We start from the raw sequence: 72,089 nt of genomic DNA on the forward strand, positions 1-72,089 counted from the left end.
AATTCTGACACACAGGGACTGGTTTGAAAACTAAAGAGCATGGTTTGATGCATACAAGTATAAAGCCTCTGCTCCTCAGACAGGACTTCACCCACTCTTGTGACCCTCCACTCCAAGTTCTCCATTCTGGTCAATAATCAGAATTTAGGGGTTTTTTCCCCTACCTATCTCTACACTTGCGACTTATACATTGTAAAAAATGTCACTCAGCAAACTTTGGCTTCTTGTCAACATGAGTCTGATTAAAGATTAATAAGAATTTCACCTTCAAATTCTGTAAATGCCAAAGTTCTGTAAGAAAACACCATTGCAGTGAACCCCACAGAAAGGCACAAGTAATGACATACCCATTTCCTGTAATACAAGTAACACAAAAATAAATAAAAACAGTTTCTTGACCATATTTCCTGTTGATGAACTGTCTCAACATCAATGACTTTTTTTTTCTGGGTAAATGCAACTTAAAAGAGGAAATAAATTGATTAAAACAGACCTTTCACAAAGAAAGCACCTGTCTGCCTGAACTGTATGTGGGAATGTTTAATGGATCCACAGTGAAATGTCTGTTTAAGAACCAAAGAATTACACACCCCAGTGTGTAATTCTCTGGAAACTGGAGCAGTCAGTCCAGTCCAAAGAACTGGTTTCTGTTATTGTAGAGGCACTCCTATCAGATAGTAGGGAAAAAACATTCTAGTTAATGTTACCTATATAAAATCAGTTACCTATATAAAATCTGCAGATCCAAGAGCAAATTCAGGCTGCCTTGGATTTAAGACTTTCCTCTGTTCACATTTACTTTTAAGGTGGTGCTCAAAACTTAAGTTGTTTAAAGACCTTGATGTGCAAGCCTGACCCACATCACTGATAAGATTAATCAACACTGCAAGGTTTGGGGATTTTTTCTGAAGGTTTTAGTTGATTTGGTTTGAATTTTTTTCTCTCGTCACCTTTTACTTTGTGTTATATTCGGGTCTTGGCACAAGCAGTAGCAGAACAAGGCAGTCACAGACCATTACATATCTGAATCCTTCAGACGTAACAAACTTAGGAGCAGTCAGCAGCGGTGATCTGCAATGTAAAGACTTTTTTCTGCCCAGATTCACGCGGGCCATGAGTACATACATCATAACATCAATTTTTTTTCAAATAGACAAAAGCCTGCTAGTGTTACTTTGCTCTAACAAAATGACCTCTTACCTTTAAAGCTACAGTTTTGTCATCGCCGCTCCTTTTTCAAAGATAGGATTCTGTTTGTTTACAAAGCAGAGTGGGGCTTTTGGTCATTTCAAGTAAAGATTAACGGGATCAAAGAAAAAAAGGTGCTTACATGTCTTACAGCTGACCAGAAAACAACCAGCTTCAGGCTGTCCTTTTATCCTTGATCCACCCCGTGTATAAAGCTTCTACAGAGTTTTCATTTAGGCTTAGCTGCAGAATGACTTCACAATTTTGTTTATCTGCATTTCTGTATACTTTATCATTTATAGCTATGCAAGAGTAGTTGTAAGAATGATGCAGCTCAACTGACAGCATTTCATTATTCAAGTACAAATGGCTCCATCAGACAATGGGGAAAAAAGGGCTACTTGTTTCCTCAGCAATGTTTTGTGCAACATTTATGAGTAAGAGAACTAGAACATCAGCATAAATAAAAATTAGGCCCAGGAGTTTCATTTGTAGCCCCTAAGGCAGGCTGTTCCATTGTGGTGACAGCACAGTGTCTAACCATCAAGATGTTCTAATGATGTCCTTTAGTGCACAACTACTGTTCCTGTGTTTGAGTACCTGGAAGAGGGAGCAGCCCCAGTAGAAAAGTAGAAATAGCAATAGAGATGAATGTTAAAGAGAATACAGGAAGAAAGGACTGGCAAAAGGGAAATTGTTACTGATTCCATCTTTTAAAGTGAGACCTATTATTGGCTAGAGCACAGGTGCAGTGTGGGCATTTACGTGCCACTTGTTAACATTGGCCTTCAAATGTATTTTACCTTTCTATGTATACCTAATGCATGATACCACCTTTGTATCATAGCACTTGTATTTGTGACCTAAAAATTTATGCAAAGGTGAAAAAAATACAGAATTGGAACTCAAGGTCTACTTCAGAAAGCTATGGGAAATTCCAGTATCCCACTTTAATTTTTGACCACCAAGGCAGGAGCATACAAGACCTAAGCAAGTGCAGCTGTGTGATGTCTCCAAAGCCATCATTTTTTCTCTGGCACTTCCCAGGCACCCTGCTGTTCTGAAGAGCTGACACCTGGTGTGTACAGAGATTACAAGGAACAGAACAGCAACAGCGGTTTTAACAAAATCATTTCTCACTCTCCAAAACAACCAAACCAGATACAAGCAGTCCAATCTTCCTGTTTTCTTTAGTGAAATCTGCTTCATTCAGAAACAGCCACCTTCAGTTTGTATTCCAGTAGTAAAGCAAGTGATGTGCAAACAGGTGAGCAGTAAATTAATCTGCCCCAGCCATTTCCCCAGCACGGGTCACAGCCAGTCAAGGGATCCAGTTTCAAAACCTGTGGCAGGTTGTGGGCCAGTGGAAGTTGAGCATGTCACAGGGATAAAGCATCACTGGGAAGGGGAAAAGAAGACACAGCAGTTGCCACTGGCTCAACAAATCATCTGAGCTGTAGAGCACCCCACCCATAGCTTATCTCCATTTCAGCCGCCTTAAAGAAAGACTAGGATGACTCCAGGGTGTCAGGCAGTTGAGTAGCAACAAGAATTGTTAATTCAAGTGAACGGTGGGTACCAAAATCAAGCATGACTGTGCATGGGACTTTCTGTTCTCTGTAGAAAGTCTCCAGAATAGCTGGGTTCCTAATGGTACCTTTTAAGTCACCTACTAAGCTAATTCTAGCTGACAGCAAAGGCCAGGAGGCATGTCCAACAGCCAGGTGACAATACACAAAACTTCACTTGCATTCATCTTTGAAGCTGTGACACTGGCCTGCAAAAAGCCTAGGCTCTCAACCCAACACCACGTTTTAGGCTGGAGGAATGCCAGACATCCCCATAGGCACCAACAAAGGCTGCTGCTGTGCCCTTGCTGCTCTTGTAGATCACAGGCTCTAGCACACACAGCTTCCCCTGCAAACCTTCCAGCTCTGCCATTTTGGGGGAATGAAATCGGACCTTGAGAAGGGCAAGGAAAGGCTACATAAATGGAGTAGGGAGGCCTCTGAAACCTGAGAGAGACTCCAACAGAGGCTCAGGCTGGCAGGCAGCAGAGCTGTGCTGCCCCATTCTCGTAGAGGACAGGCAGCGTGATCTGTAGCACGAGGTGCAGAGCTCTCTGCAGTTATCCCAAGAATTCAGCAAGCCCATAGGACTCCCCTTACAGTATTCGTGTGAGGGCTGCAGCATACCTTACATCTCACAGCAGCCACAGACTGGTTCCAGATGAGTAACACAACTATGAGGTGACCCCAGCTCTTCCCAGTATCCATTTCTCTCACTCATAAGCATGCTCACATGCCAAAGAAGTGAAGCAACGTGTTAAAGGCCATCAGCTCTCCTGTCAGCCTGAGAATTCCTTGCAGGACCTCAGAGGTGTAGCCTCTCCAATCAGAAATTCAGCTCAGAGGCACTGGTACCCTGCTTTTTCCCAGTGTTTGACACAAGGGAAACCAGAGATCACACAGATAGCACAGGTTTGGAAGCTGGCTATGAGGCCTCCCAAAAGCTGGGCACAACCATCTAAGATAACAGTGGATTGTAAGAGAAAGATAGAAGAGCTCCTGAAGCTTTTATCTTGGTTTTTCCTTCCCCAGACAAGCTTGCATAATGGCTACTCCCATTCCACCCTGACAGCCTTTAGCCTTATACAGGGAGTTTCAGCCTAAGCCTCAGGGTCTCTATAAAGACCCTTGCTATGGCTATCCATAGGGTGTATTTTCTCCATGGCTCCTCCTCACTATTTGAACGTCTTAGAGTCTCTGTTCAATTCACTTTACAGTTCTATCTGATCTCCCCAAAGGATTCTTGGGCACATCTCCCCAGCCAGCTCCTTGTTCCTCCCTTTACCTGAGGAAGCAGCTGGCAGGTGAGAGCACAGCCCTGCCATAAAACACCCGTGGTGCTTTCTCAGGCACACCCCAGTAACAGCACTGAGGGGCAGGTGAATGGTAGGCTGGGCCAGCCCATGGCCAAAGTTACCTTCCCAAATATCAGGAAATTCAATCTGTAGTATTTGTGAAGCATTTCCAGAATGTCCATTACTCTCAGTTCTGCTTATTTGTCATTATTTAAACACCAGTACTGTGCAGAGGAATAAGGCTGACCTTTTGTCCTAGAAACAGGCTCAAATGGAGCATTGCACTTCCAGCTTGATGGCATATATGCACGGAAAATGCTGAACTCACCATGGCAGCCCTCCTAACACCATGGCACTAAGGACAAATTTGCTCTGACTGCAGGGAGTGCATACACTCAGCAATGCTCCTTATTTTGGGTAGATTGAGGTTTTTTGCAGTGCATCAAAGCTACTGCATCTGATACCTGTGATTTGGATTCCTATTGTTCTTCTGGGTGTGCTAGAAACTTCTCTCATCAGCTCCCATAAGTTTCTCATGTACCAAGTCCTGGAGCTCTTGCCCAGGAAAGCTTCTGATGAGCCAGATGTGCCAAATCCAAGCATCAAGTCATGTCCCCGTCAACCAGCTCTGGCTACCAGAAGTCTCTAAATGGGGATTTTACAGTGGCTGGAAAATAACAACTTCCGTTTAAAACCATTTGGATTTAGAGGAAATTTAGATTTCTGAAGATACCTTTGCCAGAGGTCTAAAACCAGTATAAATAATAAGTATGATAAAAATTCCTGAATGCTTCACCATGAGTCTCAGGTCCCAGGAAGTCTCATTTTCCTCTTCTGATTTTGAATCCAGGTCTAAGAAAAGAACTTTGCTTACCATGAGCATCACACAGAACATTCCCCAGGACTTGGGAACTGCTCTGACAAGTACAGATGTACCTATGGTTTGTAGCTGTCTTACCTGAAGCTGATTCATGCCCTCAAACTGAGCGCATCTAGAAGACAAAACTTAGTTAAAAGCCTGATTGTTTCAGATGGAGCTAGGTGGACAATGCTCTAGACAAAGCAAAGACAAGGGAAATGCACTTGTCCAGTGTGCAATTCTTGTATTCACCTCACAAAGCCTCATGCTGTACCAGTGTGTAGAGCAAGCTGCTGCATCACCTCCCTTTTAACTCAATGCCAGTTCTAGAATGAAAATAACTTCAGTGCTTGTTGTTGGCAGCAGCTCCAATCGTAGTAAGTAATCAACTGTTTCTTCTCTCACATGCTTTTGGAAAGGGTTCTCCAACTTCCAGAAGTTTTTAATTCCTCTTACACTTAAATGTTAGAGGGGAAACTGGAAGTTCAGTACCAAAAACAGCTTTAGAAAATGCAAAACATTGTGAAAAATTATGACAGGGCAGCAGGCACAAGAGTTTCCTGCCACAAAGATGACACCTATTAGTACTTGACAGCACAAATTTTATACCCAGTACTTGTAGAACATTAGAAGAGGGATCACAGCTTTGTGAACTGAAGGCAAAGTCCCAGCCTAGGACTACACATGAACACACATCTTAGTCCTCGGATTTTTCCTTTAATAATGGAACAATAAAAACTTATAATTGCTTCAAATATTTATTTCCATGGCAAAAATAGACTATAATATATTCATTTCACATATATTACATTCAGTAATACAAGCTTTTCTGTCTATGAAACACAATTTATACATTGTTTTACAAACCAATTTCAGTTTTACAAGAATTAAAGCTGGTTTGATTATACATTTTTACAGTATTGGTGGCAAGACAGCAAAAAACAGACATGTTAACCACTAGCTTAGTACTAGAAAATAATACTTCATGTTTGCTACTTTTAAACAAAGTCCTATTTAAATTCTTGCATACTGGCTCAAGTGAAAACTGAAGAAAATGGAGCCAGATCCTGTGTTCCTCTGACACTAAGGACTCGGTCCTACAAAACTGCTGACAGGATTTCAAACACCCATTTGCTTTTAATGAATGAAGAGATTTCAGCAGTGTGCAGGAGTGTACATACTTGCTGATTTGCCAGGTAAAGCCTCTTAAATTTCCATCCAAGTGCCCCCAGAAAAGCCACAAAGAGGACAGATAAGTTGGGTATTTCAAAGCAAGTATCTTTGTAAAGAGCATACACACCTTGTCTGTCAGAATTATCCAGCATTAGCAAGGTGACAGACTGGAGGATTTTACAGGGGTTTTCTCCATCAAACTTCCTACCATTCTAAAAATTAATGGCATTTGTAATGTCTTCAAAGTATATTAAAAGAAAGCTTCCTAATTTTACCTAAATATTTCCAAATGGAAAAACAGCATTTAATTCCCTTTATAAAAGTTAGGCACCTTCTGAAACTGCTCATAAAATTAATAATTTGGTAGTTTTGATTGCTGCATAGCTGAACCAAAAGAACATTACAGTATCTGCAGATTTGCTCTTTGACTTGCCACAGGCTGGATCTGCTGTAAACTCTGTTCATTAGATTCTTTACATTTGATTTCTATCTTCATTCCCTAAGTAAAGCTGAAGAATAGACTTCAACAAAACAAACACCCTGGAGGTTATTCTTCACCACTGAACACAGCATAATGTGGAAAATAGCAAAGAACAGAACCAAAGGCTATTTAGCAACAGTTTTTTGAAATGTTCATTGAAGTTAACAAATCCTTTTTTTTCAGTCCAGTTAGACCTTAAAGTAACATATGATGCCAACTGAGTGCACCAAGTTAGCTGGTCCCAAGCAAGATTTTAAGATTTTTTTTTATTTAACTTCTCTTTTTACAGACATGTTTGCAACAGCAGTTAAAAGTTTAAGATTATTTCTTTTTCCTTACCTTAGCACAGTGTTATGCTGTTTTAATGTCACTGTATTGCAAATGCTGCACTGCAACAGAACTTCTAAGTACATGGTAAATTCTACATTTCAAGAGTCTCATTGTTAGCCCAGCCTTAACTTGGTGCAACGCACACCAACTGTAACCACCTGGCTTCATTCAAAACATAGTTAGAATTTTGAATCATCTCACCTGCATCCATTAGAAATTATCACTGCAAAATTGCAAGTATGCCTATTTCCCCTGCATTTTGTATCTGTAAAACCAGAGACTGTAGTTTGAAAAATCTGACCTTTAATAAGTAAACAGAAATTGAGCCGACAGATTGCATTCAATACATTTGGAAAGGAAGATATGTAAAAATAACAGAGCCTCTGAAAAAGTATTTGAAGTTTAAAAAATCACATTTTAAAAAGCCAGTAAAAATAACACCTATGACTACATTCACTTACTCTACCATGCCATGAAAAACATACCATATGACTCAAACCCTGCTAGCAGCTCTACTTTGGATACAAAACATTCCAAATCCTCCTCCAAATGCCTTCTGCCACTCCTCAAATCCTCACTCTCTATGTCCAAAATTTTGTACTTGCACAAGAGAATTTTTGAACTCTCATCTACTTTTCCTCTGAATGCTGTACTTTCCTGTATGCACATTCCTGCTGCATTCTTTTGGTTAATTCTTGTAATCTGTATTTAAATTTAAAGCAGATATGGGTACTCATGCTTCAAGGGCTCAAGCTTTCATTGGCAGTAAGCCCATGTTAATTCCTACAGTATCAAGAAGAACTGCAGGAATTTTGCATCTTGCAGGGTTGGACTCTGGCTTTCCACCACTTTGCACTACCAGAAAAAACCCAACCCTAAACACTAAAGCACTGAGTTCTTAGCAACTGAAGCATTGATTTTTTTAAATTGATAATTTGAACTGCTGAAATAGAGTGATGGGTTCACTGTTTTTAAACCCCGGGATTTAGTAATGCTATTGATATTAAAACTGAGGTTTCATTACACAGCTATGATAAACAACCCTGCAGTTTCCAAGTTTGGTCCAGAAGCCATTGAAATCTATGAGCCACTCAACTTCAACAGCTGCTCCAAAACAAAATATGCAGCAGCAGCTGGAGCAGCAGCCTCAGTCTTACTTATTAAATTTAAAGGAGCCATTCTAGAGAAAATTGCTCCAAGTGTTGCTTACTTGAAAAAGAGATACACAGGATTACAAGAGAAGCCAAATGTAAAATGACAACAATCTTTTCCACTTCAGTAAAAATTTATTTTACTTTGATTTGTTATTACTGTGTTTTACTTTTTTTTCTAAATGTTGGTGATAACTTAGAGCAGCTTTTCATCCATAGAAATACAGGAACACTGCCTTAGCCACCTGCTTTGAATTAAATATATTTCTACATATAAACTGTAGCATCCTGCACCTTGTGTGAAAGGTATTCCAATGAGTGAAATACCAAGGCATAAAACTTTTCCTGCTCTTCCTGGAGGACAGCAGAAAAGGAGAGCACTGCTGTGCAAGCTGCAGAGGCTGTGCAAAATTCCCCTGGAGGAGCCTGCAGCCTAAAGCCAACCCAGCTAAGTCAGTGACATCTTTGTAATGGACAGGGCTCTCACTTAGCTTCTTAGAGAAGAGGTTTTAGCCCACGACTACAAAGATTCACTGGCCAAAAAAACCTCTCATCAGAGCAACCAAGAAAAAAACCAAATATGCAGATGTCCTTACTACAGTTTGTATGTTCTTCTCCTGTCTCTTCATATAATTTGATCCTAGAAAGCATCTTCTACCTAGTCAACAAAAGACCATCAAATCTGTCTCTTGACAGTATATAGCACCTTTATTTGTCCCTGAGAGCTCTGACATCCCTAGAGATCAGCATCATCTTTGCCATTTGCTGCAAGAATTCTTCATACAATTTTTCTTACTATACAAACTCTGTTCAAATCTTGCATAATCATCTGAATTTCATCCCCATAAAAACAGATACACATTTGGCAAAATTGGACAGGCTTTTAGAGAAATTTTAAGTTTTTTGACAAATAAATCCACCTCTGACTCACACTGTGACTGGATTTGGACAGTGGATGTTGTTATAACATCCAAAACTTAATGAAGCACGAGCACAACTACATGTAAAAATGCATCCCTTTTCAAGGCTCAGAACAAAAGTGCTAAAAACTGAATTGTCTTTTGTAAGTTAACTGAAAATCTAAACAATGGTTTAAAACATTTTTTTTTTTAAGAAGGTTGTGAAGTTTAATTTCATTTGGTATCTAGAAGGGAAACTGCTCATTTTCAATGCCCACTTGGAGCCCTATGCTCACAAACAAAAGCAATCCTTCAGTGTTCAGTAGAAAAACTCACATAAAGTCACACCTAATAAGGAAAAGTCTATTACTGCAAAAACAGACTGCTGATGGACAGAACTGGAAGCTGAAGGGGAGGAGGTAGCAGGAATACACTGAAAAAACCAAGACTGTGACTACCTGAGTTGAGCACAACCACCTCTAAAAGTGAGCACAACTTCTTTTAGCTAAACAGAAAAATAAGCCAAAAGACACACATTTCCTCACCCACCTCAGACAATCCCATAAATACTGGATTAAATTGATTGTTATTACTGTTCCTTTTAATGCCTCACAGCTGATGTTCTGTCTCAGAAACTGCTGCTTGAGGTTCTGGTTGTCCATCGTGTCATTAAAACTGCATCTATCAGGTGACGAAGATCACAGTGCAAAGTTAAGAAATGGAAAAGGTAGAAGCTACATTTTAGAGCCTGCCTCCCTCCCATTCAATGACATTTCTGCAGATAAAAGTGAACTGTGGCAAAAATTAACAATGTTTTTAAGACTGAGCATGAGAAAAATAGCTAAGCATGTTTGCTTCTTTCAATACTTCTGTCAACACAGATATGTCAGATTGGTATGTTTGCAAGGTTTATGTATAAAGAATCCGTCTTCAGCAACTGGTTTCCTCTGGACTTTCAGTTTTATGTTTGGCAGTTAACAATTCCTAGGCATTTTATATAAGACCAACATTTCTTTTCCCTAGTCTGAAATACTCAATCTAACTTACACTGAGAGTACAACAAATCAGACTGCTTCCAAGCAGACCTGAAAGCACCAGATCAATACTGTGTACCTAAAAGTAATATATTTTGTATAAAATTACATATTATCTCAGTGTCATTTGGACCATATGTTAAACTTCATGGAAGCAGCTTATTGCAAAGCAAATTGAGGCAACCTATTTATAATCCTAATTAGTGTTCTGGGACACAACTATTGTGCTTTGAAGGGGGTTTAATAGTTTCAAAACCCTTGTTAGAGCTCAGAAAAATAACAATTTCAGCATGAATAAACTTGACTTTTAGTTTAATTTCATTTTGCTAAGCAGGTATCAAGTGAAATGTACACTTAACCATGCCCACAGACTGGTCTACTATACATGTTTTTTTTTAATTAAACCAGATATTGAAAAAGTATAGCTCAATTTGGAATAGGGATTTTCAACTCAGCGTCTCAAAACACTTGGAAAGGCAGCCAAAACCACACTGTCCCCACTGAAAACCACAGAGGATTATTTAGGGATATCATCATTTGACCAGTAGGCTGCACCTGCCTACTTCAGGTCCATGCCACAGCCACTGACTCAGCCACTTACACAGCTCCTAAATTACCCCCATCTCCACTGCTTCCCCTAAGAGCTCTTTTTCTGCAATTTCTCAAATGTTCTTCATTGCAACGCTGCACAGCATTAGCAAAATTTGCTCTAGCACTAACAAAATAATCTGGAGGATTCTACAGAAACTTCCAGTGCTTTACTGGCTTTCTTGGCTGGGAACATTAACATTTTTTTAAGGTCATCTTTGCACTGTGTAAACCAGCAATCATAGCTGCCACACCTCCTCCATTACATTTCATACAATCATTTCCACTTCACCACTCTGCACCTTCCTACTCCCATTTTGGTTCTCTCACTTCATCAACTTAAAAAGCTTTTCTTAAAATAACAGGTTAGTAATGGTATATTACCAAATGAAACAATGCATGATTATAGTCTCTATATTTAGCTACATAAATAACAGAGCAAAAAAGTGCTTAAAACATTTGCATCCACTTTGATTTCAGCCAGTAAAATCAAACTGTCCTCTAAATATATGAATAATACTGAATATGTACTTTCTCTCATCCATTTGTTTCCAACAACCTCGTAGATACTTAAAATATTTTTCCCTGCCCGCTGCAGGTAAACATGCCTCCTCTCAAATGAAAGTTATCAACAGTCACCATTATCTTTCACTTGTCTGTTCTACTATATGGCACTACAACTTATTACCAACAGCTTCCCTAGGACTTTCTGCATGATTTTTGAAAAGTTGGTTCAAACATTGTCAGTCTTCTCCTCTGAAAATATTGTTATGTTTAAAAAGGTTTCTGTTTTGGTGGTTCGTTTTCTTTTCAATTTAAAAATCTCAACTATAAAAATAACTGTTCTTAAAGCAACAGCTTAACATATCTAAGAGCTGCTAATTTTGCTAAGTAAGCCAGAGGAAACCAAATGTTCATTTTAAAAAATATAGATGTATTGTTCTAAATATAAAATTGAAAGCAGAATCAAACTGCATAAGACCTTGACATTCCCAAGGGGCAGGTTTCTGACCCCATGTGCACCTACAGATTTTAGCTTTTGCACAGTCAACAATTATGTTTCAAAACAATGTCAGTAAAATTGTACTATATACCTCCATTCCATAAGATACTTATTTTGCTCAGAGTAACACCACTCCAAAGAACATGTGCAAGTACTACAGACCAGACCAAGTAAAATCATTCCTTAATGAGACTGTGGCTGGGAAGAATTCAGTCCAGCAAAGATCCTGCTGTGCAGAGCCTGTTACACTGACTCACATTTAACAGTCCCGTGGCAGCCCTAAAAGGTAACTCTGTGATTCATCAAATGAGGAAAACACCAGTGAGACCGGGTCTGGACAACTCCAATTTTCTTTCTGTAAACTCTTGCAGAGTCTCTTAGGAAGTGACAGGGGTTAGATAAGTCTAGAACTTTTGAGAAACTGAATGAGAACTCCATAGACGAAAGTGTACTGTGAAAGAGTCTGCACCATCATCATTCTCTGCTGCCTCAGCATATCCAGCACTCGTGGGATGTCCAGCATCTGGAGGAAGGGAACAAACGTTACAAGTGACTGGTGAGCAAGGAAACTGGCTTGCACTTTCCCAGCAGGAGGTTCAGAGCAGTATCTTAGTGATCTAAGGACTGAGTCAGCTGTTCTGATTTCAGCTCTGAAAATTCATTGCCCCTGTCTGCAGTATGTACTACACTACTGATCATCTGGGAAATATGCATAATGGTAAAGTTACCCATCTCATGGGGTATTGGTCTTCACAAATCTAATGGGTGAAAAAGTCTGTTACAGTGTTAGGAGAGGGATGCACAATGAAACAATAAGTTTGTGGAGTTTCAGTTGACATATTATATTATTAATGAACATTTTACAACCGTCCACTTCTGGCTAGAAGTTGATAGGACTGATTTTATTCTATCAAATCAACACTTTGTCCTCTACTGAGACTGATACTGCAAATACACTGCACTTAGGAACAAAATAATAACAAGTACAGAGAATGGCTACAAAGCATGTTCTTGAATATTACCGATTCTAATAAAGACAAGGAGCAGTAAAGTCAGGATGAAATCCTGAAATATGCTCAGTGGCCTAGGGCATACCTTGCTCCACTCAATGACTCAAAATGTTAGGAAGTCAAGAATCCAAATGTGCATTCCAGTGTCTGGTGTGCATGTGGGCAGCTCTGGAAGATTATCAACTTCTGTTGAATTCCCAAGAGCCATTTCAAGCCCAGTTGTAAGGCCTCTCCCAGCAGCTGCTCAGATGAACAGCCATAACACATTCTAGGCAGGTTACTGACTCTTCTAGCACCCAGCATCCTTTAAAGCAGAAGAAAGAAGAAGAGCTCACCTCATTGTGTTCCAAGCAGGCGATCATGATCTCTGCCAGTATGACCACTCCTGTGCGTCCCACGCCGGCACTGCAGTGCACCAGCAGCGGGGGGTTGGAGCTCCTGGGCTCCGCCGTGCTGTTCGTATGGCGCCGCACCGACTGGATCTCCTCCAGGTACGCTACCGCGTGCAACAAGACAAGAGTCGTTCATGATGGACATGAAGCCACATGAGCTATGCTATTATGCTCCATCACCACCAGAAAGCAGTAATTTAACGATGGACATGTCACAGAAAAATGATACATTGTATAAATCACAAGCCATAGCCCAACCATAGCAATACAGACCTACAAGGATCATCTAGCTTTTGTAAGGATTTCCTTGCCTTGTTCCCCTATTCCTACTAAAGACGGCTTGTGGCCATCTTGCTATTGCTGCAACAAACTCCAATGTGTATTATGGGGTGCAATTATGTTTTATTCTATATGGACTTATGGTAAATTATTTGCTTTAGACAGAAAGAGTCACTTTAATAAACTGGCAGGTATATTCCTGCAAAAAATATAATTCAGTATGTCTTGCTGGTGTGAAGAAACCTTTTACAATAGAATGCTTAGGATACTTGTCCAAAGTTACTTCATATATAGAAGGTATTAAAAAAACCACCACAAACCACCCCCCAAAACAAAGCTATTAAATACAACTTACATAAAAATCCCTTTAAATCTTCTGGACAACCATGCTCTGGCCAGTCTGTATACTGCAAATGCCAAACCGTTCTCTCCTGTCCTGTGAGAAGATGTTTAATCTTCAGACCTGTAGTTGCATAGCAGCCTGAGTCGGTACGGAACCGCGTGGTAATCTTAAATCTTCCATATGTCACAGTGTTGTGTCTTGAACCCAGACGTGGCCAGTATCTGAAGCTTTTTTCTCTCCCACTTTCCTTAAAAGCAGAACACTTGCTTAACAAGAAACCTAAGAACATTCATACAACTACTGTTCCTGTAGTAACAACTGTATCTCTGCTAAGCAGTACTAGTGTGTTACGGTCTTACTGGGAAAGCCATCTTCCCAGCAGAAAGAGTTTGCAAATTCATTTTTCTGCCAAAGGAATCAAGACAGAAAGGGGTCACTAGAAACTTATCTTCAGTCTAGTTGCTGGAGGAAACATCCCCCTCCTCTAACAGATTACAAAAAAAATCATTGTGGAATTTCTGGGAGAAACCTGACTCAATTGATACTCACTTCCTCTGCCGTCACCATAGCTATGATTGCAATCCCTTGTTCCCAGATCATCTGCCAGAAATCCTGACATGTATTTTGCAAAGGGCCCTGTGTGGCAATGTAATCCCACTCTATGCCCCCAACAGAGATCTGTAAAAAGAAAGACATTAGATTAGCAATTATTGCAAACCCTCTCCCCAGTTCTAATGTCAGCCATTTGAAGATGCACAAAATGAAAAAAAGACTGCAACAACACAGAAGTAGGAGTCCATTGTGAGTTATATCTGTCCCACATTTTAGCTGCACCTTGTCACATTAGATGCAGAAGAGACACAATTGTATAGGTTCATAGCTAAATAAATGTATTTTATATCACAAGCATCATGTAAAACTGAGAAAACAAAATTGTATTTCTCTTTTTTGAATTTAAGTTATTTTAGCAAATTCAGGTTTAGAGAAGCTTTCACGCTCTGGTGCTGTAAATATTATTTCAGTACTAGTTGTTATTTCTTGAAAAAATATTATCTTGCTTGAGAAGGGTCAACATTCGTGAATGAAGCAGAGAAGCTATGATGCCATGTCAGTATACAAAAAAGACAGCAACACAAGTGCTGCTTTGCCAATCTCAACTCTTTTCAGAAAAAGCATGAAGCCAACTGTAGTTCCACTTAGAGCAGATCAATGTACTGAAAAATGAACTGCCATCTAGGTTCTTGAAGACACCCTTCAAATTCTTTTAAACAGAGCTTAAAGAGTTAAGGATGGGGAAAGAGGGCAGCTGACGGTTTTGAAAAAGCCAGTTTCCCCCTGGCTCTGGCAGTTCCTCTAACCATCCAAAAATGCTTAAGCTAAGGGCTAGCTTACTGTCTGAGAGTACAGAAAAGGAAGAAACAATGATTGTCACTGCAGCTCAAAAATATCATAGCCATTGCAGAGTTTTGCTGTTTGCTTTAAACCTATTTGCCTCCTTAGCTCTGGGCAGAATGAACATGCCTTCTGTTAGCAGCAATCCCCAGAGAGGGAACACAGAAAAGTAATTAACCCTCCATTATTCTAGGTGATTAGGAAAACAGGTTCCTGCTTTCCCCAAAGAAACCTCTGGAGAAGAAAAGAAAGAGCGAGAGATGGAGGGATCGTCACTGATCTCACCAAACCAAAAACTGATATCCAAATGCATTTTCAGTTAGCATGTGAACTGGGAAATTTTTCTGCGAGAGCATTTCTCTCACCTTAATATGAGATGCATTGATGTAACCCGTGTTATTTTCTTTGGTTGGGACCAGCTCCACTCTGGTATCATCATAAGGAAGGACGTCCTGGAAGCGGTTCCTCTCAGCATTTTCCGGCAGCCGGGCTATGGAGCACTCGCCATCCAGCAGCCTTTTCTTCTGGATGCGCTCGTATTCCGTGAACACCATGCCCTGCTCCAGCCGCTGCTCCAGGCTTCTACACTGCAGCACAGAGCACACACAGCCATGCACAGTCACATTCTGAGGGGAGTCTGTTTAAACAGAGAACTCATGGAGGATAAAATGTATGTATTTTCTTCTCCTCCATACTTCTTCAATGCTTTTGCAGCTATTAATGTTTCCACAAGCATACCAGAATAAATTAGAGGAAACCCTAACCAGCAGGAATTTTGTTCAAGTGAAAACTAAGCAGCCTGTTATACTTCACTAGGTCACAAATATTTATGTGGATACTGCTGGTAAAGGAAAAATTACTTCATAGTTTCTGTAAAGACAGCCCATCTGGGGAGAAAAATTTGGCCAACTAGACAGCTTTGCCATATTGCATATTGCTTCAAATACCTTTGATCCACCTGCTCAATATAGCAGTCAGATGACATCATTTGAAAGGTCTCCTTTAACCTTATAATAAACCCCAAAATAATAAAAATAAAAAACCTCACAAACTTAGTTGTTTGGATGGAGGAAAGCTAAATTTTGCTTACAGCAGGAAAGCTGCCTTAGAAACTTGCTGCAGTTAAAGTATAAACCCAGACTTTTTCCAATAGTATAATTCAATCTTTTTTATTTAATAAACTACTCCCTCCTCCCCTTTATTCTTTTGAAACCAAGTTGTTTCTAAATCATAAGACACTTCTGGAATTTCTGCATCGCTTTGCCAACAATAAGGAAGAATAATATGTAAGATTTCAGCCAGAAAATTTCATCTATGTCACATGTCCCCAGATTCTTACAGCAACTGCTCTGTGGTATCAGGTCATAGAAGTGTCCTATATCAAGTAAGTATGCCAAATGTTGCAGAGGAAGGTGTAAACTTCCCTCATATGCAATTTGCACAACAATACATCAACTGCACAAACTCCTTTATTATCTTTAGGCTAAACTCACTTATTTAAACTGACAATAGCATGAAGCTGAGCAATGAAACAGGCACTGAATCAACATTAAACTTATCTTCTAAAATACCTGGACGCTGGGCTTCCTTTTATGTCACATGTCTACTTTGCACTGCCTCTTCTCAGCTGTTTTAGGAACTACTGCTGTTTCATGGTATTTATTCTACCTCTGCCTGAAGAGAAAGTGTAGTGACATGACTTTGCCATAACTTGACTTCATGGTTTCTTCTTTGCCACAATGCTCTGGGCAGAGCTAGCTGAATCCAGTAAAGGTCAACCCAGAAAGAGATGATTGCTCTAGGTAAGGGGAAATAACCAGCACAGGTACTAAACCTGTATCTCAGTAACAAAATGCTAATTTTTGTCCCTTAGCATCTTAAGCAATGTATATGTAGTTCAACACATTTTATTACTGAGTGATTTGCAATTAATTTTCTTGGTCTGTTCATTTGAACTGCAGCTGGTGAGAGCAGGACTATTCCTTCAGGTTCTAACCCCTAGATTAGATCCCTAGTCACTAGAAACAAAACTGAGCTAGAGGGGACCTGCAGCTGAGGGTGCCCAACCACGCTCAGAATCGGATTCTATAGAGACCACTGGTTGCAGAATGGGCAATAACCACTGTGGAATTTGGTATATTTAGGTGCTCCCTGGTCAGATGTGTGATGGCAGCGCTGTTTTTCATAGCCTGTCACAGCCTGAATATTGACTATTTCCTTTTCCTGCACTTCTTTAATGATACATGAGACAGGCTGAAGCAGATTTACTGATGTTTTTTATCCTGACACAAGCATAGATGGAGTCTTATGTTTCTCAAAGAATGATCCTCAGATTCTAGAACCTGATGTGCCCTCATTGATCTGATATCCTTTACTGAGTTTAAAATTTCAGCAGATCAAAGAAGTTCCATCTATATTTTATGGGCTCTACCTGAATGAAACAGATAAATACAATCTGCATAAGGTGTATTCTGGGGATGCAATTTAACTGCAAAAACTACTCTAAACACCATATGAATTACTAGTGATTGCAAATAATATCAATCTCACACTCAGAATTTTAAATTTCACATATTTTCACCCTGGAAAACCCAAAATTAAGAGAGAAAGCAGGATGAGTTGCACAAAAATATATCAGTAGGTACTAGTTAATTCACTTCCTGTATGTCAAAGGGTGAACTACAGTTGAATCACTGTCATCTTAAAGAAAAATCTGAATTACACCCAATACTTATAGCAATGGCTTGTCAACCTGGAATCTTTTTATTTGGTTTCTATTCTCAGCATTTGAGTTGCCTTAATATGAAGCATTTTACAGTCAATAAAATGTACCATTCAAAAGCATGTAATTTTGAAAAACTGCTAGTATAAATGAAGCATTAAAAAACTTCAACATACTCGTTCATCATTTGTTGCTCTCGTTGATTCTTCCTTCCCCTCATCTGGCAGAGGCATCCTAGTCAATGCCAGTCCATTTAGGGCAGCCAGCTTCAGAGGCCCCATTTTTTTTGCATCATTTTTATTCTTTTTCATACCCTGCAAAAGAAAAGCTAAAACTTGTAAATATTCTTTAATAGCTGATGAAATTGTAAAGCTGAAACCAGATGAGTTCAACTAAGTAAAAGATACTTCTCTGGCCCCTTCTGTGAACAGCTCTGACCTTTTTCTTTGATAAGCACTGCAGTGAGAGATTAGGGTGGTGGGACTACATTCCTCCAAGGACACCACACAGGTCTGTCTTCATTCCAGACAGGTTAATGAAACTGCATGAGAATGACAAATATTGTTCTCTACAAAGCTCACCACTGAGGGTGTGAGGTGGCAACTTCAGATACTTGACATTCTTAAACAGACCTGGGATCACTTCCCAAACCCAAAAATACATAAAAATTATTCATTACTAGACTATTCAGTTTCAGGCACTTTTCTTCCCTACAAACAGGCAATGACCATATAGCTTTAAGATATTTGGATATAGTTAAATGTTTTACTAAGTTTGCAACAAACTTGACATACAAAACATGAACACAGAACTGCAGACAGATTTGAGTCCTGGACCGGGCCACGAATCTAAATTGTGGAATTACCATCCATTATTTGATGAAAAATATCAAAGGGGGATTTCTATGAAAGAATCAATTCAAATTATTCTTTTAAAAAGGGTAAGAGGAAACGTCATCATTCCTGCCATTGCTAAGCTTAACTGTTAACAAAAATACACTGAAAATATGAGCACATATGCTGCTTGAATGATAATGCTTTCAAAAATGAAATGGTGGTAAGAAATAGGAAGACAAAGCTAACAGGATGAGACTGCATTTAAAAGTGAAGTGAACACAAACACAACAATAAAAGTTCATTGAAAAGCAAAATGTGCAAGCATTGCTTGGGGCCAGCTTTGTAACTAGGATATTCATCTCCATTATGAATACAAAAAGGTAATGTTCTGTATTATGCAACAACACTTAAATGTTTCTGAACCAGAAACTATGTTACAAACACTTCCAATGAAAAAGTTCTAATATTAATTTAATTGAAAGGTTGACAGGAACATAAATAACTATGTAGCTGTCAAAAGGAAAAGCGGGGTATGGTTTTGGTAGACATATTACTGTCTGAAAATGTATCTTTTGGAGAACAAATAGTAACTATTTCAATAAACAGCTTTTGCACAGGTTAGTTTTTGCAGTATCCGCTGTTACCAGAGTAGTACAAGTTATATAGCAGCTCTCCTACAGTTTAATTTGTGCAGAAAAATATTTAACACTACCTCAGGTATCAATCACTTTCAAAAGGCAAAATAATAATATAAAATGGTCTTCCTCTATTAGCACCTGAAATCTGCCAGAAACTACATAAAACTGAACAAAATTTTAAAGCAAAGTGGGCACTAAGGAGAGCCAGTGAAATTGTGCATTCCACACAGACCTTTACGTTTTTGTGAGGTGGGAATTATGGGAAAGGTGAAACTTGCAGCTTTTCACTATTTACAACGTCCTAAGATTGGAGGAGGGGAAAGAGATATGGCAAGAAAGAAATACCTTTAGTGGGATAAAAACAGCTTGAAGAGAAGGCAAAAGGGAGAGGACATGAAAAAGGGAAGGCAGGAAATAAAGAAGAAAATGCAAGGAAAGAACTTATTCCTCAAGGTGTCAGGTTCCCTCTTAGGTCAGAAGAAGCAGGTAAACAATTTTTTTTAAAAGTAAACGTTTCTGCTACTTATCATTTTTCAGTGAGAGAAAGATAAGAAAGTTGAATGGAAAGAGTTGCTTCTGCTCCAGATAAGAAGTAGGGCACAACAGGGATCTAGAACTGATTTTAAATTAGCTCCTTCCAAGGTTCCTAGCCAGGTTCGGTTTTCAGATGGATGGAGACTGTACAGCTGGATTTGTGTAGGTGGACTAAACAAACAGAACTCAGACATGGCAGAGAAGGGGATAAAAGATAGCTAAGCAAAGTTAACCAGGGAAACATAGAAATATAAAGGTCAAGCTTAAGGCAGCTTTAATTCAAATGTTTTAAAAGCATCTCAGACTGACTAAAAGAACCCCAAACCTCAAACAAAAACAACATTCAACCGCTACAGACAACCGAAAACAAGACAAATAGTATCCACTTACACCTAGAGGGGGAAGGCCTTCCACAATATTCTTCTTCCCAGACAAAAGATCGGACACAGGTCTCTTCTTTACTGAATCTTTCCTTACTCTGTATCTCCCTGATGTTGTAAGATCAGATTCTGACATAGATGGAGTAAGCAGTCCTTCCCCTCTTCTCTGTACCTGGCTTTCTACTAGTAAATGAACAGGGCTCATATCTTTCATTCTCTTTTCTGCCTCTGTGATATGTAATTTAGGCTCAAGGATATGCAAAGGACCAGCAGATGAAGCAACAGAGCTGTAAGGGTAGTTTAGTACTGAATCATGAGAATAACCCCCCATAACAGATGAAAGCTGGGTTTGATCTTCAGGGAGAGGAGAAAGACTTGTACTGGCCTTATTCTCTTCTTCAAATTCTTCTTCTTCCTCGCTACTGTGAATCAGCATAGTGGCATCTGAAAAGGTTTTCTTGTGATCGCAGTTCACGCATTCTTCTTGCTCACCTTCTTTTTGCTTTGTTCTCTCCATCAGAATGTTGGGCTGTGACCCTTCTGAGATAACTCTTGGAAGAGCCACATCTGCTGCAGAAGCTGACATGGTCCTCTCTTTAATTCTTATTCCTTCAAAGCTGGGAGCCAAGCCTGCTATTTCAATACTGTTCCTTTTCTGCAGGTGAGCATGGCGTGCCGATGTCAGGGGTTCACTGACCTCCTGAAGAGAATGAGCCACAGGCAGGCTGTCCTCCTGAAATGTCTGGACAGAGTGGTGCACTCGCCTTGTGATGAGATCTGGGTTGCTGCTGCTGATGTAGATGTGCCGTGAGAGGTCTGGAGTACTGTTTGCAGGTCTTGGGTACGGGTATGGAGGAGGCGGTCGGTACACTTGAGTCTTCATTATATTGGGTGCTGGGTAATCCTGAGACTGGAGCTGCACATTTGTCAACTCAGGCACACTGACTGCCCCAACAACTGGGCGCTTTTCAGCAGGATAGGGGTAGGGGGATTGGCTATGGAAGCTGTAGTTCAGGTTAAATGGATAATGGTTAGACTGTGGGGCAGCAAAGTGGGCATGCTCTCGAATTTCAGGCTGACTGTAAACTAAGGCATCAGGCCTGCTGTAAGCATATGAGTTGCTGATGTTAAGATTTCTCATTGAATGACTCTGCCTATCTGTGTGCACCATCCCCCTGTTGAGCTGCCTCATCACAGTCTCATAGTCTGGCGTGGGACGATAAGAAGGTGGTATTAGTGCACTGTGTCTGTGTGATGGGACATAATCAGTTCTGAGCACATCACTTCCAGTAATGCTTGGGTTAGAGGACATGGGGGATGGCTGCAAGTAATGCTGTGGATTGTTCAAGGAGTTTGTGCTGTGTGCACTATAGACACTCCCATTGCGGATCCGACCACTGTAGTCATGAGGGGCTCTATCCAAGCTAGTCTGAGAGTGACAGTAGTATCCATTCTGACTGCTCACAAAGAGGTTATCTGAAAACAAAGTTTAAGAACAATCTTTATGTCCAGGACATCAAACAAAGTTATCCATTATTAAGATGTGGCAAAAGCAATGCCTGAGATTTTTAAAACCTCAGTTATTCTTAGCTATGTATTGAAATGGGAAGGAAAAAAACCCAAACCAAAATCCCAGCTTTTCTGCTGTTGTTGATACCCAAGGTATATACACCAGAATAATGTGTTGTATTTATTTCAATCACATAAATCCCTATGGGAAAACACTGTCTGTTTATGAATTACTTTCTTCTCTTCAGGATAGGCTTCCTAAGTTTCAGTCCAAAATAAAGTTCATATCAATGAACTTCAGCCACACCACTGAAAAAATTAATGTCTACACTAGGATTTGCACTAATACAATCAGTTTGAACAGGAAAGAAAGAAAAGGAAGAAAGAAAAGGAAGAAAGAGAAGGAAGGAAGGAAGGCAGGAAGGAAGGAAGGAAGAAAGGAAGGAAGGAAGGAAGAAAGGAAGGAAGGAAGGAAGAAAGGAAGGAAGGAAGGAAGGGAAGGAAGGGAAGGAAGAAAGGAAAGGAAGGAAGAAAGAAAGAAAGACAACAAAAAACCAAATCAAAACAAAAATACCACCAAACACCTAAAAACAGCCCCATAACAAGCAAACAAAACCCCTTGCTCTTCTCCCTTATACTCCTTCAGGATGTATGTAGGTACAGCATCACAAGACCTCAAAAAAAAAACCAAATTAACTTTCCTCCAGGAATTTTGAAGGCAGTTTAAACTACCACCATATATTGTTCACACATAAAAATATATAGCTACACTGTAAAGAAAATGTTCCAACAGGTTATAAATCCAAGACATATTTAATCATTTTAATTACTACTTCATTGGATGCACAATATGCCAGTCTCCAGATTCAGTCATTGCTGTAGATGCCTTCATGATTTAACTGTTTGGGTTCACCAAAATAACTGCCACACTTATGTTAATGAATTTGCTGACAATCAAAAATTGTTTTACAAAAAAAATGTTCAAAAATAGGACATTCGTAGTAGCAAGCACCCAGCAATAATTACATCACTAAACTGCAAAGAATTCAGTTGCATTCTCAATGTAGCTGAATACGTATTTCATTCAGACCTGTGTAACTCTGTTTTGATAGAATATGTGCTTATTCCCTTCCCAGTGAGCTGGCCTTTTAGAGTACTATCTATCCAGCAGATTTGTAGGTCTGGAAAGTTCCTATCAAAATTGAGGAGACTTTGCAAAAGATTGGATTCAGCCCTTCAGGGCAGCAACTTTGTTAATTAAAGATACAACGTTTAACAATCAAAATAATGAGAGTAAGCAGCCATGACTCAACTGTAAAGTGCTAAGATAAGGAGTCCACATTGCTTGAGAATATTAGTTAGAGTTTGCTTGGGGTGTTTCTTTCTTTGTTTCAATCAACTATATACCAAGTCCATAACCTGCAAACTTCTTTAGCTTTTGAATTCCTCAACACCTTGTAGTCTAGCAAACTTAGACAAATTTGTCCTGGGGCAATCTCTTAGCAGCTATTAAGACAAATATTGACAAGGATCTTACAATGCCATAACATACCAGTTTGATACATGGCCAAAAAAAAGCAATGGTCAGCTTAAACTCACACAAGACACCTCAGTCTACAATTGCTGTACGTGCTGTCCTAACTAGAATTGCTCATCTCCCATAGGAGAGGATATGGAGGAGGAACAGTGGAGGAAACTGGGGCTGTTTAGCCTGAGAAAAGGAAGGTCAGGGAGACCTTACTGCTCTCTATAACTATCTGAAAGAAGGTTACACTGAGGTGTATTTGTGGCCTCCCAGGTAACAAGCGACAGGACAAGAGGGAATGGCCTCAGGGAAGTTGCATCAGGGAAGGTTTAGGTTAGATATCAGGAAATTTCTTCTTGGAAAGAGTGGTGAAGCATTGGAATAGGCTTGTCCAAGGAAGAGGTGGAGTCACAATCCCTGGAGGTATTTAACAGGCCTGTAGATGTGGCACCTGGGGACATGGCTTAGTGATGGATTTGAGAGTGCTGTGTGGATGGTGGGATTTGATGACCCTAAAGGTCCTTTGCAACCTAAACCAGTGATTCCACAACTCTATTTCACATTAGCCTACATGTCTAGAGTAGCAGCAAGCACTTCAATGACTGTTCTAGTACAAACCTACCCATGTTCACCTATTAATTTATTCAGCTATAGCTAAAGTAGATGCACATATAAATTAAGTTTTTACCTTCTAAAATTGTGCAGTGTGGCCATGGGTTTAATGAACTTACCTTGGGAAGTTGCATATGGTTCACTATAATGACCATTGTAATGCAGCTGAGGTGGTGGAGGCATCATATAAGGCTGAGGCTTGGGCTAAGAAAGAAAATATCTTACTGTTACTAAAAAACTGATTACTCATTTAAAAAAACAATTATTGAAGTTTTTTTTTTAATATATAATGTAATATATATACAATATTATATATATTATATATATTATATGTAATACTATACACATAGTAATAATGCACATTATATATTATATTACAGTGTGCATAATACTCCAAATAAACACATACAAAACCTTAGCCTTAAACTATTTCTCTAAATCTTCAATGTAAGTTTCTCCTTTGAGGTCATACAAAAAATAATTTAAAAACCAGGAACAAAACCTTGAAATTACACTCCACTAACTCAAGACTGGATCTTGCCATCTGACATCTAGGACAGCCTCCTAGAGACAGTGTGCAAATTGAAACCAGAAGTGTTTAAAATATTTTTCATTGCATTGTTTTAATTTCACTATTTAGATATTATATAGCAGCTCTTCCTACAAGTCAGAAACAGTTCCTCACATCCTAGACTCATCTTTTCCACTGCTCATTTCATTTCACTGAAGGGAAGTAATATTCAATTCAAAGTCAACTGAAATCCATAAAAACGCAAACATAAAGCTATTTGCTTTCCTTACCATGGACATCCTGGATGAAGATCGTCTTCTAACAGGATTCACTGTAACTGGCTGAGTTTGTCTACAGAAGGAATTTAATGTAAGAAGTTATTCTTAACAACAGCAAGACCTATTTCAACAACCTGAAAGCACTCCCAAGTTCAATTAAAGATCACTACGTTTGCAGGAGGCAGGCCTGGTTAGTCTTCCACACGAGTCTCAAAAGGGAAGAGCCACCATCACAAAGCAAAATCGAAAACCCAAGATCAAAATATCTCAGTTAATCTCCTGTTCTACAAGTCAGACATAATACTGCTTGGGGACTGTAACATTACAGATGTTACAGGATCTGTAAAGCATTACTATAATGTGTTAGCATTTGTATGTTCTAACATTGATGTTAATGATAATGAATTTTCATAATTGTCGGATTGGCTCCAGGACATAAAGTTCAGAAGTCTTAAGCTCCTTTTGCCCCCACCCTACACTGCACCTGTGCTCTGCATCTCACAGCAAGACAGGTCAAAAGACAGCATGATACAAATGCAGGAACAGGGTTTTTTTTGTGAGAAAGATGTTTTTAAGCTCACCCTTTGGGAAGTGAAGGACGAGAAAGGATTGGAAAGCGTGGAAGGGAAAGAATGAGGGAAGATTTCTGAGAGCCCTCCTCAGGTGGAGAGTCCAAGGAGTCTCTAAAGACAAGGTATGTACAGATTTAGAAAAAAAAACCCTTGAAGTTGATACAGGCATGCATAAGACAGTTTTCAGTTACAGGACCAGATGACAAGAAATCTTAAGAGAAGAAATAACCAGAAATGTTTTTTTGAGGACTTAACCTGACATAAAACCACATTATGGTTACAATAAGTAATCCTAGAGACAAACATTTAATATAGAACTACAGATCTGACATTATTTAGACAGAAATGCACAAGTCCCATGAATGCACTGCTTCTACCAATGCTTCTTATCACTCTCAAAAGACAGACAAGTTTAGAAGCTTTGAGGTATGAGGTTTACTCTATTTCAAATTTATCTTACTTCTCAAATAAATTAGCATTAAACACACTAATGAGTCATCTGTGGCACAAAATACTTGATTATCTTTGATTATTATCTATTATATATACTTTATATATATATATTATATATATATATATATTATATATACTTTATTTATATATATATATATAATATATACTTGATTATTATGGCCTCAGCAGATATCAAACATCTATCTTCCCATGTATGAAGAGCAGTGAAACGTGGAGGAACCATGGTTTTCCAATGATAGACTATTCACTGCGTCTAATTCTCTACTCTTTGAAGAAACTTAACTGAAGGAGAACTGTTCCAGTAAAGTAGCTCAAATTCCAGCCATTGATTTACAAGTTGGAGGCCAGCCCATTTAAATTTAATTTGATGAATTGTATTAAATTTACTTTGCACTGGTGCTACTTGAGCTATACAGATTCCATGGATATCTAAAGAACCACATACCTCTTAGCTGTCAATCCAGCACATTTCAGGAGTGCTTCACATACACTGCCCGCCCTTTTAAAGCCTCTAGTGTCCTTTCAGAGCAGTTCACCCAAACACAGGCCAAAACCCTGCTGCTTCCAGCAGCTCACAAGCTATAGCAATATTAGACCCCAAAGCAACTGAAGTCTCTCACAGCACTGTGATCCAGAAGCAAAGGCCAAACATTATTACTTATGGTAATATTTCAGCACTTAATATTGTCTCCTGTTATAAAGCAGGATGTATTTCAAAACCTCATGGTAAGTATTTTCTCAAAAAAGATTAAGAAAATGAACCCAAGTCATCTAAAAAGGACAGTACTTTACGGAGGGAATGGGAGATTTTACTTCCCAATGGAAGCTGCAAGGGCACCAAGAGTTCTGCTAATGTATTCTACTTACAGGCTGCATTTATTTAGTCTGTAAAATTTGTGTCTAGCCACACACATCCTCCACACATATTTTGCTGTTTCCATATCTTCCTGCCAAAAAAACAAAACCCAATATTTGCATTAAGTCAAACATTCATACCCTTCACTTGCTTCACTTGCCACTGAAATTTTTAAGATTAAATTACTGTTGACCAATTTAATTTTAATGTAACTTCATTAATGTCACCAGGTTTTCCCTAAAACTCTACTTTGCAGACCCAAATATACACTCTAGTCTAACAATTTTCTTAGATGTATGGAAAAAGTAGTATCTACTTATTTGAAAGTAGAAGCGTTTTGTTCCAGACACTTACCAACTGTAACACTAACACAATTACAGTTAAGAATGCCACAGGATTGTCAACAGCTGCCTATTGAGAAAAGCAACTCGTAGATGCTGAATAAAATGAATTCTGGAAGGAATGCCATGGCCCACTCCAGCAAAGCTCCAAGGCTGTATTGATTTTTAATTGCCACTGATTCAAGTCAAAAAAGCATACTAGAAACTTTACTGGAATGGATGAAAATTTTTATGACCACATAACCAGACACTTCAATGTACTCAACATAAAAGGTCCGATTTTTAATGCCTTCCCATAGAAAGCTGGCCAAAGACAGTGTCATTACATTTGACTCACTCATAGAGTTCAATGTTGCTAAATGTATAGATAGTTGGCTTTGAGATAAATTATCAGTCTTAATTTGTTTTTATTTACTGATGACTTAGTGAAAAAAATGAAAACGTACTCACAGTTTGGAACTGAATTGTCTCTTCTTTGTTTGCCAGTTCTAAAGCGAAAAAGGATTTATTGTGGGACATGTTGGCAATATCATGCCACCTGCAGACAAAAAGGACAGGATATGACTGGACAAGCTCTGATTTTCAAACCCCAAGAAATGCAACTGCAAACCAGAACCACCATCAAGAATGTGGATAAAGAACATCCTCATGAGGGGAAGAGGAGGGGCAGACACTGATCTCTTCCATCCTGTGCCCAGTGGCTGGACTGAGGGAATGCCCTGAACCTGAGTCACAGGAGGTTTAGGCTGGATATCAGGAAAAAGTGCTTCATCCAGAGGGTGGCTGGGCACAGGAACAGACTCCCCAGGGCAGTGGTCACAGCACCAGCCTCACAGAGCTCAAAAAGCATTGAACAATGCTCTGGGACACAGGGTGTGACTGCTGGGGTGTCCTGTGCAGGGCCAGGAGTTGGACTCCATGGTCCTGATGGGTCCCTCTCAAAACAGTATATGCTGTAAGTCTGTGATTCTGTCAAATACAATTTTATGATTCTGTGAAAAAGTTCATTAATCTATCTGAACGAGTTGTAGACCATCACTTCCATACCATTAATGGCTGCTGAAAGGAAAACAGGTATGTGATTAACTCTCGGGAAGATGTACAATATGTACAGTAAGATTATTACTTGTCTTCCATTTGAAATTCTCCCAATTATTGAAAAAAAAATCAAATTTACACAAATTTAGTCATCAGTAAATTATAATGTCCCATCTGCTTGAAAGCAAACCATACATTCCAGGAAAAGAAAAAAGAAACCTACACTAAACAAAGCTTTTAAGGCATTATTATGCATATTTTCTAGAACTCTTACACATTGACAGATTAAAAAAATTTAGATTGCATAAAATATATTTATTCATCTTCTTTTTAAATGCAAATTTAGCTTTAACCATTAGTATTATGTTAGTGTAAATAAAGCCTGTATCATAGATTTATTAAAAGAATATTCTGCAGTACAGAAACACACGGAAAAAGCATAGAGGGCTGTCTCTAAAGGTGTTTTTAAGACTCCCATTTTCATTACACAGAGGTGTCTGTTAGCTTTTTCCATAGCTATTGCCTCATGTGTATGGGTAGAGAAACATTAATGTCTCCATTCTGATGTAGAACAAAAATCCCTCAAATTTAAGGCCTTGGTTCATAAGCCTTTGTGGGCACAACTATGAAATTGCCTGAAGCAATCTCAAGCATAATCCAGTCTTTGTAAATCATACTAATGGGTCATTTGTCCATGCTTTATTGCCACCCAAATAACATGATATTGCTATCCATGATGGAATTGCCCACAGTCATACACAAACAAGCAAAAGAGCAGAAAACTGGATCCTGAAATTGGAATATAAATACTTTCTGATGCTTCCAGTGTGCAACTTTTTTCCTATATTTACAGACACTGCATGCACAATTCCTTGAGAATGTACGTGAAATGCATGTACAAAGCTTTATTCCTCTCCCTGTGCATTTGGTAAGTACAGCTGCTGTTTAATGCTGTAGGAAAGCAGAGCAGGGCAGTTTGATGACACCAGACAATTAAAAAGAGCTCAGCATCAGCTCTCCTATCACAGCTGAGACAGAAATCTTTCTGAAGGACATTTAACAGTTGTGAATTTCTAAATCCTGTTAAACAAAACTACTAACAGAAAGAAGCAAAGCTGGCTACTTTCCCTAATCCCAGAAAATCATCAGTAGTGAAGTTTCAGTAACTGTTGGACCATAGGATTTCAAGATTTCTGTTTATATTCAGTCAAAAATTCAATTCTAGAAGATTAAAGTTCACTAAGAATAAACCCTTTCTTGCTTTAATAAAAACTAAATTGCCGAGAAATTTTATAAAAAAATCTCAAAATGTTGGTTTTTTTTTTTTTTAATTTATTCTGAATTCTGCCCAAAGATGTCCAAGCCACGTATCTTAAAGTCAGTGGGAAGCCATTTCACATGCAGCCTGAATTTTAAGTGTTTAGGTAAGTCAGAGCTCTGTCTACAATTTATAAGAACATTCAATAATAAATTAAAAAAATGAATGAATCCAAAATAATAAAACAGTATCGTGTAACTCTCCACATATAATATATGAAAGGAACTTCTGGACAATTTCACAAATGAATATTTCTATATGAATTGATGTGACAATCTCAGGATTTAAGATGCCCTATGTGCAGAGAATTGCTCCTTTTTGATTCAATAAATATTTTGCAATTCAACTGTGTATTAAATATTCATATCTTAGAATTAATATGTCTTAAAGAGATTAATTTTGCAGTTAATGCACTGAGAAATTCTCACTGGCTTCAGTATTCAATGCACCATAATGACTACAAGACTATGTTCAGGTTTATTAAATGCATAAATACACATCATATCTAAAAGTCTTTGATGCTTGTGAGAAACAGACTCAAAATGTGAAGTTCACCAAGATATTTTATGAAATAATAATACTAACCTAAATACAACAGGAGGACGGCCATTTTTGTGTTTCACAAAGATACCATCAAGACATGCTCCAATGAATATGTCACTTCCTTGGCTGTCCTGTAAAAAGTTGCAAAAAATTATGCAAGTAGAGAAAAAAGTCTTCAAAAGCAAAGTTACCTAAGAAACAACTGTTTTTATTAACTCTGGAGCAGAAAATTATGGGTGGTTTGGGGTTTGGGTTTTATTTACTTTTGGCAGGAAGTAACCACTCTAAACAGGGAGAAAAGGGCAATTAGACAAAGATCAAAACCTCATTTACCTTTGCAGGATAGGTCTCTTCACCATAGCCCTCCATTCTTTCCACTTCTTGCATATATAACATTTCTGCATCAGGAGGAGTAAGGCCTCTACAAATAAAACAACAATCAGCTAATACTGCCAATAAGAAAAAATCAGATTTGTTTTACTCTGAAGGACACTGTCAAAGCTTGAAAAGCATCCCCAGGACACCCAGGCAGCCATCAAATGGTGCTGTTTCTATCTGTACCAATGGCTGATACATTTGGCTCAGTCTTTACATTTTGATTCTAATAACTTCTTTCTCTCTGGCATCTTTAGGGGTAAATGACAACAAAGGCTACTAGTTAAAATTACTATCTCTACTAATGGCAGGCAATTATCACATTCTTGATCAAATCCAGCACTGTCTCCACATTTCCTCACTTTACCAGAGGCACACATGTTCAAGACATGAATGTCTTCTATATTGCTATAGGGGAAATAGGAAGTCTGGCATTTTACATTTCAGAAAAGACAGTTTCATCTTCTAAATTCTGACTATTTTACTGTAGTACTTTGAAAGCATGAGGACAAGATCTGTAGGTAAAGGTAGAATTCTTTATAATCAGACCAACTGACAGTTTTCTCACAGACTTGCAGTAGTATCACAGGGCTTAAAAGCTTGTGTTTACCTACCCACCAACATACCTCAGTTACTTCATAAAAGACATTATTTCTACTTGAAAAAACCTGTCATGCTTATTGTTATGTCTCTCAACACTTTTTCAATCATAAACCTCCCAATTTCTTCACTTTTTCCTAATGTCATTAAGATTAAGTTTTCTTTCTGAACCTGAACCATGCAATCTTGTTACAAGTGCACTTCAAACATATGTGCAACTGCAATTTTCAAACTGTTGTTTTAAAACAATACAGGGGAAAATATTCAGTATTACTCACATAGTCACAAACATTCTTCACTAATGAACTGATACAGAGAACTTAACTTTCCATTGTCCTGGACTACTGCACCTTAGCCCCTTTCTACCTAAGATCATAAGCATTCCGGCACCATTACTGTCTCTGCATTTCTTCTGCCCTCAATCCTGAATCCTCTAATTTATTTTACTAAATATTCTGTTCTCTTTTTCATTTTCATTCAGCAAAAACTCTTGTAACTTTAATACAGATGTACTAGAGAAAAGACTCATTTAAATGGGAATTGAAATTAGTCCAACTGCATTTCAAGATTCACAACTTTCTGAGTTACAGAAGCTACTAAAGCCTGAAATTCAGCATTGAAGAGCTTTAGACATGTTACCTGTACTTCTGATGTAGCAAGGCAACTTTCTGTGTTGCTTCTTCCAATATTTTTTCTTCTTGTAGCCAACCCTTAAGGTAAAATAGCATTTGTGGAATGAAATACAAAAGAATTCTACAAAATCAAATGGTTATAGTTTCTTTACATGTGCAAATCAACCCTTGACTCTAGCCTTGGAGCTTAGATGCTGTAATATGCACAAATAAACCCCAAAAGCATAAACACTGTTTTGAAGTGGTTTTACTCACTCTCCCATTTGTACCTCAACCTTCTTTTCAGTGCAATATACAATAAAATTGAAAATATCTTACTACATCTTTGTTTCTGTGTAACATAAGGTGTCATATCTCACTCCAATCTCAAAGAAAGCCTTTACTAAGTTTGACAGCCTAGGGAGCAGTAAGATAAATGGAGGTTTCCTAAAAATTATCTGCATTTACCAATTTTAAGAAGGATTTAAATTTGTCAATTTAATAATTTAAATGTACCAATTTAAAGAAATTACTTACCACTGGAAGCAAAGCAAATCTTTGTAGAAACTCCTGAGATTCATATTGATCATAGTCTCCAAAATCCGCTAAAAATAATAATAAAAAAAAAATCTTGGATTCAAACACTTTTAAGAAAATTATTCAAAACCCAATTAATTGCAGCAGGATCTCCAAGTATCAAACCTCCATCCTACTGAACTGCAGTCATAAAGCAAAATAACAGAATAAACCAACCAATAATGTTTATAAAGAGAAAAGATAGAAAAAATCCCACCTTTTTACTTTGTTAGAATGATTGGTAACACTCCTTGTGGATTGAGAAGAAGAAATGAGAAAACACTTCATATGGAAGTTACTTCTGTGAAAGGGGAGCACCTCTGACACACTACAGCAATACAGCTCTTGAGATAAAGCAGTGTTTAGAATTAACCTATTGTACTGATTTTAAACACAAATCATTCTTGAAACCAGTTGACTTGAAACAGCAAACTGCTTCTGCTCATTCACCAGCTAAAATTACTAACCTACCTGGTATTAGCTACTTCAGTCATTGGAGCACATCAATTTAGAATCTGTGGGGGTTTTTTAGGTTGTTTTGTTTGGTTTTTTTTCACTGTGTTATCAACCTATACAGTTCATCCCTTACACAGGAATAAAAAAGGAAGGTGAAAGCTAAAAGGATGAGTATTTTCCATCTGGAAAGAGGGTTATATGGAAAGATTTCTATAAACAACTCACTGAGCAGAGAGATGTTTACACTGTCCAAATACATACAAATAACACAGCAAGATTTTTCAGTTGAAGGCCATTAAAACCTGGCTTGGATTAAACAGATTCAGTGTTATATAAACAAGGCATTAATACAATGCGTCCTACTCCACTGGTAACCACATTTTCAAGAAAACATAATCATCATCTTTATTGTGATACAACCAAAGTATATAATTAACTAAATACAAAAAAAAAAAACCCCTTTGATCGTATATACTGCCAGTGATTTTAAGTTCTGTTCAATTTTGGCAGTTTTACAATTGCTGTTAGATGTACTGAAGTGGCATTCACTGTGAATGATATACAAATAATACAAACACTCTAAACACAGCTGTTGCCATTACAAACTTTTGAGAGATTTAGTATCACACAAGCATGTTGCAAGGAACAGGGAACATGATCAGTGCAGACAGCCTCAGGACTGGTGTATACTCCATCCCATCTGACCCTAGCCAGGAAAAATGAAGCTGCCTTTTTCATACAGGTATCACAGAAATGTGTTTTCAGGAGTGATTTGAACACAAGAACTGCTAACAGTCTTGCACACTAACTTGAAATCATCTTACGTGATAGGAAATTCTGGACAAAAAGTGGAAAAACAAGTACATTCAAAGTTTCTTATTTATGAAGATATGTCAGAAGAGTCTTCATTAACAGAAACAGAGGAAGGGTCTGTTGATGTAGGCAGACAACTGAAGCCTTTGCCCCCAAAGGAACTCCAGTGTCTAATTCAAATCCAGCTCCTGAAACTACATGTTAAATGCTCAGGTAAAACTCTGAGGACTGCAGAGAAGCAAGTTCAGGGCCACTGCTGCTCTCTTCAGCCTGTATGAAAAAGTCCTAAGGAGCAAGCCCCTCCCGTAACTTAATGAACTGGGTCTCTTGAGTGACAAAAAGAAAACAGGCAATAGAAAATATATCACCAAAGTTTCTAATGCAATATTGGCTAGTTGGTACAATTTCTTACTTACCCTGAACTGCCAAACCAGCCAGACGTATTGCTTGTTCCAGTGTGCAAGGAATGTTGCCCTCCAAGATATCTTTCTTTAATTGCAAGTAATACTGATACCTACAGGAGGAAAAAAAAAAAGAAAAAGCTAACATGGGCTTCTTAATTTTTAAGAGAGTCTATGCCTGCATCTCCTATTCCTCTCTGCACTCCCCTGTTTGAGTAGAGGGTAGTCTTCCTCATCAACTGGACCCACTACTTCAAGGCCTTTTAAAATTCCTGCCCCCCTTAACTTTCACGTATCATTCTAGAATCAGTGATCTTAAAGAACCTCCACAATTCCTATCTACTCCCAAACCTTCTTTTCTTTATTTTTTCCTCTTCCTTCCTTAAAATTGTTGTTATTGCCTCTTTACAACATTCAGTAAACTGCTGCTGGGTTGCTGCATTCTCTTCCAATAGATCTAACAACGTACATTCCCTCAATCCTGATAATGATATTCATTTCTGCATTACAACTTCTGAGTACATTTTGTTCTCACTTTCAAGTCACCTTTTTTTTTCTTTTGATCTACGCTTTTCCTGCATCATCTCTCATACATGCAACCACTACTACCTGTACTGTTTGTCCACAATCTGAGCCACTACATGCCTGAATTTTTCTGCCCCTTTCAGCCATCCACAGAACTTTCTATCTGGAGCCCAAAACACCTCAAAATTGCCACTACAGCTACACCTACACATTTGTCTTCTATAAATTTAGTTTTAAAAAGTTCTTCCTCATATCGTATGTTAATTCTGGTGAAGTAAGGTTATTAAAACTGAGAACATGGAAGAATGTGCTGCAATTCTTTCAGTGATTAGAAAGGTCAGGTAAACTCCACATAAATTTTATTCATGTTAATGGACAGCTCTCTTCCATCACTGCTACTGCCCCGTTAAATACACTGATAATTTATAAATACTGTTTAGACTCTTGGGAATCCTACTACAAAAACCCAGTATATCATATGACAGTACATAACATCCCTGCACAACACACAAAACAACAGCTGGGACTAAACCCAGGCCTTCAAAAAATGGAAAAGAAAAAGCTCAAGGCATTTGGGGAATGAGTCTTCCCAGTCAAGAAGCAGAAGTAAGCTCTTCCCATAGATCTGCTATTAAAAGTAAACTTACAGCTAAAGAATCTTAACACTACCTCGACAGAGCACATCTCTTTTTATCTATAGCATTTCCATTTCCTGGTGTGCATTAAACATAAAATTTGTTTGAACATGTTCAATCTTATTTATATCAAACAGGCATGAAAAACCCACAGATTTCTGAGACTCACACAGACTCCTACTATCAAAGTACCATCCTCTAGGACACAAGGATAAGACTGGCACATAAGTTCCTGCTTTCTACCAGGTAGCACGCTGCCAAATTTTTGTTGAAGCTCCAGCATAAACACCACATTCTTCAAATAAATGCCAGAGAAGACTATTTAAGGCTTTTCAGGCAATTTAGCTTCTCTGTGCAACACCTCAATACTTATCATACTCTAATGTATTCTAGTAAACCAACACAGAATCTGAACCAGAGATTTTTGAGCCACTAAAATTACCAAGAAATAGCACAAATCTTTAGAGTTTACAAAAAAAAAAACCCAACAAAAATCCTTCAGAAATGACAAATAAACCCAAAAACTAAAGCTGCCAAGCATTGAGCAGTACACAACAGCATCAGTGTCTGCACCAAGAGGTCTGCACTTGGTGACCCTGAAAAGCTTTCACATCACAATTAACAGGAAAGGTGTCTGGCAGGGTATTTCAGGAACAGAGACAGTTTCATGTAACCACAGAATAAATTAAGATGAAAAGGACCTCTGAGTGATCATCTGCTTTAACTCCCCACTCAAAGCAGGGCCAACTTAAAAGTTTTTAGCTTAAATGGGTTAGTTAATACAAGCACATATTTTTGAAATAACAGTAGATATTTGTAATCCAGCTATGGGTTTTGTACCCAACTGCCAATTAAAAATAATCATTAAATCAGAACTATACAGATTAAGCCATTAGAAGCCAATGTACAGGCCCATAGGAATAACCGGCTAGTATATATGCTCAATTTTACTTTTCCTCCTACAGACAGCAAAAATTATGTGATGTTCCCCAGTTTCACAGTAGAAACATACACATAGTACCAGAACTAACATCCATATTTATGGCTCAGTGATACACCAAAAAAAAATTTTAAAAAATCACAAGCCAAAGTTGCCTGTAACTTGCCAATGTACTGTACTAAAAGAACAGAAAGTACTGAAAGCAAAACAAAGAAAGCATAGCTTAATAAAATCTGCAAGTGCTTTCTGAAGGATAGATGTCCATGAAAGCAACATATGGATCTTCAAAACAGAAAACAAAAACAAACAAACAAATTTAAAAGTCAAGCAAATTCAAAACAAATTCAAAAGTCAATGAAGGAACTAAAACAATTAAAAGTCTGACCATGCAGGTATGCCTGTTACTTAAAACAGGTCTGAGCAGATTCCTAAGATCACAAAAAAGTTAGTTGCTTGCTTAATTTATCACATATTTAAATTATTCCAAAGATAAATTAGCATACAGTTTGAACATAAATTCTGCCTAAAATAGTTTTCATTTCTATAAAGGTAGGGGAGTGGAAAGCAGACAACTTTTGAATAAACTATACATTTCAGAATGCTGACAGCAAATTTATAAACACATACAAGTTTATACTACAAGGTTTACCTGGTAATCTCCTGCTGAAGCTGAGAAACAGTAGGCACATAGAACACTACTCCAAAATACACAGTTGGCTCCAAGGCATATTTGTCCAGCTGCTTTTTCAGTGGTTTGTCCAAATCTACCCATCTGCGCTGATTCTGCTTATTATAATACCAGAGACTGAAATATGTAATCTGCAAAATAGGCATTTCAATGATGAAAAAAAGTTAACATTGTGATATTAGATAAAATATACTGTATGAAAGTCTTATAAACAAATGTTTTAAAACACTGAGTAAAGCTATGGGTTATTGAAAACTTCAGGGAACTGCAGAGACATTTAGCATAAAAAGCAGACATTACATCCAGATAACCAACTCAGGCACATAAGGTCCCCCACCTAAAACTGTACCAGAACTACTCTTTATTTGGAAACAGTTCATAACTCATAACTCTGTTGTGGCAATTCACAGATACTAGCAGTAGGCATCCATGTGTGACAGGAAATCTAAGGCAAGTGGGGAAAGCAAATGGAAAATGACATGGGACAGCAGCAGGGCAAAGCAAGGCTCCTCTGGGGACCTGGTAGGCAGGCTCACAGGGGATGCTGAAGGACAAAAGAGCACAGGACAGCTGCCCAGCCAAAGCTGAGCTCATTAAAGCAGGTGCATGGCTCACTGCACGAGCAGGAAAAGGAGCAGATACAGCAGAGCAGGAAGAGACCTTTCCTGAGTGGGCAACTCCTGAGCAAGCCAAAACACAACACAGAGCGTGCCCTGGAACAGACCACCCAGAGAGGCTGAGGGATGGCACCCCTGCTAGGTCACAATCCCACTGGACAGCATCTTGAGCAACACAATCTCATTTTTCTTAGATCCTCTCCCAGAAGGAGTCTAGATCACAGTATTTTTCTCTTGCTCCACAGTATAGTTTTAAATCCATACTGCAGAGTCGCCCACAAAAATTTAAATTTCTCTACTATGTTTAAACTGACTAAAATCTGCTCCCACAGTACTTACTTTGTTCAGTTCAGGACCAGGAAACCAATATGGACTGGAAAATATTCATGTCATTATCATAGGAAAACTAGACATCATAATTAGAAGTGTTTTAACCAAAGGAGAGAGATAAGTGAATGTTAAGAATTACCAATTCTTAGGTAATTCTATAATGTAAGTCTTGTAGGCATTTACATGAAAATTCTCTAAGTCCTTGCTACATAAACTTTCATGTATTTAGAAATTGTAGAAATGTCAACACCTTTAATCCAATATTTTTCCTTCCATATTTTCAGACATTTTTAAGTTACACAAAATAAAGCTTTTAAGGATGGAGTTTTATAAAGCAGAGGGAATATCTATCATGATTTCTCTAAATCAATAATTTCTGTGATCTAGTCATTGTAAAATTGCCTCCCTAGTAAAAAAAAAGTATTTACTGTTGCTTTCTCAAAAGCTCTAGCATTTTGATATTGTGGAGAACAGATTTGAAATTCATTGGGCAGCAACAGCTCTTAGTAGAAAAAAGCCACTTCAGTACATTCCTGCAAAAACTCACCCATACACACATCTGAAAATTCTTGTACACACATCCTAGTTTCCAGTCTAAACAGGATGAAGAGTCCACTCATGGGATTCCAGATTTTCCTTACAGCTCTGAGAGGCTGACTGTGTATGCAACAACCACAGCACAGGCACATCCACCCCATCCCAAACTTCATGGGACTGAATCAGTGCTCCCTATCAGCACAGACCATCAAGTAATTTGAGGCACAAAAGTCAAGTCAGTAGCACTAAATTAATAAAACTATCTATTTCATAAAACCATTTTGTCTGTGATATTAGTATAAATAGGAAATTAGAGCCAGCTCTAAGGCACAGTGTTTCTTTGGCATTGAATACTGGCAAAATGTACTTCTTTGCTCCTCTCTAAATTGGCATAAACACAGTTTCAAGTGATTGTTGGCGGGTTTGGTGTTTGGGGGTTTTTTACTCCAAGGTTTAAAGAAAATCCTTGAAGTTAAAATTAATGCTAGCTACGATGGAATTGCAAAATTAGTATTAATAAGATAAAAAATCAGACAAAATCTGCCTATTTAACCTTGAGATGCTTTCTATAAACTCTAAAACAACTCTGGACCTCTGATAAAAATACAGCAATAGTACAGAAAATCAATTTAATTAGAACTCCTCATAGAAGAAAAAAGCAGGTTTCTTCTGTATAGAGGAAGATATCTAGAGCAACTGCAGAATGGGAAAGTTTAAAAATCACAATAGAAAACCAGACTATTCCTAAATCAGAAAGAGAGTTCTCTGTAAAGCAAATCCTACAAACCAAATTTTCCCCAGGTGGATGCTGTGTGCTCATCACTTCTAAAGCCTGAAATCCAAGAGTCAAATTTAGGAAGCCATAAATACTTTGAGTTTCAAGAGGAAAAAAGAAATATGGCTCTGAATATAAATAATATAAACAACACGTGTCATTTCTCAGTCCAGGCACACAAAGTTAGCTGATACCTTAAACGACATTTTATTTGTATTCTTCAATCCCCCAATCATTGGGTGACCACCACCACCCTACAAGGATATTGTGAAGACAGTGTCTTAAATTCCATAAGATGCCAGGAGGAAAAAACCCAACAGTAGTACTACAGAAACACCATTACAAAAGGAACATCATGTTCACTGCAATATCACATGCTAAAAAGGATAAAATGTACTGAATGACTGACTCCTCCTTAATCCTTCCTGCAGACTGAGTAAGGAAAGGAATGTGTGTAAAAAGGTGTGTTTCTCTTTCATCACAAGACTGTTAACAGCATGCACACAGTCACAGGAGCCAAAGTCAGACCATGATGCTGACATTCTGCTCTGACCAGCCCACTTCTCTGACAGGACAACCTCATCAGCCTCGGGATGAGCACTAAAATGTGGAACCACAACATTCTGGGCAAGGGCAATGGCCATGGCAGAGACTGAAAGCAAAGGGTAAGAGCTACAAGCTGAAAGACTTCTATAGATATCACACAAACACAATTGTACACCAACTAAAAAACACCCCCAAAAAATGCAGTAATTGTTTGAATAAACTCACTTGCAGCCTTGGTGTACTTAAACCCCATAGAAGCACAGAGCTGTAACAAAGGTGAGGAGAGGAGACCACAAACATTGCCACTCTTTCAAAATCTCTGATGTAAAAATACTCCTGGTTCTACAACCTGAATGTAAACTAAATGTATAGACTATTTTTAAGGCATGATGGTCACTTGAGTAGATCTGTTTCTTGGAAACATTGACCACTTTCTCTTGCCTACACACAGAACTGAGCAGTCACTGGCATAACAGACTAAGAAAAATGTTTCCACATTTTAAAATACTCTCTGGAATCCAGCATATCTTTAAACAAGCCATGCAAATTACTACAGACCAAAGCTGTTCTTCTGACTTCTATGCAAACCTTTCACTTCACTTCAAGGGCAGAATTTGATCCTGTGAGTTTTCAGAGGAGCTTATGCACCCTGGAATATTCGCACTGATTAAAATAGAACCCACTTTTATTCATTGCTAAAACATTTTATTATTAGCAGCTCAGGACAACATCCAGTGCTAAAAAGAATGTCATGACATAATTCTTAAAATATGTTAAGCTGTTAAGATTAACACTACTTTGAGGTTCGTTTATTTTAGTGACTTATTCACGACCCAACCCCTCTGAAGAAAATCAAATAGAAATAAAAAGAACATATCATTTCTGCACAGTTAATTTCTACCTACTTGCTTTTTGACACTAGAGACAGTAAATATTTTTGCCTAAAATTTCAAGAGCTATCAAGAACACAAAAGTAGCAAAAGCCCCACACAGTATTTACAGCTCACAAGCTGGAGGGAGTGACTTCATCATTGAAGTCATTGAGACTTCCTAAGCTGAGCAGAGGAGTTTCACCAGGTATGAGTGCCACAAAACTACATTACTGCAGGTGACTATATATGAGATCTGGCATGAAGTACAGTAAAATCAGAGAAGTGGGGCTGATCAGCCTGAGAAGAGACAAAGTAAAATCTTACTGTGGACTTCAATTGTCTAAGAGCAGGACACAGACAGAGAAGGTAAAGCCAGAGTCTTCTTGGAAGTAATCACAGCAACTATGAGAATCACTGGGGACAAACTGCAATGTGGGAAATTCCAATTAGATCAGGAAAAAAATTTCACAACAAGACTAGCCAAACACGGGAACAGATAGCCCAAAGAGGTGTCAAATCTCTATCCTTGAAGGTACCTGGGGGGTAAACCCAGGCAAGCCCTGAGGGCCCTGATCCTCCTGAGCAGGACCACGCAACTCTTGGAGGTCTCCTGAGGCATAGCAGTGTTCAAAATTTACTTCAACCTTATATATTTAATAATATATTTTCCACTTAATTTGCTTATCCTGTACTATAAATCTTACAAAATATGTCATAGATTACAAATAGGCTGGAAAGGAGAATTGTTTTCTAATGGTTAATACAGTGCCTTCTAATTAATGCATTTGGCTACCTGCCTCAAGTGTACCTAAGGAATCCCCATCCTAAGATCTGAGACAAAAAATCAGAAAAGAGAAAACAATAGCAGAAGAATGCAGTCAAAATATATTTTCAGGCTTTTCCTCTTTTACAATGATACATACAAATAAAACAAAAACTGAAAGACTTCCCTGATCAGAATGCTTAAAACACCTTCTCCTACTGAAGGATAAGCACTGCAGTCAAAGTCATAAAATCCCAGTTAGCCCAAGGGCTCCACCAATCTAGCTTTATTATATGCTTGGATACAGAACAGCTCCTGCTCTCAGGACAGCACAGTTGAAATAAACCACTTGCAGCAGATCTGGGTCAATAATCTTGTACTGGCAGATACCAAATGAAAGCTTTTCCCTACACCCAGTGTTAAGAGCTACAGAGGGAGACAACAGGCCTTGAAAATTCCCCAGAAACTCCATTCTTATCACAACAGACAACCTTCTCCACAAAACTGCCCAATCTCTACCTGAGAAAGGGCTTGGAGCAGCCTGGACTAGCCTGTGTACGATATCCAAGACTTCCTGGAAGTGGTGGAGAAAAAAAACCTCTGTGACCCCCATCATATACCAGCCACCAAATAGAAAGTTACACTTCTCTATTTACTGCCATGATCAATTCTTCTTGCAGAAATAGGAGGATCACTGACAAAAATCCCTCCCTTTCCCCCCATATTGAAGTTATTTACAGTAGGGTACTTTTGCTTATACTTTTTTTGTTGTTCTAGTACTGACAAGCTCTTCAACTGTAGCTGCAGGAGGGAATATTTAGCAGAGTAGCTATATGAACAAAGAGACAATTTACTCTTAAATCTTAGCTGTTTTATAATGGAAACATTTTTTTCCTAACACTCACACAATTATTTTCTCCTAACTACTCCAATATGGATTTCACAAATGCTATTTAAACAAAGTAATTCTCAACTATAGTTTAAAGCAAAACAGAAGGGATAAGAAATAAATACGCAAATCAATATGTTGCAAGGTAATCTGATGTATTCTAATTTTTTCAAATGAAACACTGTGCAAATCACAATATATTGTGTTTCAGACCCTTCAAATATCTTGAATAAACAATCTTCTAACAGGCAAGGAAGATTCTACTCATCAGGACATTTAACAAAGGTAAGCTGATTAATTTACAAGCTAAAGAGCCATACTTTCATATTGCACAGAAAACATGATGTCCAAGATATATTTTAACCTTTGGCAGAGATAGGTCAGTTATCAACATGACCCAGAAATACAGAAGTATACTTTTTTTGAAAAAAATCATGTTACTTTTTCCCACCACTGTTCAAGGCTCTGAGAAGGATGAACTCACATAACTGCTTTTGACTTCACCTTACACAGCACTGACATTAGAAGTATCATGTTCCCATTCATCAGAGGCTTAAGTTCTGATTGCTTTACTAAAAGGGAAAAATTCAAAGTCTAAAAATACTAAACAATAAGCTAATTCGTTTGCTTCAGAAGTAAAAAAAAAAAAAAAAAACAAAAAAAAACAAAAAAACTCTTCTGCCAAAATTGGTATAAAACTGTACAATAATTCACTAACATGATGGTAAACAAAATGTAGTTAAGTGGCACATTCAAATTCTGACTTAACTTTATAAAAATGCAAAAGAAATCAGGGGCAGGGCTTCCTAAGTGCTACTATTGTTTTCATGGAAAAACCTTCATTTTGTGCTGCTCAGTATGAGTACAAACCCTTTGCCAGAATACATATCTCTTTTTCTTCAGAGAAAGGAAGAACTACAGTAATTGAACTAAGGCAGTTACTGATTTTTGCCTAACTACTCCGTCCTTCAATTTATCTTGGTTCCTAAATTACAATTATCACACTCTTATAATTAATATTTATTTTAGATGGGTTCAAATTTGCTTTTTAAAGAAGCAACATCTTTTAAATTAATCAGATTACACATGGAAGGCTGGCATTCTTATAAACATTCCTCCCTGTCAATTCCTCCTTTCCTAATTATAAGGAAAATTTGGTTGAGAGAGGCAACCACAGAAGTTCAACTGCAAGCACTGCTTCTCCTCTTATTTCTACAAGTATCAGGTAAAATGTTGTCAGATTTTGATATAAGACTTAAACATAATTATGTTCATGATCCCTCTGTTGTGACGTGGCCCAACTCTTATTTGTCAGTCAATATGGTTACTGATATATACAGATATAAGAATATTTATGGTTGCACTTGGTCTGATTTTAAAACACTCTTTTCACATGCAAAACACGTTTAATAAATCACCACAATGAATTAAAGGGGGTTTTTTTTTGTGTGTTTTCTCCAAAAGAGAACTGATGTTTTAGAATTCAGAGCAAAGTTTTACAGCATAGTGCAAGCATTTCCGAAGCACTGTTTCAGAACTTTGAAGTTATTCAGGATCCAGATAACCTTGGTTCCTTTTCCTCTGCCTGTCCAAAACAAACACAGGAACTTCCATATGCACAACACATACACTCCACAGAAGTTCCCTGCCATTGGTTCTTATTCTTGTACCCTACCCTACCTGCAGTTAAGTCAGACTCTGCTTGTTCACAGTAGCAGAATTTGCCCCTTCTCTCTGGTTTAGAAGTGCTGTGTTGTTTAGAAAACAACAACAAAAAAATCAACATTGTAGTTACAGTGTTTTAAAAAATCTCTGTATTTTCAAGGATTGCATTTACATACTCATGCCTTAGATGCAAGATTAGCACTGTTGTACATCCTTTTTAAGGCAGCTAACCAGCAGAGCTCTCAGCAGTTTTTCAAAACTTGTGATTCCAGAATGGTTTTCTGTAACACCTTTTTGCATAAATCATGTTTGGTTATAGTTCTCTCATGGGATAAAAGACAGACTGTGCTACAAAGGTAAGTAATTTATGTTCACTATTCCCTTTGGCTTCTTTCCCCAGTTCCTCAGTTTAAGAGAGCTGGATCACATACTCATTCCTGATGAGTCACATTCTAGGAATACCAAAAAATACTCAGTTTAATGAATTTATTTCCCTTTTCTATAAAGTTTACCAGTCCGTAAAAAAAATAAAATTGTAAATCTTCCTAAATGCTAACTATGTGTCCATACTAGGATGCAACTTGGAAATTGAGAAGTACTAATTGGAAAATCAAAAGAAAAATAGTGTTTAGCCATGCAATGCATAATTTGAAGGTTACTCATTTACATAAAGATCTGTTAAAACAAATATCTTAAAAGATGGCACATCATTAAAAATAGTTCAGTTCAACTATCCAACTTCAGTAATTCCAAACTACACCAGAGAGAAAGAGGTATTTACAAATGTTACCACTGAATGTGTAAAAAATGGTAGAGATTCCCCTAATGCCTCCTGCAGTAAACTGTTTTGAAGATGCTTGGGAACTGCTTGTCCTAGCTGTGTAGGCCATATACAGTAATCTGAAACTGATACCTTGGATGTGAGAATGGTCCCCACTCTCAGTATTTAAATAAACAGACATACTTTCATGTTGAACACTTAGAATTTAACTTCATGCTTTAAGGCTGCTCAGTGAACTAAAAATAGGCAACTTTTTGCAGAAATACTTTGTATTTTACTGTATCAAAGACTAAAGTTGTTTTTGCAGATTTAAAGAAAGTGCTGAACACATTTTTCTTTCTGAAAACTTTCTACTAAGCAAGCTGTCGGGAGTGATCCAGTATCTGCTTGGCAAATCTGACTATTTAAAGGCAGAACAACTTTTTCTGAATGTAAGCTCTGGAAAGTAATTTATATCCCTATTTTCCATTCCCTTTTATTGCAACACATTTTCCTGCCAAAATAATCCATGCAAGAATGCATGACTGAAGGAATCTGCTCAGAGTTCAATGGTGTACTGTCAACTCCCTTATTCTGATATATGACCCTTAATTGAGGGAATTGCATCTCTTGCTCTCTCTTTTTTCTTTTTTTTTGGTTTTTTTTTCTTGTTTCTTTGTTTGTTTGTTTTGTTTTTAAAAAGATATTTAGGAGTGGTTGCAAAGAATGAGATAATGAAGAATAGCTGAAAAAACTGCATCTCCAGCACTCTGTGACTGGCTCAATAGAAGCTAGCAGTCATCATTCAGGAAGACAAAGCCTTGGCATTTTGCAAACAGTAAAAATTCTATACTTTCTGTGATTAAGAAGCTACATCTGAAAGCAGACAGATAAAATTGACAAACTCCATTCACACAACAATAACTGAATTCTAAATATATGATATCCCATGTGTTCTGAGTAAACACTAAGGCTACAAGCATAGCTAGATTCTCCTTTCGTTAGAAGGAGAAAGATTAAAAAAAGAAGGCATACCCTTGCACAGAATTGCATTTTCCAAAATAACTGTACACTAAAAAAATACTTGGAGACTCTACAAGAATGCATATTGCAATTGAAAACAAACACAATAAACAAACCCTTATAGATTAAAGGCTTCACATCTATTTCATTTTTTATTATTCTTTAAACAGAAAGAATAAAAAGCATTTTGGAAAACAAATGACTATATATATAACATTTTGCACTGAGGAATCCTACAGTAATACATGCTTTCTAAAGTAATAATTGTTTGCAGGATTGAGTTCTAAATATATTTGCTCAATATTTGAGCAAAGTTACCAACAGTTGCCATTGCTTGACAATAAAAAGATAATATTTCAAAAAATCATAGCTATAAATGCAAATATTTATTACTAATTATTTTCACAATTACCCATATTTTGGTTATCTAAGTCCAGGGTTTTCATCCTGCACTTGAATTCCATAATCAAAAGGTCATTCTATGGCAGACCACAAAACAGAACAAAAGGGTATTTTTCAGAACAATGTTAGCAAACCTAAACTTGTATCACTAGTTTTCTCTCTCCTGCACCCTAGAACTGCATATGCTTTCATAGTTCAATGACTCCAAAATCAACTAAACTAAATCTTTCAGACTCTAGGGGGAAATGTCAGTTCACCCAGGACTGAGAGCATTCAAATACTGCATTCAAACCACCTGTGCTCAACAATTTTATAAAATAATTACATTGGTTGATATGTTGGTCATCTATGTAGACTTCTATTAACATTTCAAAGCTTAGCATTTCAGAAGGAATTCACTCAACACAGGAGATGTAGAAATAATCACTAGATGTGTGGAAGAATCAATTTCAGTTCCAAAAGAATCCTGCAAAATACCAGGTAAGGAGATTTTGGGAGGAAAGCAGGTTGAACAGATATTTACATATTCAACTGCCACAAACCAAGTCTCACCATAAGGCCAGCGCTCAATCTATATGACTATGTATGAGCTCCAAGACAGTGTCTGCAAATACATTTGTGGTATTTAAACAAGCAAGACAAACAATTGGTAACTGGTACACTTATCACATTTTGTGCTTTAGATTCTTTTTACACCACTAATCCATCAGAAAAAAAATTACACTCACACAAATAAAACGCTGTCTTATGACTCAAGTCTTGCTGTAGTTTTTAACCATGTTGCTTAGGTTGCTAATTAGAAATTATTTTCTTCCTTTGTGGGTTTTTTTTAAGTACAATTTTCAACAATGTCATGTTTAAAAAACAGTTGCTTTGTTTTTGCTGCATTCTAAGTTTTTATTCACTGATACATTTCCTCCCCTTGGACATTCCCTAAACTCTGTAATAACTTCAGCAACTGTTTAGGAGCAATCCAAGTCCCCATAAAGACCAGAAGGTGAAGAAACAATGGGAAGACATGATAGCTGCTCCAGTAGCTGATCACCCCACATGGCAAGGAGTTACCACATAGGTCATCTAGCACCAAAAACTAAAGTTACACCTTCACTTGACAACTCACTCACCTCCCGCAATTCAAGCCTCTGAGCCACCGCTTCCAGACTTTCCTGGCCCGTGCTTTCCACTGACAGTGTGAACTCCACAAATTCATTGTTGAGCAGCTGGATACGAGCCACCAAGCAACTCTTGCTGGATACTGTGTAACGTCGAGTTCGTTTCAATTTTAACCCAAAAGGTAGAGGCATCTTCTTTTTCCCCCAGAGATGGTTAGTGATAAAGAGCTACTACCACTGAGACCTTGAGAGGTGACGAGAAGGCACCTCCTCTCAAAAGGCAAGGAGCTGTAAAGTCTCCAAAGATCAACCAGCAGCAGCAGTATCCATTAAAGCCAAGCAAGTTTTCCACCAAGAGACAAGGAGAAGAAACATCCACTGGAGTCCTAGTAAGGAAAGAAAGAGAAGAAATACAAGAATCAGAAATACTTTGACTGAAAAGGGAATGGTAACATGGGAAAAATAACACGTATATTTTTTTCTAAATCTAAATAATCAGTCTACTTTTCCAAAATACAGGGCTGTTATGTATTCAAATAATGAAATAAGTACCAGAGTTTCTGGTTTTTCCACAAATCACTTTGGGTTTTGGCAAGTTGATCTCTTTTTTTTTAAACTCACAAGTGAATAATGAATCTTAATCATGTGTGACTGTAGTGTCTTAAAATAAGTATTTATAAAGTGAATCGGTATTTAAATGAAATATGTTTATGCAATCTGAGTTGCCTAAGGTATTTGTAATACTGAACAAAGACGTTTTCTTTAAGAGCAAATCCAGCAACCAGGCTTGTTTTTCAGTGTTGTGCAGCCTCAGCCACTATCTGCTGTTGGACTAAACATAAAACCAAGCCCCATAAATGATAAAAGGGAAAAAAAGAAAGGCAAGGGAGGCCTTAAAACTCACACCTTAGCCATTTCCTACCAGACAATTAAAGTGCAATTCCTTTCATCTTCCATGGATCACAGCAAGTCGCACCATTATTCCTTATGCTAAACTGCTGTATGATGCTTCAGGTTATGCTTTGCCTCACCAAGAGAGTATGTGAATTCTGAGAACCTTTTATTTTCTAATTTTTCCTTGAAAAACATACTCTTACCCAGACTACAGGTAGCCACCCATCTCCCCACTTTTTGCAAACACCTTCACGCCTCCTCTCCTGTCAACTATTCCATGCTTTGTCTTCCTCCTTCTCCAAGTGTTTTCTTAGCGCAAGCACCCCAGTCTCTGAAATTCATCAGAGTCACGGAAAGCTCTGGGCTGGAAGACTCCTTAGAGATCCCGCTGTTGCACGCCGCTGCCCTGGGTCAGGGAAGCCATTCCCTCGGCGAGGCTGCTGTGCCCTGGGCCGTGCCGTGCCGTGCCGGGCCGGGCCGTGCCGGGCCGTGCCGGGCTGTGCGGCGGGAGCGAGCCCGGAGCCGCGCCCGGGCCCCGCCGCGCTGCTGCCTCCGGCCGCGGGCAGGAGCTCTGCCCCTGCACCTCTAGCGGCAGGGCCGCCCCGACCGAAGGGGAAAGAAAACAAACGCCTACTCTTCTTCTTGAATCTCTTTTTCCAGGCTGGCATGTATTAGTGGAATATATGAAAAGGCACAATTTGATTTCTGAGGACTCTTAGGATGACCAGACAGGAGGAACGCGAGGATATGAGTTTCTTTGGAATGGAGGAACCGGAAGAAGTAGTATTCCTAGCACACCTGCTTTTAAACTCAAAGGTGTAGCTGTAAACACACAGACACCAATTTTTCCTCGGACATTGATATACCCACCTAGAAACTTATCCAACATAACCACAAACTCTTTAGGCTAAAAATCCCTACTGGCTAGTCAGCAGCACCACAAACAAGAAAGGAAGGTGGAAAGACATTAAAAGGCCTGCAATGGGGAGAAAAAGGAGACAGCACAGCATTTTTTCTCAATGACATCTTTGCAAACCTACTCCAAAGAATGACCAGAAGCATATTTCATGACCTCGTTTGTGATAATCTTGAAGCTGTTCTACCATTCTACACAATCACTATCCTCAACAGATACCACTTAAAATCTTAGCTGAACGAGAAAACAATCCTCACCCAAACACCAACAAATTTGGTTTTGGGGGTAGCTGTAGAATAAGTAACAACAGATAGCAACAGGTTTCCCTGAAAAATTTAGGGATACCGAGGGAATCCTCATGTTATTACTCCCTCTGTACTTTGATCCTCCAAATCCAGCCCTGCTTGAAGAGCATGCAGGGAATGCTCTACAGACAGAAGCTTTTAGTCCCCTGTCCACTGCCAGCAGAATCTTGCACTGGGTTTATTCCTGACAGAGTAACTTTTAGCTGGCTGACCTTAGCTCCTGTCCCCGAGGTCCATTTTCCAATACATTCTTTGCACAGTTAGGTGTCTTCTTTGGTGCTACAGCAATGAGAGAAAACAATTTACTCCTCTCTGAAAGCTACGGTCAGAAATGCAGAAGTGTTTTAATCTCAGGTTTTATGGAGTACCACTGAGTGTGAAAGACTTTCAATCTTTTATGTCCATATCGAGGCTTAGAAAGGTATTCTAAGAGCATGGGGAGAGAAAAAAAAAAGAGAAAAAAAACCCCCAAAAAAACAAAACCAAAAATCACTAACCAGAGGCTAACCTGACAGGTGAAATTTCCAAACCGTCTAATGCTGACATGAGGCAGCCTCAGACTTTCAGTTATTTCACTATGCAAACAGGTAGCAATGCAAACATAGGAAGGAAGTTTAGAGCAGAAGTGTCAGAATGTGCCAGCCAGGAACATTGTCCAGGTTATGATCTGTTGTTTACACTGAATGCTCCACTGAGCATTTACCCTAAATTATTTCATTTTTGTATGCCTGACATAATCTTCAAGATTTCTGAAACCCATTTATAACAAGAAAAACACAAGTAATTAACTTCCGGACCCCATCACAAAAAAACAACTAAAAAAGGATTCCTAACATATAATAAATATTGTAGAATTAAGGCAAGTTTGCTGAATAACACCAGGGTATCATTCAGTATCTTCTATTGCTCACCATCTGTAGTTCTTGCAAACATAGCTGTGCTGGTTTTATTCAGCAGCTGTGCATTCTGCAGTCCTGGGTGCTCTCAAATTTGCCTGCTGCATTACTTTAAATCCAGACCTGCCTGCATTGTTTTAAGCTACTTTAGCAAAAAACTCATGGCTACCTACTGCCAGGAGTTACAAATCCAACTGATGACCTTTACAATAACAAGCTTTTATTTACCAAGCCTAGAATTTTCGTGCAACAGCTAACAATGTCTTTGTATCTAACTTTGTAACTTTATACTTCAACAGCAACCTGTAGCTTCAAAAATGCTATATTGGAATTTCAGCAACATGGCTATGACTAACGTGTGATTACTGAGCATTGTGGTATCTTTCTCCTTTACCTTCACCTCCTACTCCTCCCTCAATTGTTAGCATTTGACTTTACAAATTTTTTTTTAAATATCTTGCATAAATTACAATAATCAAAATAAAACTGCAATATATCATGGTGAAAAAGGTTTCCTATTACTTCACATTCTTGAAATACGTATATTTTTATTTCAGAGATATTTGGGCAGCCAAAAAAGTAATCAAAATACTCCACCCTCTCCTTGTTTTACCAGTTAATCTTTGACATGTTTTACCAGTTAATCTCTCGGACTGAGAGAGCAGCAGTAAGTGCATATCTCAAACTCAGCCCACCTCCAGAAGCACAGTCCCACAATCATTTCAACCATTTACTTTTCAAAAAATAAGTGGCTGAAACTCTTCAGCCTTACAGTATACACAGCAGAGAAGATCACCCGCTACGTGTTTACTGTGCCCGCTGTTTTCTCCTTACCTTGCACAGCGATCCAAAGACACCGGGTCTCCTTTCACATACGTGTAGCCGAAAAAAACCCCCAGCGCTCCAAGGCTTCCTCTCCCGGGGCCATCTCATCTGTATTCCTCGGGAACTGACTTACTGTGTTCCTCCCGTCCGAAACAGCTGCTATCTCGGCTAACCCACCTTCTCCTCAGATCACTCATAGTGAAAACATTCCTCACTTCCTGTCTCAAAAAACTTGCTCTGGATATCATTCCACTGGGTGAAGAGCTGGGGGGGTGGAAGAAAATACTACAACAAAATAAACCTGTGCCAGCCGGCTCTTCAGGCGGCCTCTTTCATGTGACGCTGCGCCGCATGAGCGCAAATTGCGTTCTCAGAAATATTTTCGAAGCGGCCGTCCCTGTGTGCCTCTGTGTGTGTGCATTTAATTTCTTTTCCTGGAGGCGTTCCCCTCGCTCTACCCATGCGGAAGGATACGCTGAAAGAATTAAAGCGAAGGCCCGTATGCTTGTAGCCCATTACCTCAGAGAGTTGGAATGCCTGGCAGGGAGAATGTCAGCAATGAACAGCTGCTTCTCTGGCTACAGGGGCACTACAGAAATAGGGGTTACAACAAATAGCAGGCAATCCTTGCTTTTTTTAATCATATGATCATTTATTTTAAGCCTTTCCAATTAAGGCAAATGTCTGACCAAAATTCTGTTGGTCTTGTTTTCATGCAGCTTGGAAATATTTTCAAGGTTTAATCCCTGTGTGCTTTACCAAATGACCTATGCACATACATTAATGTCCTTGCAAAGTTTCAGCTGTTAGTGAGATACACAGCAAAAAAATTGCAGACTAAAGGCTGATCTTTCAGCCTGTCTGGACTTAAAAATTTCCAAAGGTATCAGTAGAAATTAATAACAACTGTCTTAGCAAGCTTTAAATTAATACAAATTCAGGACTATTTATAGTGTTTAACTAATGCAAACCCCATAAGAGAGGTTGTGCTCCAGTCTCACAAGTATATGAAGACCTCCGTGTGTTTTTGTGCATGTGAAATCAACAATTATTGCGTGCAATTTGTAATATTGGCTCTCTACATTGAGTGAACCGGGCAAAAATTTATACAAACTTGGAACCAGTCAAGGATGAGGAAAAAGGTAAGTGAGTATGTGAACGCTGACTAATAACTGTAAAACCTAGAAAGTGTTTTGGTAATGTGAAGTGCACAAACATGCTACTGTCTGAGCAGGTCTAACCTGCAGGTCAACTATGCAAATAGCAAGTTGCTCACGAGGACACTAATCTCAGCTGAAATATGTAGGTAATTTTGTACTAGAATGAATTCTTCTGAGTTATTCTTCCTAGACACAATCATCTTCCCTGAGATCAGAGCAGTATCTTTTTTTATTTTTCTCCTCCATACATCAGCCATAATTATGATGAGCAGTCCATAAGCAATATATAAAACATTAGTTGGGGGAATCTTATGTTGAGTAAAATAAACTAACCTTGAACTAGCTTAAATAGATACCTTTTTCTAAAGGTGTCTGCTAGAGGACAGATCTGCAGTTATTTGGGGGGGGGGGGGGGGGGGGGGGGGGGGGGGGGGGGGGGGGGGGGGGGGGGGGGGGGGGGGGGGGGGGGGGGGGGGGGGGGGGGGGGGGGGGGGGGGGGGGGGGGAACTGACTGATACAATGTATGGAAAATCCAAGCCCTGAAAATTCAGGTTTACAGAGGCAACCCCTCCTATTTCTAAACAATTAATACTGGAAACAAAGTCTCAGTTCTCCTATCTGTCACATTTCCTAGTCTAACTATTCATCACACCCTTTTCCTGCCTGATTCCCTGCCTGGAAATTGCATTTATTAGACTTTCCTTGCTTTCCATAGTTAGTTCTTGCTGTATTTTCCTTCTTTTCATTTACATTAAAGAGAACACCTCATCTTAAAAGAGACAGCTATGACATTGTCAATATGTTCCTCTGCAGCTTACATCTCCTTTAGATGCTCATCACATGTGTATTCACAAATAACTTTTTTCTTCTGCTTTTTCCTGGTTATAACCTCAGTTTGTGTCCAAACTTTGTGGTTTTCTGCACTTTCTCCATATTGCCCCAACTCATTTTTTTTATCTCACCATCTCTGTGTTACCTGCTTTGTTCCAACTACCAACTATAATAAAAAGGACAGAGACAAAGGCATCCATGAACATGCGATGGAGTCTGTAAGGACACACCAATAAGATGCAGAGTGATTACCTGAGGGCACAGTACTGAGCTCCTTCTTCCCCCTTTAAGCCCTGGCCAACACTCACGACATTCATGGTTCTTGACCTCATCTTTGCTGTACTCTTTATTCTGTTGTTGAAGTTTATGTGAGGAAATGAATAATATCCCAGAGCTGAATTTTGCACCCTTTGTTCTATAGGTACAAGGGAAAGTTTCTGCTCACTGGGTTGAATATGGCCTGCCCATAGTGGAACAGCGATAAAACTATGTTTTCTTCTCAGAAAAAAAGGAGACATCCTCCCTTCTGAGACAGATTTTTGTTTTGGTTTGGTTTTTTTTTCATCTTGGTCCAAATATGTGATTGCAGTTTGAGTGTATCAGCCAATAGGTGGAAGACGATGCAAATATTCACCTTATTTCAATTCCACAGGAACTTTCCCACATCTGGTCTTTGTATTGACTAAAGGTAAAACAAAAAGTTGGAAGCAAGCCAAACAGGGAGCAGAATCAGGCACCCTCCAGGCAGAAAAGTGGTATGCAAGTATATACTCCTCAGCCGAGTGGAGAGTTACCCATTCATGATAAAAACACAAGCAGGATAACCTGGAATCTGCTAGTTAAAAGGGGCTTTCCCACAGTGCTGAAAAAATGAAGAAGTCATGTGGAAAAATATCTTAATTTACACCATGCAAAATAGTAACTTCACGAACTGAAAAGTATGAATACCTCTGATTCTAAATCTGAAAGCTGTTCTCTAAACAAATTCACTTTATTCATCATGTTTGTTTTGGCTCTGAAGCCTTCCTGGTTTTTCATCATTCTATTTCTTACTTGCGAGAAAGCAAGATATGGCTGGGTCTTTATGCATCATTATATATTTTTGATGGTAATAGAGAGGAGTGCTAGAAAAATGACCATACCATATGTCTATTACATGCTTGAAGCCTGCAATTTCATGTGTACAAGATTAATTTTTACTTACACAGCCTGTAAAGTGTTGAACATGCTCTACTAAGTAACTAATTAAGGTACAGAATTTTCCTATTAGAAGAAAACAGGCAGTTTTCCTACACTATAGAATGTAGCACTGAACTTGAAGAAACGAGCTCCTGCTATTATTCAAAAAGGAAACTTTTCTCAAGCACAGTAGCTTTTTTTAAAGTAAGTCCTTTACTTATGAAATAAACTTAATTCTTGTTTCTGTACTGCAATAATTATTTTTCTTTTTCCAATACTACAACACAGTACAACATAATTGAAATCTTAAGAAAGCAAAATGTGTCTCTAAAAGGTTAAAATGGAATGGTGTACTTAAACTGATTTGTTATTGGTTCTCTCTCATTGTAACACCATTATAAGTGGAGTCAGGCAAACAGCTCAGATCATTAGCAATAATTAGTCTAAGTTATCTCTGTATGATGTTTGATTTATATTAGGAACAGTGATGCAGAAAGGGATTAATACAGCTGTTAACTACAATGCCTGGAGTTTATTTTAATCAGCGGCATTACTTGGAAAAGACCCTTTATCTCTAGGCTGGGCTTTCTATAATATGACTACATTAAACCAGCTGAAGCAAATCCAGGGCATTGGTGCAAAAGATAAATTGTTTGCCTCAAACATTACTTCCTTTTTGCTTACTGTTATGTAGGCTTCTCTCCACATAATTCTTCCTCCCTCTGCAACTAATCCCTTGTAGCAGTAAGAGGTGCTTGTACTGGGCGTGTGTGGCCAGTTTTGGCAGTGGAGGGGCTACAGGGGTGACTTCTGTGAGAAGCTGCTGGAGCTTCCTCTATGTCTGATAAAGAAAATGCCAGCCAGCTCCAGGATGGACCCTCCACTGGCCAAGGCCAAGCCCAAGCCCATCAGTGGCCCTGGTAGCACCTCTGGGATGACATTTTTAAGAAGGGTAGAAAAGTTGTTGCACACAAGCAAATTTCAGCCAGAGAGAGGAATGAAAATACTTGATAGGAACAGCTCTACAGGAGCCAAGGTCAGTGCAGAAGGAGGGGCAGGAGCTGAGATTCCCCTGCAGCCCGTGGTGAAGACCATGGTGAGGCAGCTGTGCGTCTGGATCCTGTGGAGGTCAACAGGGGGCAGAGATCCACCTGGAGCCCGCAGAAGACCCCACGCTGGAGCACATGGATGCCTGGAGGCTGTGGATGTGTGGGAAGCGCATGCTGGAGCTGGCTCCCGGCAGGACCTGTGGCCTTGTGAAGAGATGAGCCCACGCTGGAGCAGGTTTGCTGCCAGGAGCAGTGACCCTGTGGGGGACCCGCCTGTTCCTGAAGGACTGACTGTACCCCGTGGAAGGGATCCGCGGCCAGGCATTTTGCGAGGAGCTGCAGCCCATGAAAAGGTTTCACACTGCAGCAGTGAGTATGTGTCTGTGTGGCAGGCTGCTTCTGCTGGGAGCAGGGGAGAAGGAAACAGTGCCAGAAAATGATGATGAACTGATCGTAACCCCCGTTCCTGTTCCCTGGTGGTGGGGGAGAGACAGGTAGGGAATCAGGAATAAAATTAAACCCAGGAAGAAGGAAGTGGTGCAGGGAAGCTGTTTTACGATTTTGGTTTGTTTCTCATTATACTACTCTGAACAATCAATTAAACTAATTTCCCCAACTCTGTTTTGTCCATGACTGTAATAAATGAGTGAGGCCTCCTGTTTTTGTTCTCAACACATGAGGCTTTTTATTATATTTTCTCTCTTCTGCCCTGCTGAGAAAAGGAGGCAATAAAGAGGTTTTGGTGGGCACCAGAAAACCCATATAGCTGTAGCGTGACATTAAAAGTTACTTGAATATTTTGTGTATAGCTATACCGTGATTTATTTGTTTTTTAACAGATAACAGAGTATTCAATTTGTGTCGTTCTCGAGAAAGAGCGTTAATATTGAAATAACCCCGCAGCTGTGGCTCTGGCATTCGGAGTTACGCCGGCTCTGTGTCGGGCGGTCAGGAGCAGGCCCCGCGGCCCGCGCCCGCTCAGCCGTGGATCCGCCCGCCGCTCCTTCCCTCGCCCCCGTCTCCCGCCGCGGTGCGGGCGGTGCGGCCGCCGCCCGGCAGGGGGCGGTGCTGGCGGAGGCCGCGAGCTCTACCCGAGCGGCGCTCGGTACCCGCGCGGGCGGCGGTGGGAGCCGGGCCCGGGGCCGCGGGGGACGGGGCAGGCTCGGCGCGGCCATGGAGATCGGCACCGAGATCAGCCGCAAGATCCGGGTGAGACAGAAGCAGCCGGGTCGCTCCCTCCGCCCGCGGCGGGACGCCGGGCCCGCATGTGGGGGCAGGCCCAGTGGCTGAGGCACCGGGCTCCGGCCGGCCCCCCCCGTCACAGCTGCCGGCGGCGGGGTCCTTCGGCCTCGGGACTCCCCGGGGAGGGCGGGAGCAGGAGAGTCGTTTTTGTGGGAAGTGGAGTCGGGGCACCCCTGGCCCCCGCCGGGCAGCTGCCCGGTGCCGTCTGTGTCCCGGGGCTGCCACTGTCGCCCCGCAGAGCCCGCCCGGCCCCGGGGCTGCCCGGGGGCGCGCAGCTTGGCCGGGTGGGAGCCCCCAGTACCGGCAGGGCCTGCCAGCGGCTCCCACTCGGCGGTCACAGTTCGGAAATCCCGGCAGGTTTCTGTTTCCCTGCTGAGGTGGGAAATGCCTTTTATCAAAACAACTTAGATTCGTTTTCTTTGCACCTTATGAGTCCGGGTGGTCTCTGCTTAAAAAAGGACAGCTGGGACTTGGAGGTTGGATGGTAGCGCCAGGAACTGGTCTGTCGGAAATACGGTACAGAGAGTGAGGTTCCGTTGCTCTGCTGTCACCCCTCGCTGTTAGAGCGTTCCTATCCTGAGCAGTAGAGAATAGGAGAAGTTTAACATATTAAACCAATGTGTTGAAACAGTAAACGAGAGAAACTTTGCTAAGCCTCCCACCTCTTTGCAGTTAGAAATACTTTGTTGATCCATCCCTTAAATAATATTTCATTATTTTTTAGGGTGCTATAAAAGGAAAGTTACAGGAGCTGGGGGCTTATGTTGGTAAGTTTTGCCATGTGTTCAGCAATCTTCTCTAGATCATTTTTGTTATGTAGGAAAAAACCCAGCTTAGCTAATGGAACTTACTATTACCTGTGTTGCTGCATACAGAAGCCTTAAGCATGAGAAAAATTACCTGAAGTGCTGGACTAGTAAGAAAGAAAGAGGCATACTTCAGAAAATATTACAGTCTAAGCATAAGAGGAAGCAGTATGTGAACATCAGTATATGAAGAATTAAAAGAAAACAACTGAGAAGTCAGTCTGATAGACTTCGCCTTTAGAAATGGTGGGAAGGGGTTTGAAAGGGAAGCAAACCGTGATGTAAATATCTAAGGAAATTTCTTTGAAGCATTAGGAGAAACATTATATGAAATAAGAGCCTTGGAAATACAGCAGCAGTTTAGCTGTGATCACTCTGAGATGGAATCAGTCTTTCTTAGGCATATTTTTAACAGCTCTTTAATTCAGAGTGAGACATCTGTTGAAATTAGGAGAGAGGACAAAGATGAGTGAGTGGCATAGGAAATTGAAAGGCCAGGTCAGAAACATTATGTGGGGCAAACCTTCAAAATGAAAGAGCTACGTTGAGCTAATGATGATGAAAGACATGTATCTGAATCTTAGAGGCAGGGGGAGATTTTATTTTGGTTTGTGGCAGTCAAGGTGAGCCATGTGAACATCTGTGGTCTGTGTTTGTTTTTTCTGAACCTGGGAGGAAATGGATATGGCACTTCAGAAGTGCAATACTGTTTTCTGCAGCAGTAGAAGTCGGTAACTTAACACAGCATTCTGTTGGAAACAAAATGCCTCAGTCCTGGAACTGCATTGTTGTTGTCTGTGATGCTTCTTGGATTTCAGGTGAAGAAAAGTAATGGAAAGCATAATTTAGTGATCCAGTGAGTTGCAGAGCCAAGTTCAAAGTTTGCTTGAGCTCAAATTCATCTTTCCTATTTCAAGGGAGGCATTGTATTTATGGAAAAATGTATTGGCTCCATAGAAGGGAGTGGCCTATGAGATGACATTCTGAACTCGGTGCCTAGGAACTGTGTTTAGAACTTTTTAATTGTAAAATCATCTTTTTCACCATCTCAAAGCTTGTCTTTAAATAAATAATTTTTTGTTGTTTGTTTGGTTGGGGTTTTTACCATCATTCCAGGTTTCAGTTTCTCAGTCCTTGATTCTTGCTTTCTCCTGTATTTCTGAAATAAAAGTTGTTCTCATCTCTGATACTAAGATGCTAGCCATATTTGATTCCAGCTGTGACTGTTCTTTCTTTGTTTGCCTTCTGTCTCTGTATTCAGAGGACAGGTTTCCTGTATTCCCATGATCAGCAGACAGTGTCTGCAGTTTCTTCTCATTCACCTTCTGAACTTCTTTAAATACCTTTGTGTTCTTTATTGCTAAGTCTGTCTTGCCTTGGCCTCTTTTTTCTTTGTAAGCCACTGTTTCCAAATTTCTGTGATTTTTCAGGTTTCTTTTCTTGACTAGAGTATTTTGGACAACTTTTTAAGTAATCTTTTTCAAAAACTCTCCATTTCTTCTTTCAGTAAAAAGTTGGTTCTCCCTCATTCTGACCTCTGCACAAGAACCATGCTTTTGTTTCTTTCTGTAATTGCTAATTCTTTTGTCTTGAAAAGTCTTCTACAAGAAGATATTTTGAAACTTAGTTGTTGTGTTACAAAGTGCTTACAAAGGAAATATTCATATATTTGAAGCAAGATGAGTCAGTTAATTATTCATCAGCTAGGAAATTTATTAAAAGGCAGTAGTTCCACATGCAGTTTAAGCTGGCATAAGCCAACTAAGTTACTAAGAAAGTTTCTACAGTTACTAAGAAAATTTCTTTCCTTCTTCTATCATACTGTTACAGGTAATTGTGCTAACTTATGCTTTTCTCTGTACTTAAAATATCTTCTTTACTTTATCATGTGTTGAACCACCTGAAGAGCTTATCATGTGAAGGTTTAAGCTCAGAATGGGTTTATGTTTGGCCAGCTGAGTAGTGGTAGTGCAGGTACAATGTGTGAATGGTATTTTTGTACTCTAGGGGGGAGATAATTTATTTACAGTGCACGTAGATACAGAAGAAAGGCAATTCCTTTCATTTGGATTCTGATTTCTATTTTTCATTTTTTAGGTCTTTTTAGTGTTGTGTACTGTCTTAGCTTGATTCAATAAGCACAGCTAGTGCCTTGATTCAGATTCATAATTTGAGGTATTTCCCAGCTGTTTGCACTTACTATTGTTATGTTCACGTCATGCCATGGAGTGGAATTGGAGAGCATGAGACGTTTGATTAAGCTAAATTGAAGTCAGTGCTTAAGAAGCACAACTAATGCCTTTGAGCAACAATTGTGGCAGTCAGTCCTTCAGCAGAGGCCAGAGCTAGGCCAAAGGGAAATGCCAAACACCAAACTCCCCAACCCCTTAATGTGGTAATGTTGGGCCCTAAGCACCTTCCTATGCATTCTGAGGAGTGGGAGTGCCTTGTATGCAAGGGAATGGGTTTCTCACTGTGTATGAAATTGCATGCATTACAGAGTAAAAATTCAGTCTTGAGTTGCTGGGATTTGTTTTATTTTTGTTGGTAGAAAATCTGGAAGTTAATACAGTTTTGATTTGTTCAATGCACATATGAACAATATGCACAGAAATGGATATTTATTTGTTTAGTTTTTGTAACTAAAGGAAATTGACAAGGATGAGGTGCTGTATTTGGCAATATTTGAGGTGATAAATATTGTAGATGTTTGTTAGTATTCAAGAAAAAGAATATAGACAGCAGAGTGGCTTTCTTTTATTTTGTCCTTCTTTCCATTCTATTTACTCCATTTTTAAAATAAACTGATATCCAGCTTATGCTCTTGTGAAGTAGATGATCTTTTATTACTTGCTTGTAAATGAGACTTGTATTGAACCTCAGAGGAAATGGAAGTCTTGTTAATTTGCTTACCTAATCCTCTGCCTGCACAGTCTTTATAGTAAGACAGAAAGAAAATGGTTACTTGTTTAAAGATGTTGGCTATGTCTTCCATGATTTATTATACTTTAAAGCAACGTATTTCTTTTTCTATTAGATGAAGAGCTCCCTGATTATATTATGGTTATGGTGGCCAATAAGAAGAGTCAAGAGCAGATGACAGAAGATCTCTCCCTTTTCCTTGGAAACAATACTGTCAGGTTTACTGTCTGGTATGTTTGCAAGCGACTTGTTGCACTTCCTATCAGTACTGCAGGACTGCTTTCTATAAGTGACACCTGACATTTAAAAAAGTTATTTTCCCATTATGTAATGTGCATTAATAAAAACTTCTACTTTGCATGTCTAATAAGTACATTAGTTTTCGTCTGTCAGCAGTTAGTCTTTTGAGGCGGTAGATGGCAAAGGACTGGAGGACATATTTGTTTATAAGCCAGTCAGATTTGTAAATAATGTGTCAGATAAGTGGGGGCTGTATGTTGACTTAAAATTATTCCTGCAAAAGCCCCCGTGAGCATGAGGGCATTGTTCACTGCAGTTAGATGTGAAGGACCAATCTGTTTGCCTTTATGCTAACAGTGCTTCAGGTTGCTGTGCATGGCAATTACTATATCAGGGCAGATGAGCAGTGGATCTAATTCTGTGTACTGTCTTTGACAAGGCTTAGCACCAAATGCTTAGGTATTCCCACCTCTCAGGCTATTTATTTATTACCAACATCCAACTCCAAAAATCAAAAGTAGAACCTCAGAATTACTGTGAACAGGACAAGTTAGCAACACATCAACTCTGCTGTCAGCTCCTGACAACGTAGATTCATTTATTCCATGCTGCATGACAAATTTAGCTATTATATTTCTCATGCATTTTCTAATACTGAATTTGTTTTACAGTAGAAACCTGTAAGTAAATCCACATTTCAGACATTTGACTCTAGAGATTTTGTTGCTTTCAGAGCTGTGTATTTTTTCAATTTAATCTTATTTCTGAATCTCCTACCTAATAGAGCTTTAAGGAACATTATTTTGTTTTGTATAGCTGAGAAAAATACCACAATTTTTTCTCTTTTTCAGTTTGCTTTCTTTGACATCTTTATACTGACAGTTTGCATTCACTTCCAGTATTTCTTCTATGTAATTACTTCCCAGGGGCTTTTCTGTTATTGAATAGCAGAGAGAAACATTTTAGAAGTTGGCTATATTATCAAATCGTAAATACTGACAAAAAATGAAAAATAGTTCCAGCTATTACAATTCACTTTATTAGCTATTTAAACTGATGGACTTCGAGGTGATAATGTAACTTGTGTGGATATAGTTTGATTTTACTTGCACAGGTTTCATTTTTCTCCTGGCATTTGTCAAAAATATAGTAGAGGAGTACATTTAAACATGGACCTCTTTTGAAAACTGCACAGGCATTTCTTTGCTGCCTTTTGTTGCCTGCCTGGCTGAAGCTTTTGGGTTTCAGTGTATCAGGAAATCATGCAGTTGTCTTTCTCATAGTAGTTTTGGGAATCAGACAAATCAGTGAAGTTTACAAGTGGATGAGGATGTAGCTCCTGTACTACGGTTTTGACTGGATCCTGATATATAGTAAGAAATAGTGTAGCAGAAAACACTTTCAGGGCTTTGTAAATGAAATGAAAATTTTATTGAAAAAATAAGAAATATGTAGAGAAAGCAAATTTCAGTAAAGAAATCAAGATCATTTTATATATTTATATTTAAAATTATGTGTTGACTATATGCACATATTATACCACCAGCTGGTTTTGACACCTGCTTAAATTTTAAACATAGTGACTGTTTTAACCCTAAGTCAGTATTCTCATTTATATATATATGTACACACACACACACACATATATATAAAAATTCAAACTCAATGTTACGAGCGCTCTATCAGGTACCAAAGTAGATAATGGTTAAAAGAAGGATGGAACAGATGACAAGATGAAACCTGTGAATAAGCTGTAAGGGGACTGGTGGAAAAGTGTTACATAGCATTGCAGCTGGGAATTTTATGTGCTTTTACTTCTTCTAAAGACAGCCCAGAATGTGTATGTTCTTAAATGTTGGTTAAATACAGTACTCAGCAAGATCTGCCTTCCTTGGTTTGTCTCTGTAGCTGGTAATTTTTGGGCCTTCTGGCAAAAGTTTTACAGCAATTGTGATGAACCTGGCAATCCTGCTAGTTGGCCACTACTTCTTACTCTGAACCAAGTGTCAGCTCAGTTATTCTGAGGTCAGTATGAAAATTGATCTGCATCACCAGGGCTCAGCTGACAAGTGTTCTAGTGAAAGCTCACAGAAGAACAAGTATAAGCCTTCATTATACCCACATGCACTCTTTTCAATGTGTTCTTGTCCCTTAGCTAATTTCTGATATTCAGCCAAAATTATGAACTTGCCCATTATCAGGTTTGAATTCCAAGTAAGATACGAGTTTAAGTGTTAGGGTTTTTTTCTTTCTTCTCTCTGTAATATGTGTTTATTTTTGAGCAGCCTTATTGTAATAAAGCCACATTATTTTCTGTGTTCCTTCAGCTTAGTGCCTTTTTCACAGGCAAAGGGCAAATTTGGTACTTTGCTGAGTTATTTTTGCTCACCAGCACATCTCACAGAGTATTGTTGGTGTATACAGAGCATGCTGGAAGAATCCTGAGAATCTTACATACTATGAGTTATATACTGCTTGAGTTTGTACTTACAATTATGTTTAACTCTGCTGTGTAATTAAAGTTTCATATACAAAGTAAAATTTTAAGCTATGCTTTAGGCTTCTAACTTAGGTTTTTTGAATCAGTCTTTTTGATACTTAACTCCATTGATTGTAGTGAAAGGTGGATAGTATTGGCTTTGATTAAGTAAACCAACTAAATGCCAAAAGTGGATGATGTGATGAATACTCTGCGTGCATGTGCAAGACATACTAGAGGCAAGGTACTTTAAGCCTCCCTTTTGAGGTTAAACATACTCTGGTTGATGGAAAGTGAAGTCTTAAGGGTGGAAAGGCAGGGGGTTTCCAAGAAATTATTAGTTTCTGTCTATCTCTAGATAGATCTCTCTATCTTTATTAGTTTGAATGTAAGTTAAAGTGTTTTATTCCTCTTTTTTCTCTTTTGCTTCCTTCCTTGTCTGCTGTCTATTTTAGGCTCCATGGTGTTTTGGATAAGCTGCGATCTGTGACTACTGGTAAGTAGGAAAATTAAATTTTGAGTGAAGGGGAGGCTTATTTTTTCTGTGTAGTGTTATATGTCTGAGTTGCAAAAATATCTTGGCTGTTTCGTTAATTTTTTATGTGGTTTTATGTAAAAGTGAAAGGTACCTGTCTCCACAGAACCAACCAGTGTAAAATCTTCAGAATCTAATATCTTTGAGAGCAACCTGCCTTCCAGCAAAAGCAGCTCATGTGTGAGTGATGAGAGGAGGCGGGAGGATATCTTGCCTCCTCTTGCAGTGACAAGCACTCGGACTGAAAGAAATGACTCCAGAGTTTCAACCAGCTCACAGGAGCAGAGGAGCACTGCTTCCAGGTAAGGCTACTGGCTACTTTCTAACACACCTTCAGCCATCAGTAGTTGTGTGAGTGTAGTAGCCATTCTGAAGAGTACAGACACTTGGAAAGATAAAAGTATTTTTGAAGAATAAAGCATAGCTGCAATTTGTTGTACAAAAAACATTAAATTAGAACTTAGTTCTTTAAGCAACATATGGGCCTAGATTAATTAACCAAACTGAAAGATATCATTGTGTTACATTTATATAAACAGTAATACCATTATGATTCTTCCCTGCTGTATTTGATTAAAAGACAGTTCTCATTTTCCAGGACTTGACTTGCAGATAATAGTTGGCGATTTCTTTTTTTATCAGGCAGTCTTGTGAAGATGGTTCTGCATCCCGCTTAACATCTACAGTCAAGCCTTTGAGGGAATTGTCACCTTCTGAAGCTGTAATTGACATTAAACCTGAACCAGATGATCTAATTGATGAAGACCTAAACTTTGTGCAGGAGAATCCTTTGTCACGGAAGAAACCTGTTGTGACTGTAACTTACGGTTCCTCTCGTCCCTCGGCTGAGATCTACCGGCCACCAGCTGTCAGGAGTGCAGATGGCAGCATTCACGTGCCCAGATTGTCACAACAGGGCAGCTTGCAGGGGAGCCGCCAGTTGGACACACAAGGCTGCAGGTCTTTGGAAACGGGCCAGCTGTGCAATCCAGAAGCATTTGGCAGCTTAGCAGCAGGTCACAGACCCACCTCCAAACTCGGTGCTGATAAAGTGGGCAGTGAGGTTGGTACAACCTAAACTATTGTGAAAGTTTCTTCTTGTTAGGAACCTAAATTGCTGTGTACGCTTCAGTAAAATCTTGACCTCAGAGAAATCAAAAGACTTCTGTCGCTGGTACCAGTAGGTTTGAGATTTCATCCTTTGAGTCCACTCAAAGGATGAAAAAAAACCAGATTGCATAATTTGACATCATTATCTGAGAGCTTGCTGCATCTCAGAGTTAACTACTATGTACATCTTCATGTCATATTGACTTGGGCTAACAGGTTAGCATATTAATGAGCTGATTATGATGAATCAGAAATTATAATTCTGATCTTAAGATCATTGAATCAGCATGATTTTCCCTAAGTGCTATGTATTCCCCAGCTTTGCAACATACACTATCTTGTAAATCAGGATTTTTGTCATGCCGTTTATTAGCCTAGATACATTGATAATGAGGATTATTACTACTGTTCTATTTAGAACCATGTCAGTTAAGAATTCTTTGGGATGGATGTTGGACAAGGACAAACTAAAAGATGATTGCTGCCTAAGTACTTTGGAGGCCAAGCTAAGCCAGGCAGGGTGGTAGTCCTAGCTGATAGACTACCCATATGAATGAAGAGCCTTTTTTGAGAGGAATGAAGATGGTTATGACTGCTAATGTTGTAATGAAGTATTTTACATACCTTGTATTGCAAGTGCATCTGCTTTTATTACTGCTCATAAAGTTCTCTGTCTTTGCCCCTACTTAATTCTGTATCAAGTGTAATGAATTTTGCTTGGAAATCTGGAATGCTTTACAAAGATACATGCTGGTGCCTTAGTTTTTGAGAATGGAGAAGTGCAAATGAGAATGTAGTGATTTACATCATGTACATAAATCACTGATGAATGTCAGGAACATCTCTCCTTGGAAATGTTCAAAAAAGGTCTCGTGATACTTCTCTTCTGTTACTGTTTCACGAATAATGTCTGGAAGAGACAACAGGGACCTTGCACTATGTAAACTGGACCATTCTGACTGTGTGTAAAAATTAGCATCCTTTGGATTATGTAGTTTCCTTGCTTAAAATGAATCCTTACACCTATCTGAAATTAGAATTCATACAGAGGAAGAAAATAATTTTTACTGATTTCACTTTTCTCAGACTTTCAACATACTCGTCTTGAAGAATACTATAAATTTCTTTGGAAAACCCTGGTTTTCTTTAGGCAGTGGATAATTTTTCTGTACTTGAGAGATTTTTTTCTTTTTTTTTTTTTTTTCCTTGGGTTGTTTACAGTTACATTTCCAGTGAGATGTTTCAGTGTAAATGTGTCTGATTTTCATATTATCCAGAGCAGTCACTTGTCCAACTGGAATGGAAGTTCTCCATCTCCTGGCTCCAGGTGGAATTGCAGTGCTTTCTTTGCTGGCTCATTGATGGGTGGTTTATGCTACATGAGCTGTTTTGCCTGCTCTGTACATTGTAGGAGGAAAGCTCCCGGAAGAGACGGCTGCCTGTTGTAAGCTCGGTAGTCAAAGTGAAAAGGTTCTGCAATGATGGAGAAGATGAAGAGGAAGAGGAAGACTATGGATTGCGAGCAGGAAGCATCTCCAGCAGTGTGTCTGTACCTGCAAAGCCAGAAAGAAGGTACTGAAGATCTCTGAGTTTTCAAGAAGTAATATAATGAATGAAAACTTTGGAAGTGGGGAAAATCTTTGGAAGTTTACACTTTCAAAAATTGACAGACAAAATTTAGTAAACCATTTTAATATTTTTTGTACTATCTCACAACTCTGTGGATGAGATGGCTGTTTATGCCACCCTTTTGCCTTTGATTTTGTGACCTCTTTTCATTATTGCTTGTAAGATGCAATGGAGTGTGAATTGTTACATTATTTGGGTGAAGCTTACTGGCAAAAGAACATTAATGTTGACATGTTTCAGACCAGGTATTTATTGTGGTAAAATAATTTTTCAGCAATTTGATTTATTTTCAGGAATTATTTTCAAACCAGTTATCACTTGTTCTTTAAGGTGATTTCAACTTTTCAAACAGTCTTCAGAGGTTTTTCCTTTTTTTTTGCTCCCTAATTCTCTCTACGTGTCAGGCATTAGTCAAAATATCTTTTGTATCTGTATCATGAGTCAGTATCTTTTGTATCTGATTTTTAACAATAGAGTAAGAACATAAAAACTAGAGAAGAGGTGGTTCTACTGACCTACAGTGCTAGCTTGTATAAGATTTATTGTAAGCTAATACACTATTTATCTTCAATATCATGGCACATTGGTCTGATTTAAGCCTTTTTTTTGCAAATAATATGTTTTTGATAGAGTCATTCTAATTATGCAGCTGGATCATATTTTTCAGGATGGCTGCATAGTTATTGGTGCCAGCACAAACATAGCAAGAGATAAGCGGTGGGCAGAGGTGGGAAGAAATAAATGGCAGAGAGTGCCTTTCATATGTAGCATGGTTTTACAACAGCTTGAGAGGTGAAATCACACATCTAGACTTCCATTTTTTAGAGCATTTTGTAGATCTCTATCCACTGAGAGAGCAGATTAACTGAAAACTGTTTTCGATAAAGTGATTGTAGATTATGATTTCTGTTAATATTATTTCTGTGGTAACCTGTTGAAACAACTGTCTTTAATGTGGATAGAGTTGCTGTGGAATCTATGTACAATTAATTTTTTTTTTTTATTTCCTTTAGACCTTCATTGCCGCCTTCAAAACAGGCCAATAAGAATTTAATACTGAAAGCAATCTCTGAAGCACAGGAATCAGTTACAAAGACAACCAATTATTCCACTGGTAATTAGCATTGATTTTGCTTGTGTTAATCTGTAATATTTCCAAATTCTGTTGTATAAATCCAAGCTAAAGAAAGCACTTAGAGATAAGACAGAATGCTAAATAGCAAGTCAGTTATGCATGAGGGATTTACCATGTCCTGTTTTGTTACATTGATGTTCAGTGATGAATCATGAAAACATAAACGAGGGAGAGGGCCTTTTTGAACCAAAGTGATTCTATGATTCTGCTGCCATTTTTTGTATTCTATTTGCAAGCACTTCAGCAAAGGGTAGCTGGCATCATATGAAGAGACATATTGCTGATCCATGATTATTTATATGAAAGATGGAATGAAAAGTGATTTCAAAACTATCAGAAAGTACATTAATTATATGTAGAAGTGGATGAATGAGTACTTTGCTGTTGTCACTCTAATCCTTCTCATGCTGTTTTTTCTTACAAGTAGGTGTTCCGAGGTGCCACTCAGGGTGCTCTGTGCACATGCACAAATATACTTGAACAGTAGGAGTTCTGCAGGTAGCTAAAGATGCTTTTTGTGGAGACAGACTTAGGATTTTTTGTGTGTGTGTGTAGGAATTTGTGAGAGTTATTTTAGCACAATATATCTAAAAACAGTACTATTGTGTGATTGGGTAGTATGTAAATGATTTGCCATTGTTTCTCTGTTTAAAGTTCCACAGAAACAGACTGTTCCAGTTGCACCAAGAACTCGGATCAGCCCAGAAGAATCACAGTTAGAAGTAATTCATGTGCAAAACAGACTGCCTGTTCTAAGTTCTCAGCTTCAAGTAGAAGAGTCAAAGGAGCAGACGGTTGAAGAAATTCAAGGTCATCTGATAATATTCTTTAAGAATTTATACTAGGGGATATAATTTTACAAGCTGTGAAAAGGAAAGGAATGCTTTTAATTTTTAAGTTTGCATCAGAAGTTGCATACAGAACTGCCCTGAAGACCATGCAGCTTTCAGAAGCATGGCTGTCAGATAGATACATGTATCCAAACACACACACAGACAATCTCAGAGGAGTTAATCAGTAAGCAAAGAATGTTACAGCATTGTGGCATGTCACTGAAGAATAATTTTGCATAAGCACTTCTATTTGGATAGCTTTTCTTTTCCCCATCCTTTGCATATTTTCCTTAGTATCTTGTAGGAGTAATTCTGTCACAATGCTTAAGTGAGAGTGAAGATACTCTAGAGTTTTTAGAGCAATTTTTCAGCATGTGAAATATTAAAAGATTCTTTCAACACATGATTTCCACACAAATGGTTATAGTGTTTTATTTTTCAGTTTAAATATAAGAATACTCTATTTGCTCTTACAGGACAGCTGATACCAGGCTGTGTCAGCTTTGGTTTTTACTTCTGTTTTGAATCTCCTAAAGGGCAAAATATTTAAAGGCAGTCAGCATGGTTTTCTTATAGAGGATGGAGGATTGTTAGTCACAAGGAATCATAGAAGTAAGGCAGAAGAAAAAATATTTCTATAACAACTACTTATTTTATGCTTGTTAAGTGTTTAGATATTTGAATAATGAATAAAATTTGGTTTTGAGTAAGATTTTTGTTACGTCATCCTATGGCCATTGTAAAGGAATGGTAAACATTGATTATTTTTAAAATATTTTTGCAGTTGCTTATTCCTAATATAGATGTATTTGGAATCTTTCTGCCACCTTAAAGTCACTGAAATTCTATCTGTAAAGTATGTGAGAAAAAGCTTTATCAGCCTTTGAATTAACACACAGAAAATAATTGTGCTAAATATTTTCACTCTTTTGCCATTGAAATGGAAATGATAGCTTGCTTCGGAAATCTACAGAAAGCAAAAATAATTTTTTTAAACCATATCTCAAATGTAGAACAGTGCTGCTCTGATTTGCTTCAGCTCATTTAAGAAAACTGTAAAGTAGTCCCTTGTTAGTTGCTTTCCTCTGTGTGTGTTCTCTGAATGGCCAACTCCTCTACAAATGAGGAGAAGCTTGGCCTTCATCAGTTGCTGTGTCCACAGACTTCATTTGTACTGAGCAGTGATTATGGGAAGGAGTAGTGTCCTACAGTACTTTGATTTTGCCATGTTACTGTTCCTGAAACAATGAGAAAAGGGTTCATAATAATGAGAATGGCTTTTAAAAATGTTAAAAGTGTGAATGTTGTTGTTGTTGATTTTTTTTATCAAAAGAATTTGAGTGTGTGTCTCATTTCTCTATTCTACAGTGTCATGTTAACATGCTGTAAAATGTGCTTCTTATTGCTGTTTTTTTTTAGGAATTGAGCAAAAGGAGCTCTCTTGTCGGCTTCAGATTGATCCTATGATTGAAGATGCCTTGCAAGTGTCTCAGGGTTAAGTCCTGTGGTCTTTTATTTTCAAATCTAATATTACTGGCCAGTGAATGTTAAGATACTCCTTTTCAATTAATTATACTGATTTCTACAATTATCTAGTTTCTCCATCTCTAAGGAGTGAATGCATTACATTAGTAGCTGTTCAGAGGATGATGGATTTGGAGGGCAAGGGGGGTTGCATCCCCTTCAATGCTGTTTCGGTATTGTTTTCAATAGCCATTCCACTTATAAAATTTCCTGATCTGACCTAATGTGGCTTATAGCTTCTGTTGATCCACCTCTGTGGAATTAACAGGGAAGTAAAAATGTTTACTGGAAACTACTAGGAAGAAATTAAAACAAAGTAAGATTAGCTTAATGACCATGTAAATTGATATTAGAAATATGCTATAAGTTAAAAGTACAACTGCCACTTATTTTACTCTTTTCTATGTAATTTTTCTCCCAATGCAGATTACTGTGACCCCGAGTCTCTGGTCCACTCAGATACTCGGTCGTTTATCCTGAAGAAGCCCAGGTTATCAGAGGAGATGGCACAACAGAATCAGCAGTTGGGAAGGAAGGGTCCAGAGGCAGTGCGAGTTCACTCAGGACGTCTGATACAGACACGGTGAAAAGCTACTTCATTTAGGACACTTGCTAGTCAAATTGCTTGTTTGTGGTTTAGATGGAGCCATTTGGTCAGAGTTGTGCTTTGTCAGTTCAGTCAGGAGGTGTGAAATCATGCTAAATGGACTGACTTTGAGTAGCAGAAATAAAAAAGCAGGGGCAAAAAACCTCACAAGAATCTTTCTCTAGGAGAATAATCCTAGGGTCAACTGTAGCTTGAGTGTGTCTTTGATTTGCAAGAAAGAAGAAGGAATTGAAAAATACTGCTCTTCTGTTCTGATTTCTGAAATCTTAGTCAAGTAATCATTTTGCTTGAATTGCCTTTAGTTTTATACCTGTTTCACCCTTGGATTACATTTCTTAAGAAACATCTTTTAACATAGTATTGAGTGTGGTGAAGCCAGGACAGTGATTTAAGGCTCCTTACTGGAGGGTTTGACCAGGAGAAGCTTAAAGTTGATGTCAGCTTCAAACCAAGTTCCAGGTAACAAATAGTCCTACCTGTTACAAGTTAAAACCACTCTGAACAGCATGATGAACTTCATCACACGGGCTGCTGTGCTTGAGAATCTGCTGGTGTTTCCTTTCTGTGAGTGGCTTTCAGCAGCCTGTGTTAATTGAAAACAAAACCAACACTGAGCAAACAAACCCAGAATGATAACCTGGCAATATCACAGTTGAAAGCTGTGACTGTGCTATAAGAGAGAGGTAAATTTTTTCATGTGAATAGGTCAGTTTCTGACTGCTTCAGTCTGAAAATTCTGGTTTCTGTCCTCTTAAAGGCATTCTACAGTGTAGTTGCTTTTAGCCTCATTTCATAGGGGAGCAAAGTTTATCCCATTGCTCTTTGTCTAAGATGAGAACTCCACAGTTCTCCAAATACTTAGAATCACCTGTCATTCAGGAAATCCCTCAGGTGAAATGGATGGGATGGTGAAAGGCTGGAGAAAATGTGTGTGTTCCTTGTTTTAATGCTCCTTCTTATCCATGCTGACTAGTGTCAGATACAGGACACTAGGTTATTAGTGTCTGACCTTTTAGTCAGGCTGAGTGTCAAAGTTCTTAGTAGCAGTATTTCGATTCCCTCATCCTAGTTCTAAAATCTTTTACGCCACCGTTTCATAACGTGCTTTTCAGTAATTTTGAGGAGACACATGTTTGGTGTGTTAAAAGGTTTGTAATTCCAAGAATGCTATTTGCTCTCTTTTTCTGCCTCAAAACTGCAAATTCCACAGGATTGCCTGTTTGTAAATGAGCTTTTGGATCTGTCTGTTGAGCAGAATGCAACAAACTGAACTTGTACCTGAGGGCTGTAGTTCTTATTAATGCCTCAGGGAGACTAGAAGTCAAACTGCTAACTGGGTGCATTACCAGTAATTGATAAAAGGATGTCTGTTACTGCTTGACTCCCCATTGATAAACTTGTACTACTTTCACTCACTACCACAGCTCATATTCACTCAAACCTCTTGAGTCAGAAAATGTAAATTTGCTATGTTTTCTTTGATAGAGACCAGCTTGCACAGCCAGAGAAACCTGCTAGTCCCAAGTTCATTGTGACACTGGATGGCGTGCCCAGTCCACCAGGATACCTCTCTGATCAGGAAGAGGAAGATATGTGTCTAGTGGAAGGATTAAAGCCAGTTCCTCAGCACATGTGTGCTGGTAAAGGACTGAAAGGTCTTCGAGCACAGCAGATGCAAATTGTAACCAGGCAGCTGGAGAACTGTGACGGTAATTACACTGAGCAACAGGATCTAGCCTTGCTGTGCTTGAGCATGGCTACACCTCCTGCATATATCATTCTTAAGAAACCAAAGTGGTGGTGTTTATTCTTCACATTAGATCATTCTTGAGGCAAATGAAATGTGGGAGCTTAGTGGGACCATCTCTTCAGAAGCCTTTGTCTTGGTATATTAGAATAATATGGCACATGGTAGTTCTCCACACATCTTAGTATTGATAAAATTTGGTTGGGTTTTTTTAGGTGTTGGTGTTTTTTTGTTTGTTTGTCTGGGGTTTTTTGTTTTGATTTGGGTTTTTTTTTCTGGTTGGGTTGGGGTTTTTTTTGGTTTTTGTTGTTGCTGGCTTTTTTGTTGTTGTTGTTTTGTTTTTTTTGGTTTTTTGCAAATGTAGTTGATCTTCATTGCCGTAAATCTGCTCTTCTGGTTGACCTGTGACATGCCTTGAACTTTTAAAAATATGTCAGATGGTATTAATGTTTCTCTTGAGGGTTGTGACACCAGAAGGAGCCTGTTCGTGTAAGGTGTTGATAGAGTCCAGTGGTTAGCACCTGAAAGCAGAACTTAGCAGTGCGTGATTTTACGTGAAGGTTTCTATATTCTCTTTCTATATTTCTTTTTAATAACATGGGTAATTGCTTGCTGAACCACATGTTTGAATTGTTTAGAATG

General features: G+C 38.7%; 2 protein-coding genes across 7 annotated transcripts in view; one reads left to right on the forward strand and one right to left on the reverse strand.

Moving 5' to 3' along the window:
* Positions 1-5,652: 5,652 nt before the first annotated feature.
* PTPN21 (protein tyrosine phosphatase non-receptor type 21) lies at positions 5,653-50,856 on the reverse strand. 2 transcript variants are annotated; one of them, XM_041472025.1, is made up of 20 exons: positions 50,429-50,856; positions 46,596-46,969; positions 36,254-36,423; positions 33,520-33,617; positions 31,796-31,863; positions 31,287-31,357; positions 30,006-30,093; positions 29,715-29,803; positions 27,224-27,311; positions 26,444-26,523; positions 25,112-25,213; positions 24,543-24,603; positions 23,861-23,945; positions 20,106-21,571; positions 17,884-18,021; positions 15,351-15,572; positions 14,143-14,271; positions 13,606-13,840; positions 12,915-13,075; positions 5,653-12,092 (listed from the first exon to the last, which is right to left on the reverse strand). In XM_041472025.1, the coding sequence occupies exons 2-20, from the start codon at positions 46,773-46,775 to the stop codon at positions 11,964-11,966; spliced, it is 3,660 nt and encodes a 1,219-aa protein (XP_041327959.1). In that variant the 5' UTR covers positions 46,776-46,969; positions 50,429-50,856; the 3' UTR covers positions 5,653-11,963. The 2 variants fall into 2 exon arrangements, with proteins under 2 accessions (XP_041327959.1, XP_041327960.1); XM_041472026.1 differs by lacking the exon at positions 25,112-25,213.
* Positions 50,857-55,544: 4,688 nt separating this feature from the next.
* Positions 55,545-72,089, forward strand: part of ZC3H14 (zinc finger CCCH-type containing 14) — a 22,115-nt gene continuing 5,570 nt past the window's right edge. For 2 of the 5 annotated variants that reach the window (XM_041472027.1, XM_041472028.1), the window contains exons 1-12: positions 55,551-55,847; positions 56,605-56,647; positions 59,724-59,838; positions 62,783-62,823; positions 62,969-63,164; positions 63,505-63,925; positions 65,384-65,544; positions 66,615-66,715; positions 67,391-67,546; positions 68,989-69,063; positions 69,520-69,676; positions 71,186-71,409. In XM_041472027.1, coding sequence (XP_041327961.1) covers positions 55,812-55,847; positions 56,605-56,647; positions 59,724-59,838; positions 62,783-62,823; positions 62,969-63,164; positions 63,505-63,925; positions 65,384-65,544; positions 66,615-66,715; positions 67,391-67,546; positions 68,989-69,063; positions 69,520-69,676; positions 71,186-71,409 — 1,726 coding nt within the window. In that variant the 5' untranslated portion in view covers positions 55,551-55,811. Of the gene's footprint in view, positions 55,848-56,604; positions 56,648-59,723; positions 59,839-62,782; positions 62,824-62,968; positions 63,165-63,504; positions 63,926-65,383; positions 65,545-66,614; positions 66,716-67,390; positions 67,547-68,988; positions 69,064-69,519; positions 69,677-71,185; positions 71,410-72,089 lie in introns of all 5 variants that reach the window. The other 3 variants (XM_041472029.1, XM_041472031.1, XM_041472032.1) reach the window with 3 other exon arrangements.

The sequence above is a fragment of the Pyrgilauda ruficollis genome, unplaced genomic scaffold (assembly GCF_017590135.1).
Source record: "Pyrgilauda ruficollis isolate IOZ18807 unplaced genomic scaffold, ASM1759013v1 scaffold28, whole genome shotgun sequence".
Classification (NCBI taxonomy): Eukaryota; Metazoa; Chordata; class Aves; order Passeriformes; family Passeridae; genus Pyrgilauda; species Pyrgilauda ruficollis.

Excerpts from the sequence above, each read along its gene's own strand:
- PTPN21 (XM_041472025.1), bottom strand. The coding sequence starts at position 46,775 with ATGCCTCTACCTTTTGGGTTAAAATTGAAACGAACTCGACGTTACACA. Across the intron at positions 33,618-36,253 it reads CTTCAGCAGGAGATTACCAG|GTATCAGTATTACTTGCAAT; the intron begins GTAAACCTTGTA and ends TTCCTCCTGTAG. Across the intron at positions 26,524-27,223 it reads AGACAATTCAGTTCCAAACT|GAAGATATGGAAACAGCAAA; the intron begins GTGAGTACGTTT and ends TTTTTTTGGCAG.